Here is a 70,254-nt window from a genome sequence, read left to right on the forward strand (position 1 = left end):
ATAGCTTTTTCAAATTTTCTTTCATAATTGATAAACTACATGCTACATCAATCTTGATATTGAACTGAACTGAATTAACTTGAGCTTAAGCAAAGTTATGTCCAAAAGATTTCTTTTCAATGTCTTTGTCACAAAAGTTGTACAATGAAAAGATGTCCACTGAGGAGCCAGAATGAAAATTTTTATGACGTCTTTTTTTGACGTCTTCTGAATGTCCAATATAGACGTTCGTTGGATCTCTGTACAAGGTTTAAAAAAAAAAGAGCCATGGATCCATCCATAGACAGTAAAACACATGTTCACACCTTTAGACAACTTAGCATCTGTAATTCACACATCTTTGGATTGTGACAGAAACCAGATCTGAAGGAAAGACTTTCTGGATCAGTTGGGACTCGAACCACAGGAAACTTCTTGTTGTGAGGAGACAGTGTTTTCCCACTGAGACACTTGTTCTGCCCTTAGACACGTTCATAAAATTCACATACTTGTAGAATAATTACTTAAAAATTATACTATATATATTTAAACTATATATATTTCAGACTTTTTTCATGTTTGTATATAAAATAAAATAAAAAACATTTACAGGTACAAAACTCTGTTTGGATAGATGCTCAAATGTACAACATACACTGTAAAATCCTCAGTGAACACTGATCTGTGTTTATATGAGTCCAATCTACACAATGTTAAAAGAAACACTGAAACAATGTTTAAGTTTATGAGATAATTAACTGATCAAATAACTGATGATTCAGCATTTGATAAAATCAACTGCAAGTAAAAGACGCTGAACCTCTCAAAATCTGGTTAAACTCCACAAACAGCATTACCAGCTTCACTTATTAGTAACCAGACTGACTTTATTACTGTCACACGTATACAGAAATTATTGAGAATTAACAGATATATTTGTTGGTGTTTGTTTCATTTGAAGTCACCATCGTGGTGGAGAGTGTTTGCTTTAGTTGGGATCTTGGTCCTTGTACTTCATCTGTTAACTTTTCATTGGCTGCTGTAGCTGTGGGACACATTTGTCACAATGTGTTGTGACAATACACATTTGTTTTGGCGAAGAAAGTCCAGATAAAGCCAAATCAACTTCTTGTTGATAACAAAATCATCACAGAGCCAAAATCTACTTTTCGTTTTTTACATTTCTGTTTATATTTGGCATTTACGTCCACCAACCTTGTGAAACTGCATTATTGCACCAATAGAATTAAATTATCACTTATCCTGAAGCTATAAAAAGCATGTGCACAAGATATTTGAGCGGGAGTAATCATGTTGTCACACACAGACATCAAGATTTTGCATGTGATTCACAACAATGGTGACAATCAAAACAAGGATGAGTTTTTTAGTTTTGATTGTCACCATTATTGTGAATCATATCCAAAATAATGATGTCTATGTGTGTGACTTCATGATACACTCAATCAAATCTTGTGCATGCTTTTTACCCACCTTCAGATCAGTTTAATTAAAAACATACCATTAGATGCTCATTTTACCATTTTTCTATAACAAGGAGTTATAGGCTTTTTTTCCCCCCACAACAAATGTGTTTTACAAACACAGTTATAACAGCCAAATAAAAGCTAACAGAAGAAGAATGAGGACCAAGATCCCAACTAGCAACACTCTCCACCTTGATGGTGACTTAAAATGAAACAAACATCAACATCTAAACTTCTGTTAATTCTCAATAATAACTTCTGTAGATGTGTGACAGAAATAAAGTCAGTCTGGTTAGTAATAAGTAAAGCTGGTAATGCTGTTTGTTTAATCATCCTCTGCTTGATTTTAGCAAATGTTCAATCATCTATTATTTGATCACTTAAAGGGATAGTTCACCCAAAAATGAAAATTCTATCATCATTTACTCACCCTCAAGTTGTTCAAAATCTGTATAATTTTCTTGTTCTGTTGAACACCAAGGAAGATATTTTGAAGAAAGTTTGTTACCAGGCCACTTTGGGGCACCATTGACTTCCATAGTAGGAAAAAAAACTATGGTACCCCAAAACTGTTCAGTTTAACACATTCTTCAAAATATCTTCTTTTGTGTTCAGCAGAACAAAGAAAATTATACAGATTTTGAACAACTTGAGGGTGAGTAAATTATAGAATTTTCATTTTTGGGTAAACTATCCCTTTAATTATCTCATTAACTGCTTCAAAAACATTGTTTCAGTGTTTCTTTTAACATTGTTTGGATAGATGCTGAAATGTACAACATTCACAGTAAAATCCTCAGTGAACACTGATCTGTGTTTATATCTACACAGAGTTTTGTTCCTGTAAATGTTTTTAATTTTATTTTATTTTACATATAAACATGAAAAATAGTATGATATATGTATGTTTGTATGTATGTCTGTGCCTAAGGGCAGCACAAGCAGCTCAGTGGAAAACACTGTCTCCTCACAACAAGAAGGTTCCTCTATCGAATCCCAGCTGAGCTAGAAAGTCTTTGTTCAGATCTGGTTTCTCTCGAATTTATATTTTCAAATCCGTTAAAGGATTATTAGGCTGCATAAATTAGTTCAGCCGGAACCGGGAACACTTCCTATAACACCAGATGTACTCGTTACATCAGAAGAAGAATGGCATCTACGCTAATATTAGTCTCTCTGTTTATCCCGAGGCTTATCGTAGTCAGCCGGATCTGGGCTGTATCCAGGTGAGATCGAGGACCTGCACGTTGACACGACCACAACGCAGCCCTGAAGTATCAGCAGAGATCGAGTCGACTAGATCATCCATTGTGAAGGCCTCATCGACACGACAGCCAGTAGCACAGTTCCTCAACAACCGTCCATACCAGCGTGATGAATATGATCCTCAACTGGATGGAACTGAAATAAATACTTTGAATGTTGCGATCCTATCCGACTTATGATAGCAACCCGAGTCGTAACAAAGGACTGTTCGCCAGAGGAGAACTGGCCCCCCGACTCAGCCTGGTTTCTCCTAAGGTTTTTTTTCTCCATTTTAACACCTGGTGTCACCTGTTGGAGTTTGGGTTCCTTGCCGCTGTCGCCTTTGGCTTGCTTAGTTGGGGACACTTGACATTTGATATTCAACAGTGCTTTGATCTGCCTGCTTTGACACCATTCTTTAAGAGCTGCTGTATAGCCAAAATTATATACCAGTTATCAATGTAAAGCTGCTTTGACACAATCTGCATTGTAAAAAGGGATATATAAATAAAGGTGACTTGACTTGATAATCCAAAGATGTGTGAATTACAGATGCCAAGTTGTCTAAAGGTGTGAACATGTGTTTTACTGTCTATGCTCATTTTTTAACCTTGTACAGAGTTTCAGCGAACGTCTATATTGGACGTTCAGAAGACGTCATAAAAACTTTTATTCTGGCTCCTCAGTGGACATCTTTTCAATGTACGACTTTTGTGAAGAGACGTCTTCTGGACATAACTTTGCTTAGTGGGAATTATGAAAAGATTGTATTGGTAGCACTAATAACATAACCAATTACATATTTTGTGTACAGTATACAAGCGCACCGCCATCTTTATAAAATTGTCTTTGAAATTACATTTTGCGGTAGCTCTGTACATTTCAGTGGCATCGCTGTCAAAGAATATTTACTTTACAAGAATATTTAATATAACGAGCGAGCGAAGCGCTGAAAAGGGGCGGAGCTACATATTATTAAAAAATAAGATCGTTTTTTATTCCACATGTACTTTGTAGACGGTCCCTATCTGGCCTAAGCGCTAGCGCATCACTGCTAGAGATAAAATATGTTGCTACACATTAAAGAGGATTAAAACTCATAAACTGCGATGTGTGCTTAGTTCTATGTTATAATACCTTTCAAATAAGGCACTTTTTTTACATTTATAATTATTCACAAAGAATCTATTGAAAATTTTCGTGACCGAATATCTATCGAATATCTAACATCCAACGTCAAACCAACTTTATATCGGTCAAAAGAAGAGACAGCGGGGGGGCTTTACAGAAGTTTCTGTCGGGCAGCCGTCCGACAGCTGTGAACCTGCTCGAGTCAGCAGAGCCAAAGGCCGAGCCAGGCCCGGAGACATCCGAAGACGCGGTGGAAGATGCGGCGGAAGACACTGTGGCGCCCGCGCCGTCAACATCAGCGCCGTCACAGAACGACAAACTGATGGAAGAACAGCAGCCAGCCAGAAGTGAGCCCAATATCGTTTTGCAGCAGGAGCCTCTAGACCCAGAAAGGGTATTAACAAGCTACCCATCTGATCCTGCAAAGTGGGACCAAATTGACGACAGGATGCGTGAGTACTTTGCACTAAACCATCCCTGTCAAAATATTGGAGATTTCTCTGCATCACAGAGGAAATATGGAGACATTAACCGAAGCTTAACCAAGGAACATTTCTTTAGAAAAAAGCTAAATGGAGAAACCCTGTCAAGAGAATGGTTAACGTTAGTGTACTCACCGTCTACTGGCACTGTATTCTGTTACTGCTGCAAGTTGTTCAGTATAAGAGACAATCAATTTGTCACTGGATTTAATGACTGGAAAAACTGTGCTAATCGCTTGCATGAACATGAGAGCCTTTCCAGTCCAATGCACTCTGAAGGTTCTTTTATCCATTGTTTTATAGAAGGTGCTTCCATGCTCTTCCAGTTCATAGCAATGGCTCTTCTGGCATGTAACAATCCAAAGTCCAATAGTCTAGTGTGTTTCTTTGTTTGTGAGAAACCTGTAGGATATATTCCCAGTACACAAAGTTTGGCACAATGTGGTATTTTAAGATTAAACCGTTCTGACAAACAGTTTATGACATCCTTCCAGAACTTCTGTATATCAGAACATTCCCATAGACAGTGAATTAGAGTTCCTTTATAATTTTGGCATTTTGTACATATATCAGGAATATTGCTAGACATATGATTGAGTTTTTCAGGTGTTATATAAACCCTTGTCAACCATTTATACTGTAATAATTTAAGCCGTATGTTTATGATTTGTTTTTGCGCCTTTAAACATGCTTCAGTCCATTCAAATTCCTCTATTTCTTCTTGAATGTCTTTCCTCCATGCGTTTAATTTGTCTACAGCAGACTCTTTAGAGTTAGACATTATTAAATTATAATATTTTGACAATTGGCCCTTTTCACCTCTTTTTTCAATTATTTCCTCAATTAATGACAGTTTGGGAATGTACATAATATCTGTAGACCTGGAAGACATAAAACTTTTAAGCTGTGAATATTAAAAAAAAAAATGTTTTGAGGGAATCTGGTGTTTATCACACAATTCTTGAAATGTAAGAAGTATTCCATCCATATACAAGTCTTTAATAGTCTGAATACCTTTAGTTTTCCATAGTTTAAATCCTCCATCCTTATATTTATTATTATTTATTGTTAGACAGTTTCTAAATGGTCTTGATGAATGTGAAGGGGTCATGTTTGCCTTCTTGTTCTTAATTACAACATTTATAAATGTTGTAAGCTATTGCATTTTGCAGAAAATCTTAATTAAATGTGTTGATTAAATGATAATATAGATAAACTTATTTGCTCTGTTTACATAGTTTACTGACACCTATTGGTTATTTACTGGTACTACTGCCTTAACAACGACACTCCCAATGGATGAGGATAATTTAATAGCATTTAATAGAGCCGTGTAATGACGTATAAATAATGAATATCAAAAAATAGTCTGATAGACTGTTTAATATACAACACAACCAATTTGTAACCAAAGACTAGGCTATGTAAAATGTGAATTAACTTTTATTAGTAACTTTGGTAAGTTTTAAGATTTCAACACGAACATATCTCTGATTAATACTCGAATGTGAAAATGTATTGTTTCTGATATAAGCTATTAAGCTTATTCAAGTTAACTAAGTTATTTGGCGTCGAAACGAACTTTCACTTTCACTTTACTTCGGTAAAGTTGGTTTTATATTCGCACATTCGGACATCCGTGTTCAGTAGCCTTGTTAATCACACTACATTGGACATTCACAAGTAAATATGCCATTAAAACAATACTTGGCTTTTTTGATCGACTGTGAAAAATGTTGTAAGTTGACAATCGTTGGTTGTCAATATCATGTCGCTGCTTGAAATTCGCAAACATTAATTATTGCACATTTATTGGAAAGTCTGAATTTATCAGAAGTCCGAATGTGCGAATATTAAACCAAGTTTTCACTTTTAGGTGTGACGCCGACACGACAACAACTTCAACTTCAACAACCTTCATTTTTCGGAGAAGGAGAAAGGAGATAATGAAGGTCTTTATTTGGATGTTCTTTGTGTTTGGTAAGATATTTATTTGTTACATTCTCTTCCAGTGCCGGCCCTAGCGTCTTTGGCGCCCTAGGCAAGATTTTTTTTTTGGCGCCCCCTCATATTGCAATTTATCCAAAGGGGCGAATCTAGAAAATTATTTATAGGGTGGCATGAGGTCTATGAGGGGTGGCAACACCAAAACAAGCGCTCATGCATAGTTTTTGGAGATTTATAGCCTTACATACACAATTGTGTTCACAAACATTGCATTACCAGTATCTATATACTGTTTAAAATTAATAAATAACAAAATTTCAATATCCATCATGGCACCAAGTAAATACTATATGAAAAACTTCTAAATGAGTCTGAGCTTGTATCACTAAAGGAGATGAGCAGTTTTATTAATAATACACAGGCTACTTCAATGGTATAAATCACATTTTAGTGCAAGTAAAATAGCAACAAAACCATTTTTGAGTTTCTGTTATTAGCAGAGGTGGGAATGTGTGTGTTCACCCAGAACACACTATCAACCACATACTCTAGCAACACATCAGCAACTGCATAGCAAGAGCCTAGCAACCACCCAGAATCTCCTAGCAACCACCTAGCAACACTTTAGCAATCACCCAGTACATCTATATTCTGGCCTAAATGACCAAAGTTTTTACATTTTTTTAAACAAGACTTGAAGTTGGGTTTATGACAAGCCAACATAAATTTGTCCTTCAAACTTTTCAGTCATATTGTTTTTCTTGATTGCTAATGCACAATTCATGAAACAATTCAACATTTTCTCACAACTAAACACAATATCAAAACTATACACCAACTTGCACAAACCTCAAACATTCTTGTCTGACAAAATCAAACTTTGGCATCAGATGACACACAAAACATAACAAATACACAGACTACTGCACTGCCCAGTGAACACTAGTGAGATCAATTCATATAACACGGTAACAAAAATACCTCTATTTCATTTTACTATTATAAATTGATCTTGCAGTAGATGAAAAGCATGAGAAAAATAAGTATGAACTTGGTATGCACCAAAATACAATATACTGTCAATTGCAGTAAAAGTAAATTCAGCATCCTCTGCACATTTGGCTAAATTTCATTACAGTACAGTACTATAGCAGTGTATTGGTCTTCTGACACAAGACTATATCCCTAGGCAATCATTTCTCAGCGCTGCAAAAAATACAGTATACATATAACAAATGGCTACAAAGAGAGTTGACAATCACAACATTGAGGGTGTACAACGTGACATTTCCCTCATCTAAAGTACTGGTACTGTGTAAGTTTAAAACCCCTGTAAATTATTCTTTCAGCTCTCTCTCAGATTTTGACTGGTGTGTCATCAGTTTTGCTACCTAATGTTGTTAAACGTTTTGAGAAATGTGTCTTTGTTTTGATAACTGAACGAATGGTTTGGGAAACTGGGCCACCCGAAAAGCTAAAATATATAGATTCTTACCTCTGCTATTAGTTTCTGTGATCGGGGTCTCCGTATTGATTTCATGTTATTGGTTCGTCGGATGGCAAAAATACCTTTATCCATGAAGAAAGTGGAGCGGGCGGTCGCTGAATCAGCTCGCAAAAAAATTACGAAAATTAATCTCAGACATATTCGGATGGGACTACATTTCTCACAGGACTTCTGAGTAGCCTATAGCCGGGAAGCAGTAATTTTCCGATTCACGTACAAATATGGAAAAAAATCGTAAGTGAACTTGGCTGCGCTGTGTTTTTGACTCTCAAAGAATCAGTTCATAAGAGTCATTTGTTAATGAAGCACACTGGGCGCGCTGCGTGCAACCATCATGCACAGCCCAGATAGCAAAAATCATCTGGCCCAGACACTTCTTAAGTTCTGGCCCAGATCTGTAAAACGGACTCGGGCCGGTGTCTTTTGGCACAACGGGCCAATACCGGCACGGATCCGTTTTTCCTCATCTGGACCAGCACTGGGCCAGCTCCGGACCAGATGTGGATTCCTTTATGCCGATTTGGGCCAAATGTGGTCCAGCTCTGGTCCAGCTCTGTTCTGGATCTGGTCCAGAACCGTGCCGGATCAGGGCCAGCTCATTTTGTATACAGTACCCCCCCCCCCCCCTCCCCCCTCTAAATAGTATACATATCTAGAATTTCAAGAATCTTCTCATATACACGATTAAGTATTTTATTGTCTGATATTTTTTCTGTTAAGTTTTAACATGAAATACTTAGGCAATACAAAGTTTAAAATACTGATTTAGATTTATAGACAATTAATGTACTGAACACTTTTTACACTAAAATACTACCTTATAATCTATTGTTAGCAACTACTTTACAGTAGACATACATTCAAAATACAATTGGACAGAGTAAATTTGACATAATCAAGGGCTTTATCTTTTAATCCATCTTCTATTTATTTGGCATATTAAAACAAATACACAAAACAGTGGATATTTTTCTTTTGATCATTTTTGCACAAGTACTCAAAGTTTATATAAAACACTTAAGTGTCTCTACTTGCCATTAAAGTGTTAGTTCACCCCAAAATAATACAATGTCATTATTTACTCACCTTCATTTTGTTCTACAACCGTAAGACTTTTCATCTTCGGGACACAAATGAAGATCTTTCTGATGAAATACAAGAGCTTTCTGTTCCTGTTGACAGCTATGCAACTACCACTCTGATGCTTAAAAAGTTCATAAAGAGATTGTAAAACTAATCCATATAAATCGAGCGCTTTAGTCCAAAATTTTCTGAAGAGACACGAGCACTTTATATGATGAATGGATTGAATTTAGGATTTTATTCACATATAAGCATTTATCAACTCACACGTCAGTTGTGGTAAAGGGAAGCTATAAGGTTCATTCTTGTGTTACACAGCACGCTTGAGCATCAGCAAGAGGTTTGTTCATCATATAAAGTGATCGTTTAATCCAAATTCAAGACAATTTGGATTAAACCACTCAATTTATATGGATTAGTTTGGCGATCTCTTTATGAACTTTGTAGTTGAAGTTCATAGAAGTGTAGAAGAGGTAGTTGTGTAGCTGTCAACAGAGAGACAGAAATCTTTCAGATTTCATCTAAAAGATCTTCATTTTAGTTCCAAAGATGAAAAAGTATTACGAGTTTGGAACAAAATTAGATGAGTAATTAATGACAGAATTTTCATTTTTGGTGAAATATCCCTTTAAAGGATTAGTTCACTTTCAATGAAAATTACCCCAAGCTTTACTCACCCTCAAGCCATTCTAGGTATATACGACTTTCTGATGAACACAATCGGAGATATATTAAAGTATTAAGCTTGAGGGTGAGTAAAGCTTGGGGAAATTTTCATTTGAAAGTGAACTAATCATTTAAGTCTCTAGTTACATCATATTCACTAAGCTTAAAGGGATCATTCACCCAAAAATTAAAATTTGCTGTTAATTTACTATCAGTAAAGAAGATTTTTCGCTGAAAATGTGGTCCTTGGTGATTTGTATAATATAAAAGTCAATGGCTACAGTCAGTTTGAAACTCAAAAAAACATACAGACAAAACAAAAAGAATACCTGTGGCTCCGGATGATTCATAAGACCTCAATGTAACGTCAGCATCAGTCACAGGTATTAACTTTGTTTGGCCTGTAATATGTTTTTATGACTCTCAAAGTGACGGTAGCCATTGACTTGCATTATACGAATCACCAAGGACCACACTAAAAATCTTTTGTGCAAACTGAAGAAAAAAATGTCACCTACATCATGGATGGCTTGAGGGTGAGTAAATTAACAGCAAATTTTCATTTTCCGGTGAACTATCCTTTAAAACATTGATACATGAACAGTTAAACAATCTCACGACTTTTCTTAATGTATATTTAAAGAAGAAAAAAATAGAAGAAATGGGGGAAAAAAAGCATACAAAAAATAATTTCATATAATGAACCATAAACATATCAAGAACCAATCAGGACAGGTCAGAAAACCATGGTATTACAAACCACTTCATATGGGCCATTTAATTCCCATGAGGCATCTGCAGAAAAAAAAAGAAGAAAGCTGTTAGATATTCATGTAATTGTCCCAGTAAATCAAGAATCTGACAGTTGTGAGGCTCGTCTATATGAGCCTCTACTATTGCTGTATGTAGTCAATTCTGACTCCACAACTGGTGGAGATGTAAGCCTCATTCAGACTGTCAGTCCAAATCCGATTTTTGCGCAAATCCGATTGGAATGTGATCATAAAGTGTGAACCACAAAACAAATTACATGAAATTACATGTGATTTTTACTAATCTGCTTTGAGCTACATTCATATGTGGTTTGAAATCATATTCAAATGTAATTTCTGGAAATCAGTTTCAGTTTGACCAATCTGATCAGATTTTGCATGGTTTATGTCACTTTCTCATGCCATGATCAGATTACAATTGGATACACCAATAATTGTATTTAGACTGACAGTGTGAACATAGCCTTTGACACATCAGACAGGCTGTGTACTTTGTCTTTCAATTTCCCCTTCTCAAGCTATGTTAAAGCACTCCAAAGCAATCTAGTGCTATTAGTCTGATCACTCTGCTTTGGCTGAAATTTTGTTAACACTTATTTACGTCACACAAATGAACACCAACTTTAAACAACTGCTGCAAATTAAAGGATTAGTCCACTTTCAAATAAAATTTTCCTGATAATTTACTCACCCCCATGTCATCCAAGATGTTCATGTCTTTCTTTCTTCAGTCGAAAAGGTTTTTGAGGAAATCATTCCAGGATTTTTCTCCTTATAGTGGACTTCAATGGCCTCCAAACGGTTGAAGGTCAAAATTACAGTTTCAGTGCAGCTTCAAAGAGCTTTAAACGATACCAGACGAGGAATAAGGGTCTTATCTAGCGAAACAATCGGTCATTTTCGAAAAAAAATTAAAAAATACAACTGTATATGCTTTATAAACACAAATGATCATCTTGTACGTGCTTCCGCTTTCCTTATTCTTTAAAAAGCTTACGCTGTATGTCCTACACCTTCCCTATTCTACTTATGGAACGAACGCAGCGCCAATTTTGTTTTATTCTGTAAGTTGAATAGGGAAGGCATAGGATAAGATACAGTTTGTCTAGAACCACTGAAGTCCACTATAAGGAGAATAATCCTGGAATGTTTTCATCAAAAACCTTAATTTCTTTTCGACTGAAGAAAGAAAGACATGAACATCTTGGATGACATGGGGGTGAGTAAATTATCAGGAAAATTTGATTTTAAAGTGAACTAATCCTTTAAAATTACCAGAATAAAAAAATTCACTCATGTATGTATCATTTGTGATAAAAGTCTGTTCTCCTATACATTTTCACTGTTGTATCCAAGTAAAGAATCTGTAAATTTCTCCTTATGCTTTTCTCATGTACAATTTGAACTAAATATGAAGTGTCTTCAAAATATTAATATAATGCTTTTCGTATAATGTTTTCTAAAAAAATAAGACAAGCCCAGTCCACAGAAAATAATCTCTAAATGTAGAGGTAATACTGTTCATTATTATATAAATAAATGTGCTGCAACCGGGCTTGGCATACACTAACATGTGACAATACAAACTCAACTGCCCCTTTTTTCTTTATGAAGTCAGCTACTATTGCTTATTTTAATGGTATGGTGATGAAACACAACCCGCCACTATGCTGGTTCTATCTGAAATTTACCTCAGTTAAGGCCTCTTTGGCTTTGGCACATTCCTTCTGGCCACCGCCACAGTCAAAGGCAAGAATCTGCTGCACTGGTAGAGGACTGGTTATTCCTTACAGCTCCTGTTGAGAAAAAAAATATATATGTGCAGTAAACATCTCCAACCTCCAGACTAATAAGCTCCTGAATCTTGATTGAAATCTCATCTGTAATGTAGATCAGTTAAAGGATAAACAGGTATATAAAGAATTTAAATAATTTAGCAGAATCATTTAATATGCTGATTTGGTGCTCATGCAAAATTTCTAATTATTATCAATGTTGAAAATGGTTGTGCTGCTTAACATTTTTGTGGAAATGGTGATACTTTTTTCAGAATTCTTTGATGATTAGAAAATGTTAATTTATTTGCATTTATTGAATTAAGTTTATTACAAAATGTACTAAATAGAATTTTTTTTTTTGTTATAAATGTCGACATTTAGGGTTGACTGTCACTTTTGATCGATTTAAAGTATCCTTGATGAAGTATTAATTTCTCTTTTTTAATCTTACCACAAATGTTTGAATATATATGTTTGATATAATTGTTTCCACAAAAATATAAAGCAACACAACTGTTTTGAATACTGATAATAATCATAAATGTTTCTTGAGCATCAAATCAGCATATTAGACTGATTTCTGAAGGATCATGTGACACTGAAGACTGGAATAATGATGCTGAAAATTCAGCTTTGATCACAGGAATAAATTATAATTTTACTATAGAATGCAGGTTAATAATATTTCACAATATTACTGTTTTTACTGTATGTTTGATTAAATAAATGCAGCCTTGGTGAGGAGAAGAGACTATATCATTAGTTAGCATTAGTTGACATGAACTAAGAATGAACCACTTCTACATCATTTATTATAATAAATGATGTATTTTATAATTATAATCATTGTTAATGTTAATTTCAACATTTACAAATACATTAAATTCTAATGTTGTATTTGTTAACATTAGTTAATGCACTGTGAAGTAACATGAACAATGGAAAACTGTATTTTATTAGCTAAAGTTAACAAAGATTAACAAATAACTATGTAATGTTAATGGTCAGTTCATGTTATAAACTAAGAAATGAACCCTTGTTGTAAAGTACGGGTCTGCGGTAGGCCTTAGCTAGCTTAAGTTAACACTAGCTTATCACTAGCATTACCACGCAGTTAAAACTTTAACAGTGAAAATTAAAGCAGTTAAAATTCGTCAGTTATATAATTATAATCCTCTGGATCGTCTGCGTGTTAGCGTGCCCTCTGCTAACATAAGACATAACTAACATTACGATTCAATACCGATCTAATAAGCAATAAAAACTCCAAACCTTAAGTTTAAACTTTAAGCCAACGAGTACACAATATAATTAATAAGAAATTAATTCATTAATAGAACAGTTTGACTTACTTTGGTGATGTTTTTGAAGTAGGATACCGACCGAGCACCGTCTGTGGCTGCCTCCTCTTCTAAACTGCAGAAAAAAATTCGCGCGCTCGTTTCCGCGGATACGGGCCGAATCTGCGTTGCGACTGTTGTTCCCGCCCACGGAAACCGGGACCGGGCTGGATCCGTTTTAGAGCAGTGAAACGGAGGTGACTGTAACGCGGATTTGCCGGTTTGAAAACGGATCCGGCACGGAATCACCTGCTGTCTGGGAGTTTATTGAAAGACGCGCTTTCTTGCCATTACTTTGCGTTACGCAATTTAGTCATTTTTTAGTCATCATATTGAAGTGCCGCTCCTGAAAAGCAGTACTTGAAACACTGCTTATTTTATACTGTGATAATTTTGGGGTGGCAAAGCTTTTTCTTAGGGCAGATGCCACCCCGGTAGAACCCCCCCTGTCCACGCATCCGGCCTCTTTGGCGCCCCCTAGCGAGATTGCGCCCTTAGCATTTGCCTATACTGCCTATATAACGGACCGGCTCTGTTCTCTTCCATAACAAATGGCGCTGTGACGCATTTTACACTCGAAAGAAATTCACTATTTCAAGCTATTGCAGTTAATAATACAGGTAGAGTCGGATTTACGCTACTCTACAACACGTAAATCCACTTCACTAGCTAAATATTCAATGTACAGAACTATCGCAAAATGGAAGTTTAAAGTCAATATTATGAAGATGGCGGCGCGCTTGTTTCACTGGCGCATAAGGTCATAGACATCATATAGGTAGACGCCCTAATGGCCGCTGGGCGCTGAGATTTGCGGCCGCCATCTTAGACCGGTGTAGCAGCCGATAGGCCTTTTTCACAAGAATCGGAAATCACGTGACGCAGGGTAAAGTTAGTTCCGCTATGCATCTACGGCTATTAGATTGATATGCTCTTTTCTCAAATATCGCTTCTTACCTTTTCTGTTTTGTCTGTTTTCCAAGTCGCTTTTGTATAATCTACAAAGAAATGATTTTCTACTGGTTTGTAGCTTGTACGGCCGCTAAGACCGTTGCTCGAATTTACCGGCAGGTGGATTTATTACGAGCTGTCATACAGTAAAGGCTACGCAGCTCATTCAGCAATTTCCCCGATCGTATTACGTACGACGAACATTATTTATATAATTTATTCATAAAAAAAAAGTCCCAATATATACTTTAATGGGGAATATAAAATCGAGATACATAATGTCGTGAGTTTAATATGTTTTAAAAATATAGCATGTAATCTCATATGGCATCACATCCCACATTCAAGCATATGTTATAACTAATCCTGATCGATTAAAATGATTAAACTAAGACATAATTAATTTCCAACATCACACTGTACAACTATCAGTCTTTGCATTAATGTTGCAACAGCACAATAATACTGCGCATAATACACACTTTAAGATGATGACGACAGGAAAATTAGTGAGAGACTTAAGTGTTTATATCATAGACTGTAAGGTTTATATCCAGAAATATCAGGGTGCGAGCGGTCCTGTTTCATGAATCAGAGGATCAGGCTTGCATGATAAGGGAGCTTCCAGCTGATCATTTCCCCAGCACGTCGCTATTTATACACCCTAAATAGCACTGAATATTACACATAGACTACTATTTAGGATGGATAGTATGCACTTTGAGACGCAGGCACTGTCTTTACAGCACATGGAGCACGATATGCACAGCCGCGCCAAACAGGCACGAAGAATATAACCAGTTTAACCGCCATCACTTCGAATTATTTATTAAATTTAGCTCTTAATGAGAGCTCTGTAGTCTCACCAATAATTCACCAAGAACGTTCAAACATTTCCATGACATTTAATTCGTAAAACGACTTTGATTCCCGAGCTGGTTCTGATCGAGGCTATCTATCACTGTAACCGGAAAAACTTTTACACTGCGTGGATCGTTCCGGAAGCCAGAAACCCGGAAGTGTGAAATTGGCCTATTCTGTTCCCTTTGGAACGTGTGTTCCCCCTGCTGACAGCGCATGCGTCATGAAACACCGCTGGATGAACGGAAAGCGAAGAAGGACAAAAATATTGGCGCTACATTTAAATGTCTTGCACTGTAGCATAATAAAATAATTTTCAGTCCAGTTTTATTTCTGTGAATTGAATTAATCTTGAACTTGTTCATAGTTTATGTATTATGCATGAATTTAGTTTATTATGCCTGAATTTATTCAGTTGAATTGTGCCTGCTACACAAATTAGCTTATGTCCATGCTGATGTCCAAACTTGATGCCTAATATTACTGCCTTCGGACCTCGAAGTGTTTTCCACATAACTTACTATTCAGATCAGAAAGAAGTTCGAAAGCACTTGTTAGAATGCGCTCAATGCACGAAACTTACTTTTAGCGTTAGGTAACGTTACCAACACAATCCAATCTGAATTTAATACATAGCCTACATTGTTCGACCGGACATAATAACTGTTATTTGTGTTTGTGCACGTGATATCAGGAAGCAATGTGTACACATGACGGCAAAGCGCAAATCGAGTTACCCCTCCCACTTCTGCTAGTAGCTATTACTGAGATATCTTATTTTACTAAAACTATCTGTTTCTGCTTCTTTATCATATTTATAGTGTGTGATTTATAAATTACCATATATCCTACATCACATATTTTGATTTTGGACGTCTGGTCACTTTATATCAAATATCAGAATATTGTAAGCCTACTATGAATATTAAAATACACTGAACAATGTGTCCTGTATCATAGCTACATGAATGACCATTGCAGCAAAAAAAACCCGCGTCAAAATCAGTTAGGTATTCAGTGAGATATGATTAATTAAATGCGCTGACATCTCATTGCACCTGGCAAACAAGTTACACTGAGTGGAGCTGGCGACCGGTCCAAGATGGCGGCTCCACGGCTCATCCGTGCCAATAGGCAGTAGCGTTCGATAGGGCGTCTACCTATATGATGTCTATGCATAAGGTCTATAGGCCTACTGTAGGCTACACAAAATATGTAATTGCTTATGTTATTAGTGCTACCAATAGCCTACTATCTTTTCATAATTTTAAAAATAATTCTCACTAAGCAAAAGTTATGTCCAAAAGACGTCTTTTTACAAAAGTCGTTCATTGAAAAGATGTCCGCTGAGGAGACAGTTTTTATGACGTCTTCTGAATGTCCAATGTAGACGTTCATTTAACCTCTGTATAAGGTTAAAAAACAGCCACGGATCCATCCATAGACAGTAAAACACATGTTCACACCTTTAGACAACTTAGCATCTGTAATTCACACATCTTTGGATTGTGAGAGAAACCAGATCTGAACAAAGACGTTCTGGCTCCGCTGAGACTCGAACCAGAAACCAGAAACCTTCTTGTTGTGAGGAGACAAATTTTCTTTGTTCTGTTGAACACAAAGGAAGATATTTTGAAGAAAGTTTGTAGTGCCCCAAAGTGCAAAGTTTGTGGTGCCCCAAAGCGGCCTGGCTACAAACTTTCTTCAAAATATCTTTGTTTGTGTTCAACAGAACAAAGAAATGTATACACATTTTTAACAACTTTAAGGTGAGTAAATGATGATAGAATTTTAATTTTTGGGTGAACTATCCCTTTAAGTGATCAAATAAGAGATGATTGAACATTTTCTAAAATTAAGCAGAGGATTAAACAAACAACATTATAGCTTCACTTATTACTAACCAGACTGACTTTATTTCTGTCAAACATCTACAGCAGTTCTTATTGAGAAATAACAGGTTTAGATGTTGATGTTTGTTTCATTTGAAGTCACCATTGTGGTGGAGAGTGTTTGCCTTAGTTGGGCTCTTGGTCCTCGTACTTTGTGTGTTAGCTTTTCTTTGGCTGTTATCAGGGGTGGACTGGGACAAAAATTCAGCCCTGGCACTGTAGCCACACCAGCCCACATTACCACACCCACGGACACGTGCATTTCCAGGTGAAAAATGTACACTTCCATATGTACTTAAAGTGCTCCATTTTCACACACTAATTTTTGTACTTTTGTATACTAAAAATTCTTCTTAAGTACTTCTTAAGATAATGTTAAGAACATCTTAGTGTACTCAACTGTGACTTCGGTAAAGTTGGATTTATATTCGCACATTCGGGCATCCGTATTCAATAGCCTTGTTAATCACACTACATTGGACATTCAGTGGACATTCACAAGTAAATATGCCATTAAATCAATACTTGCCTATTTTGATCGACTGTGAAAAATGTTGTAAGTTGACAATCGTTGGTTGTCAATATCATGTCGCTGCTTAAAATTCGCAAACATTAATTTATTGCACATTTATTGGAAAGTCTGAATTTAAGTCTGAATGTGCGAATATAAAACCAACATTACAGAAGTTCAACTGTGCTATTTTGAGACATTTAGTCACCACTTGTAGTACACTTGAACCCATAACACTACAAATATAGAAATAGTATGTTAAAAGCACATTTAGTTCTAATTCATGGTGTCTCAAAATAGCACAGTTGAATATATTCTTAAGATTATCTTAAGTAGGCCTACTAAAGAATAATTTTATTAAATACTATGGAAGTACAAAATTAAGAACAATCTATTAAGTACAAAATTAGTGCGTGAGAATAGAGCACTTTAAGTAGGCTACGTTATGGAAGTGTAGGCTGCTACTTTTCACCTGGGTTGCTATACGTTTTTAACATGTTTTTGACTATATTGCAACTTTGCAAGTAGCGTACAGCAGTCTGTTTACCCTAAATCCCACCTTATCTACTGATATTTCAGTCATGTAATTTAGTAACTAGCTAACACTTGTAACCAATTATCACGAAGCAATGACATTTTAAATATACACGGGTTGTATGCTACGCTTACAAAAACAAAACAAAACAAAAAAAAAAACACTGGAGCAAAGTAGCATGATTTGAATTGCATGAAAATGACTTTAAGCTAGCTGTATTTTTCTTCCTTACCTCTGTCCTCCACTGCAGCAGCCGAATTTAAACCCTTTGAAAAGAGTTCAGTTAATTTTAGGCAGTTGACAGCATCGGACTTAAAAGACTTTCTTTGCTTTCTCTAACCTTTTCTCCACCGCATTTCCTTTTTTTTCTAACTTTTACTGACAATTTGCTCGTGTTGCGCTCTCTGTTTGACTTGAGTTTGATTGACAGACTATCTAACCAATCATAACACCGTATCCACATTTATGTCTGACAAAGCAGTTAGATTAATGTCGTGGATTTGAATTTTAAAAATGGTGTGTAGTGTCACGGGCTGCTTCAACTGAGGCACTACAGCAATCTGTCAAGACACATTAAAGAGCCACAAAACGGTATTTGTTTAAATTTCTCGTCTATCGACGCATTGTCACTGTTCTCTTTGCTCCAATGTATTTTTCACTCTGACAGCATGATGTGTGGTGTGAGAGCGCCACAGTAACTAAAGGGGGCGGGGCGGTCAGCCCATTTTGGGACCGGGCCTGCCGTTGCCAACTGGGCTGGCCATTTCTTAACATTTATTATTCTTAACATTATTATAAACATAGTGAAATCATGCTAGCAATAAAAACCCGTCCAATGCACTTTCGGCCTGTAAAAACTATTTATTTACATATATAATAAAACTGACCAGCCCACATTGAAAAATATGGTCCAGCCCCTCTGGTATTTGCCAGAATTGCCCGATGGCCAATCCGCCCAAGGCTGTTATAACTGTGTTTGTAAAACATGTTAGCTGTGGTAAAAAAAAAGCTAAGATGAAACAGGATCAGGTGTGATCTATGCGTTCTGTGATTGACGCCTCATAGGAGGGCCATATTAACATTCAAGCACAAGAAAGGACAACATTTCAGAAAATTTACTTTCCTTTGCGTTATTTCTCATTTACTTCAAATTTCATTAGGCCTACTAAAATATTTTTATACCTATAATATAAATATTTTATTTACCATACTAAATGTAAACAGCTGTAACGATGTAGCGGTTCGTACAGTTATTAATCAATTTATGGATGAAATATGAATATAATAATTCATAAGGTTTTATGAATAAATTATGATTCATATATCGACCCAACGGGGAATTAAACATATATTGTGAATCAATTACAACGAATTATAATCAATTACATATATGATTAGTTCTGGTTTAATAATTATTTAGAGAAACTGTTTGTTTGTCCAGCAAACTAAGTCCCTCACAGAATATTATAAACGGAGTTATTCTCTGGCCAAGAGAATATTCCTATTATAGCATCAAAGCATAAAACGATCGAAACGTTAAAGTGACTTGGTCTTCAGTTGAAAGAACAAACAGAACAATCGAGCATGAATTAAGTGTTTAATATATGCAAACTACAAATACAGAGGTTATACGTCTAAATATATATACAAGAATATACACACCTATGTACAAGAGTGGAAGTAGAGAAGGAAAGAGAGAAGGCAGGTAGCAAACTCACAACCAGTCCTAAGCCAGCACGGAAATCAGTTTCATCATCTAAGATTGAGAAACGTCAGTATACTTGCATTGGTTGCGTGTGTCGAATTTCAGGTTAGCGCTGGTGCAGTTCGTTGGCTTCCTCCGCGGAAGGTTTGAATTGAGGAGTTGAGAGTGAGTTTCGCTGGAAGATGGCGGTCCCAAAGCTGAGCGCGATGGCAGCGCGTGGTCACCGGAGATGTCCGGGAAAGAAGTGCACGAGGTGCTCGTGAGACAATCGGGAGAGAACACACAAGAAATTGTGCGTCTTTGCTTTTATGACAGATAAGCCGACACACCTCCTTGAGGTGGGGTAGCCAATAACATGGGTGCAAAGTTGGCGGGAAAGCTTTCCCTTTGTTTGGCCTCACGACTTAATCTGCATGATTTATGACTATCAGATCAGATTTCGAAATGGAGTGCGTTCTTCACAGTATCATTTAACACATAGAAAAATGCATTTGTCAGCTGTGTGACATATCTCAGTGAATAGCTCGTGTCCGGAGCTTTACGGAGAGATCAAACTCGGTACATCAGAAATGCCTATAAAAGAAGTTATGGTTTACAGACAGAATTCTATCATTAAAATGCACACTAGCACAAATACACTCATTTAAACACTAGGAAACATGCATACGCTTCAAAATACAGGATGGGTATATGTTGGCATAATTGTATCTTACATATACAGTCAAAAATGTATGTTTGTGTGTTTCTGTATGCGTCTGTGTGTGTGTTTTGTGTGTGTGCCTGTGTGTGTGTGTGGGTGTTGGAATGTGGATCTGGTCAGTCTCTGGGGGGGGTGTTCCTTTTGAAGTCACCAAAGTGAGGAAGTTGCAGTTTTCTGTTTACCCTCACAGGTCCACAAACCTGCCAAAAGTCACAGTCGTCCGGAGCCGAGTTAGTGATTAACAAACAAAGTTCATCAGGTTAAAAGCGTTCTGAAAACTCCAAAGTTTATTGACTCTGAACGGATCCATCCAGACGTTACACAGCAGTGTCTCTCTCATTGTTACAGATTGTAATATATAATACTATTACTAATATAATACTACTAATATACTAATATAATATTATTAATTGCAATAGTCTGGTGCAACTTCTCACATCCAACAAAGTGCATGGAATAAAAAAGTTAGTAATTTAGGAACAAAACCAGCAACACTTGTGGCGTAGAGGTGTCAGAAATAAACAAAAAAACTGGAGCTATATCCTATCAACTTTATTTTGCCAAAAAAAATATCTCTCATTGTTACATACATTATTAGTTTTTAACATTTGGTGAAGTATTTTCCCTTACTTTGTTAGCTTAAATAACATTAAAATCTTGCAGTAGTGTTTCAGTTAGTAACATAGTTATTAATGCACACAAATAATGCGCAGCTCTTAGAGTTTGAACTTGTTGGACTCAAATATAAAGAAATGCAGTCAGTGTTTATGTCAAGCAGTTCAGTAAAGTTGGCAATATATTCACAGATTCGAGCTTCCCGGATTAATAACTCGTGAGCTAAACGTTGTTAAAACACAAATGCAGCTACTTCCAATCATAGTAACCTACAACAACCCAATTTTCCTCAAATATGCTTTATAGTAAATTGGGGCCGTATTCACAAAACATTTTATCTTACCACTAAGAGTTCTCCTAAATAGCAGTAAAAGTTCTTAGCTAAGAGTTTTCTCTTAAAACCTATTCACAAAGCTGCTGAGACTAACTTTTACTAAGGAATAGACTGAAGTCTTAAGCTAAGAGTGAGGGTGGGGTTGACCTCGTTGCTATGGAGTATACACACAGTGATTGGCTGATGGGGAGGAGTCAGAGATTTAATCATAGAAATATTGTAGAATGAGGTGTCATGTTTCCATATTAAAATAAAGGTTTTAAAATACAAATGTTGCCCTATTCAAATAAATATTTTTTAATACAAATGTTGCCATATTCAAATAAAGGTTTTAAAATGTAGGCTAAGTGTCACTAATTAAACTAGTATATACAGTTAATTGTTCACCTCTTGGATGTCTGCATCTCAAGAGTTTGCAGAATTCAAGCGACAAATTATGATTTATAAACAAAGTTTGGGAGAAACACATTCAAACGGTCTTTCTAATCAGTTCGAAAAGAGGAATATATACACAGACTCGACTCGATTCGCCTATAGATACTTTGACAGTTTTCTGCATCCCTCCACCACCCTGCTCCTCACTCGGCTGGGGATACGGGGTTCCAAGCTAAATTCCAAGCTTGGAGCCCTCGATCCCCTTGGACAGCACACCAAATATGCTTATTAATTTTTTTTTTTTTTTTTGCTTTATTCCAGGAGTGTCCAAACTCGGTCCTGGAGGGCCACTTTCCTGCAGAGTTTAGCTCCAACTTGCCTCAACACACCTGCCTGGAAGTTTCTAGTATGCCTAGTAAGACCTTGATTAGCTGGTTCAGGTGTGTTTAATTGGGGTTGGAGCTAAACTCTGCAGGACAGTGGCCCTCCAGAAGCAGGAATGGACACGTCTGCTCTATTCAATCATTTGTAAATGTGAACTCATGAAAACCATTGCCACATGTAATCGGACAATATTTATTTATTTGTTAAAGATTTATTTTTGGTGTCTCATTGTAGATTCAAATCTATAAATTAAAATGTTTTGCATTTATGAAGAAAAGGTTCAGCACCTAAGGCTCTATCACTATTGCCTCAATGGTGTTCAGTGTCTTTGGGTGGATTAGGATTGTTTGTGATTTGGTCTTAGTGACTTAGGAGTCCTCTTGACTACTCCTAACGTTTCACAGATTTATGAGCTAGTTTTAGCGCTAAAATGCTTTGTGAAATACTCTTAGAGCAAAAATTTTAGGAGTCCTAAAATTAGGACTGACACGCCCATTATTTTTAAGAGTTTCTCCTAAATTGGCAAGTTAGGAGCTACTTTTAGCCTTAAGATGTTTTGTGAATACGGCCCTTGGTCTCTATGAGCAGGCGGCGGAGATACATGTCTGAAGGGACCGTCTGAAAAGTGCAAAACCCTTTTGCTCATTTTATATTATGAAATTTACTCAATAACTTCACTGTAACTGTACTGTCACCAAATTCAGTTCATACATCACTGCTCTCCTGCTGGTTAGGTACAACAACACTTAGTTTGGCAAGTAGCACATAAACTTTAGCACCTTCTTTACACAAATGATGCTGGTACACAGCTTACATACTTTACATACAGCTTTTGCATGATAATTGCTTACTGGATTTGATGGCATTACACTTCAATATTTTTACTAACAACAGTGAAGTTATTGATTTTATTTAATAATTAATAATCATAATGTAAACAGTGATGTATGAACTAAATTTGGTGACAGTACAGTGTGTTACAGTGAAGTTATTGAGTATTTTTCATAATATAAAATGATCAAAAGGGTTTTGGGTTTTGTACTTTTTCATACGGTCCCTTCAGACGTGTATCTCCGCTGCCTGCTCATAGAGACCAATTTATTATAAATCATATTTGAGGAAAATTGGGTTGTTGTAGCTTGTTGTCTAGGTTACTATGATTGGAAGTAGCTACATTTGTGTTTTAACAGTGTTTAGCTCAAGAGTTATTAATCCGGCAAGCTCGAATCAGTGAATATATTGCCAACTTTACTGAACTGCTTGACATAAGCACTGACTGCATTTCTTTATATTTGAGTCCAACAAGGTCAAACTCTAAGAGCTGCGCATTATTTGTGTGCATTATTAATGTATGTTACTAACTGAAACACTACTGCCAGCCAGCAGGACATTAAAGAGGAAGTGTTTGTCCGAGCTCACAGCAAGGGAATGATTATAACTTTGCGAGGGAACGCAAATATCTTTGCGTGGGAACGCAAAGTTTCTCGAAGGAACGCAAAAAATTTGAAAAAAAAAAAAATAATTCCTCCCATCCCAATTTTTTTTTCCACCAGCACATAAAATTTCCTCCCTTCCCAATATTTTTTTTTTTTACCACCATGTCCCTTTAGGGGCTCCGTACGTAATATATATATAATATAGTATTTTTTTTTTTTTTTTTTTTTAAATAATCATTCTACAAGTATGTGTATTTTATGTATGTGTCTAAGGGCAGCACAAGTGTCTCAGTGGGAAAACACTGTCTCCTCACAACAAGAAGGTTCCTGCGGTTCGAGTCTCAGCTTAGCCAGAAAGTCTTTGTTCAGATCTGGTTTCTGTCACAATCCAAAGATGTGTGAATTACAGATGCTAAGTTGTCTAAAGGTGTGAACATGTGTTTTACTGTCTATGGATGGATCCGTGGCTGTTTTTTTATTTCTTGTACAGAGTTTCAACGAACGTCTATGTAGGATTGGAAATTGGACTTTGAGCTCTATCTCTTAAGGACTGTTTGATAGGAAACACTCGCCCTGGTGGGCCGGTCAGAACCCAGGAACTCAGTCAACCACAGTTCTTTCTTTGAGGTCTTTTTTACTGAAGCATTAGGTGTGTGGTCTGTACAAAGATAAATAATTACAATAAGTAAATAATACAGATCCAATTATTTAACAATCCTATATATTAAACAATAATTCACACAGTGTGGAATATTACGTGCAATGAATGAAATACTATAATTAGACATATTAGCATCTGAATAACCATTTAACTATAATCTTCAACTCACATTTATATTTGCAATTTCCTACAAACATCTAAAATGTGAATAACAATTTCTCTCAACAGAAGATATAACATCAGTATAATTAAAGTGATCATATAATCTGAGGACAGATGTAAATATGCACGTGCATGTACCAATCGCTAGATAAACATGCTTAATCACTCGAATTTAGTTACATTAACTTCAACACTTAATTATATGCAAGATTACAAGCTAAACTTTATCCTAAGTGTATATTAACAGTGAATCACTCACTTTATAAGATGCACGCACACATATAACACTCCAACTTGGATCGGCTTGCATTTCCTCCACACAACTTTGCTGCGTCACTTCTTAAAGGGGCAACAAGTCTTAAAGGGGCCACACACGTAAGCCGTTTATACAGTCTATATTGGATGTTCAGAAGACGTCAAAAAAAGATGTCATAACTTTCATTCTGGCTCCTCAGTGGACATATTTTCAATGTCTGACTTTTGTGACAAAGACATTGAAAAGAAATTTTCTGGACATATCTTTTGCTTAAGCTCAAGTTAATTCAGTTCAGTTCAATATCAGGATTGATGTAGCATGTAGTTTATCAATCATGAAAGAAAATTTGAAAAAGCTATTATGCAACTTTACTGATATCAGTAAGCTAAATATAAGAATTCAGCTCCAGCCAAGCAAGCCCAATGTCACAGTGGCACTGAAAAAATATGTTTTTATGTTGGTTTTAACTGTCAAAAGTGATGCTGGAGACATGTTATTGAAATGCAACAACTGCAAAAAATCTTGCAAAGCCTCCTAAAGACTTAGCGGTATTACTGCCCCCTAGAGGAACACAATGCAGTTGTCTTGACTGAAATTTGACATTATAAATTTAAATTAATTAATTTAAATTCATAGTGTTTTTTGTCAACTTCACAGGTTGTGTCATGTTACTTGGACCTAAAAGAACATTTCCATGCAAGTTTTTCTCTCATTTGTAAATCAGGGTAAATGCTATTGAATTAAATTCAAATCTGATAATAAATTCATTTAAAATACATAGTTTTTCATCTCAACTTCAAAGGCTGTGTGTTGTTGCTGGCTCCTTGAAGAACATTTTAAGATTTATTTTAATCACAGAATTGTAACATAAGGCAAGCTATTGATATTCAAAGAAAGAAATAAGCTCAACTCAACTTCTGTTGACTCACCTTTAAATGCTGTGTGTCGTTACTGGTTCCTAGAAGAACATTTTAAGGTTGGTTTCATCCATGAAACAATAGCATAACACATGTTTATTGAAAGCAACAATTGAGAAAAATATCACAAAGCTTTCTAAAGACTGAGCGTTATTACTGCCCCCTAGAGGAACATGATGCAGTTGTTCTGACTGAGTTTGATATTCAAACAATTAATACATTTATTTTAAAATCATACAATGTTCAATCTCAACTTCACAGGGTGTGTCTTGTTACTTGGACCTAAAAGAACATTTCCATTCATATATTTATGTCATTGTAATTCATGTTAAATGATATTGAATTAAATTCAAGCCTGTTAATACTAGGTGTAGACTGGGGCACTCAAGACTTACCCATGGGTTTTTATTAATAGGTGAAGTCCCTCCTTTATGTCTTTCATATAAAGTTCTTTTGACTATTAAGCATATTCTGTTGAATTATGCTGCTAGAAAATGCTTTTATTCAGAAACATGCTTGCATGGAATATTTGAAAATGTACCACCTGAATGTATTTTAGATTTTCTATCTTATGTTAAGTTGAAATGTTTTATATAATGTAAATTTTATGGATGATACTGAACTTTTTTGCCATGTAAATAGCCATGATGCTAACATGGCGTTAAAAACTTAATAAACAAACAAACAAGCCTGTTAATTAATTTTGACTTATTAACAAAGCTTATTAGTGATTTAAAACACATTATAATCCAACAAAGGCAAATATGCTTTACAAATAAATTAAATCAATATTTACATGGTATAAAAGTATTAAAAATATGTCTTTTACATGTGTCCCGCAAACTCGCATCTTTGCCCTGTGACAGAGCAATAACCAGGTGGTCAAACATACTGCAATTTGTAAAAGAGCTGTTTACCTCATCCCAAGTTTAATTTTGTTGGTGTAACTTAATGCTTTTTAAATGTTAAATAACATTTTTTATTTCAGTACAATCAATTAATTTTAGATGTAACCACATAAGATGTAAACACATTATTTAGTTTACCATTTTTTGCTGTGTGCCAATCAGCATTATATGTGTTTGTGAAAATATATTATACATTGAAAAAAATGTGTGGGAAACCATACCATATGCGATAATTTAATTGGATAATAACATTGTTTAAAAAACAAAACAAAAACAAACATGTTTTCTGCTATAATTCTGTGAATAAAACCTTTTTTTTTTGAGCCAGCAACATGCACCCTTTGGAATTTAGATGGAAAACTGTATTTTAAATTAATTTATTAACAGGCTTGAATTTGATTCAATATCATTTAACATGAATTACAAATGAAATAAATATATGAATGGAAATGTTCTTTTAGGTCCAAGTTACAAGACACAACCTGTGAAGTTGATATTGAACACTGTATGATTTTAAAATAAATGTATTAAACGTTTGAATATCAAACTCAGTCAGAACAACTGCATTATGTCCCTCTAGGGCAGGGGTAGGCAAGTTCGGTCCTAGAGAGCTGCTGTCCTGCAGAGTTTATCTCCAACCTTAATCAAACACACCTGAACAAGCTAATCAAGCTCTTCAGGATTACTATGGCTATAGGAAGGTAAGGTTTTTTTTTTTTTTTTTTTTTTTTTAGGGTTGGAGCTAAACTCTACAGGACAGTTTGTCTGGCTATCACCAGACCAAGCTCAGTTTAAAATTGAACATTGGTCTGGGGAGTTTGCTGTGTATTTTCTACTGCACAAGAGGTGTGATCAACGAGCATTATTCACGCAATTGGATAGTCCTTCAACCAATCAGATCAACGATCCGGGTGACGTAGGCTACTTTGCAGAGCGACGCAAAAACTCCAGACAGGTTTAGTTTGCATTGGTTTGTAGCATTGATCAGCGGTTTGCAGAAGCAGCAATGTCATCGAGCGATTTTTGCAGGTTGTGCAAAAAAAAAAAAAAAACATGAAAGTGAGTGGTATTTACACCCACTCGAGCGATTTGTTTGCTAAACTAAAGAAGTCATTCAGCATCGTTGAGAGGTTAAAAGCTGCTTGCCGTCGCTTCTCTATCGTCATCGTGTTATACCCGCCAATAGCGAGCAAGGTGGATAAGCCAGTCTGTGATTGGTTCCCACAAAAGTGTAACAGAAGCAGTAGAAATGAATGTACGGGTTTCCAGACTGAGTTGCCAGGTGAAATCAAACTGCTGACAGATCAGGCTGGGTTTACCCAGTCTACAGGACAGTGGCTCTCTAGGACCGAACTTGCCTACCCCTGCTCTAGGGGGCAGTAATACCGCTCAGTCTTTAGAAAGCTTTGTGAGATTTTTCTCAATTGTTGCTTTCAATAACATGCGTTATGCTATTGTTTCATGGATGAAACCAACCTTAAAATGTTCTTCTAGGAACCAGTAACGACACACAGCATTTGAAGTTGAGTTAGAACAGAAGTTGAGTTGAGCTTATGTCTTTCTTTGAATATCAATAGCTTGCCTTATGTTACAATTCTGTGATTAAAATCAATCTTAAAATGTTCTTCTAGGAGCCAGCAACAACACACAGCCTCTATATTAGAACAATTTGTGTATTTTATAAAAAAATTATCACATCTGAATCTCAATAACATTGTTTTTGCATCACTTACGATAGTAAAACCAACTGAAAAGCAGTTTTAGGACACAGTAATAGATCACACTATTTGAATTTGGAAATTAAAGGTGCTCTAAGCGATGTCATCCTTTTTTAGGCCAAAACATTTTTGTCACATACAGCAAACATCTCCTCACTATCCACTAGCTGCCTGTCCCCTGAACACACTGTAAGAAAACGCGCTCTCTGTAGTCGCCACAAGCTACAAAAACAAACTGGTGCAGTCTGGACCACTAAACAATAAACAGTGCCTCAGCCAATAACCGACAAGCAGCATCAATAAGCAAGCTACTTACATTTTAAATGCGCGTCATGTTTTCACTCGCGGAGATCTTACCTTGACGAACTCAAACACAAGAAATGAGTCAAAGACGCATCCCACGTGAGTGAAGGCGGAGCCTCAGCGCACACCTCCTATTACGTTATCACTGACCAATGGTAGTACGAAGGTGTTTTGCTGCTGGAGCGAACTTTTCACATCAGTTCATTCTTTGATTTCGTTTGAAGTATACAAGGGCCTTTACAGTGTTTTTACCAGGTGAGACTGTGTGTGTGTGTGTATGTTTCAAGTTTTGTGTGCACAGTTTGATCACCTTTTTTAAAGAGTAAAGCATATGGATGAAAAAATTTAGCGTATTTCCTCTTCGTTTTGTACTTTGTAGACGGTCCCTATCTGCTATTTTACATTACAAAATGAATAGGTGTCTAATAGGGGTGAAACGGTTCTCGGTAAAAAAAAAATCGAACCGTACCATTCTGCACACTTGGTTCGGCACGCACTTGCACCACGGTTCATCTCATATCTGACGACGCATACGCATCTATAATATAGTTTGTAGAAAATAAATAAAACAGACAGACAGAGTTGGGCTAATGTATGTTTCTGTCAATGGATACACATTTTGGCTTCCCCTAAACTTTGTTCAATGCGAATGCCGCATGCTCTATATGACAAGTCATTTACGCCATCATTACTCGAGTGTTGATAGCGCACGAGCTGAGGCCTGAACAGCACACGTTGCTATCTGCGTTTAAACTAAACTCCTTTAAGCCTTGCCAATTTAAACATTTGAGTGCAAGGTGCAAAAGATAACTTGCGCGTGCGCTGTGAGAAGATTTGTGCACTCATCCGAAGCGCGCATGCGGAAGCCCGTGTACAGCGTGCAAATATTGTTTAGAATATCCCGACTAAAGTTGGGGTGCTTCACATACTTAACTCTTCCTTTTTATAAATGTTTTCAAAATCTCTGTCTGAATGAAAGCTACAATATAATTTTGAGTCTCTAAAATGGGCCATACTGAATATCTCATTCAAAAGACATTGATAACTTCAACAACTTCAACTTGCAACAACCACCTGTAATTTGAAAATAAAAGCACTAAATCAAACTAAAACATGAATTGGCCTTATTTGAGTCCATATAAAATGGAAAATACCATTAGGTTATTTGCCAGATCCTTAAAGTGGTGAGTCTTTTTAAGCATTTCACAACCAGGTATGATTGCCAACTAGGGTTGGGTATCGTTTGAATTTGAACGATTCCGATTCCGATTTCGATTCCTTGTTTCGATTCCGGTTCCCAACGATTCTCGATTCCGATTCTTTTAAGAGGCAGGGTCAAAAAAAGTTTAGGATGTTTTAAATGAGCTAGCTAACCAACGGTCTTTCTGAAGGAAATAGTCTGACCTTCTCCATCAATTAATTCTATGAACTTTTTACTTTTTATGAACTTTACTATGAATTTCTCACAGGGCTGTTTTCAACTACAATATAAATATCAAATCTATGAACTTGAATATAAATATTATAAATTATGAATATATTGAAAACACATTTACACATGAGTGTATGGCTGCATTTACACTGCAAGTCTTAATGCACAAATCCGATCTTTTGACCATATCCGATTTTTTGGCCAGTGTGTTTACACTCACTTTAGACGCGACTGGTATCGATATCTGTGTTTACATTAGGCTACTTCCTGCCCCAAAATGATCGTCACTGTATTGCAGCGCGAATTCTGACTGAACGGATATAGACCGGAAAATAAAGGTAATTTGTGTTTTTTGATATTTTATCTACATTTATTAGTTTTAGAATTCCGTTTTTTGAATGAATTCGAGCGAGCAAGGGAGAAAGCGCGCGCGTGCGAAGCTGCTGAATATGTGTGTGCGCAATTTCTTTCATGTTAGACAAAGTTCCCACATTAATATTGAGCTGCGAATTTTTAGTGCGAGTGCATACATGCACGTCTGCTTCATAATACAACATTGAAGCTATATTTTAGTGAGCAAACGTGCCGCCCTCGCCGTTTGATGGCTTGGAATTACAATAGGAATCGGATATGCGTGTTTAGACGTAGGTCGCATGTTCAGAGATCGGATATGTATCGGATTTAAAACCACATTTGGAAGTGGCTCAGATCGGATACGAAAAAATCGGATCTCGTGTGGATTGCCAGGCTGGGGGTCGGAGCCAGAGGAAGAGGCAGCGGAGGACGGTCGGCGCAGCGCATCAAAGAGATTTATTTATTTCTACTCCATGAACTTGGAGGTGCTTTATCATGTTCGACGTGCACCCTCCTATGCACGAAACAATCTTGCCGCAAATGTTGCATTTTGCCGATATTTCGTTCTATTTAGAAAATTTAAGCCACACTTTGGACCGCCGACGCGCGCTATCCATGTTCTACTCGCTCGGTTATGCCAACACTTTCGGTGGACGCTTCTTCGTTGATGTTAAGCGGTTTCTTCTTCCAGTCGGCGGACTGGGAATCGAAATTTAAACTTTTGAACGATTCCGGGAAAATCGCAAAGCTAGTCCCGGTTCCAATCGATACTCGATACCCAAGCCTATTGCCAACGTACTTCAGGATGTGGGTTTAGGGTGTTCTAGAAGATGTTCAAGATCTTCTGTGAGACACATGTATGTTTAATGAGTGAATATGTAAATCAGTGATGCTCTGCTGTTTGTTTGCATGTGTTATATAGCTACATTATGAATCCAGACATATTTTTGTGTTTACAATCTTGATGTTTTGTAGAAAAAAATCACAGCACTTTCCTGTTGTTTTTAGTTTTCTGCCAGTCTTCCAGATTTGTGTTATAATTAACTTTTCTTTTTTTCTCCAGGTGTGTTTGGGGTTGATACATTTAAAGTGTCCGTTATGGAGGGAGATTCAGTCACTCTACAGACTGATGTTAAAGTAACCCAAAAACACAGAATAAAATGGTATTTTAATGACACTCGCATCGCTGAAATCATTGGAGGCCAGAGTAAAATCTATACAGATGTTCAGTTTACTGAGAGATTCAGAGACAGACTGAAGCTGGATCACCAGACTGGATCTCTGACCATCATGAACACCAGAAAAGCAGACGCTGGACTCTATAACCTACAGATCATCTTTAACAGCAGCAGCATTGTTAAAAGCTTCAGTGTGGATGTCACTGGTGAGTGTACATGGTAGTCTTTGAAAAATTGAGATTTGACTATTTTAAAATATAACTGGCTAAATGTATGCAAAACTCAAGGTATTGGAAAATAGCAATAAATTAATTTTCAGCACTTCAGTGTAGTGTTGCCACGATACTGGACTTTCCAACTTCGATGCCATTTTCAATACTATGGGGAAAACTGCCATATTACTGCCATATAGATATTTTTATTATCTCGTAATTTTTGATAATTTGGGTCATTTTGTTGTAATAGCTTACACAGCACATGGATGGAGGCTTTATTTAAATCTTTGAACTAAATTTACAAAAAAAGAGAAGTAAACAGTCAGTAATAAAATATGAACAAATAAACAAATTGCAATTAGAATAAAGAGACAAATTAAATAAGCACGGCTTTAAGTTTTTCAGGTGGGTCTAACAGTAGTATTTTGTCACGGAATCACAAAGTCCAGAAAGCAAGATCCATGTGCAGCAATTTATTGGGGAAATCCAGAAACGTAATCCACAGACAGGCAAGGGTCAAAATCCATAAAGACAGTCCATACAAAAACAAGAAACATGAAAACCAAAACAGAGAACAGAAAAACCATACATGAAAACACCATAACAAGAGCAGAGACAAACCAGGTATAAATAGACAGACACTAATGAACAAACACAAAACAGCTGGTTGCAATGACAAGGTGTAATGAGTCTGGGAAGTGAGTATGGGTAATGTAGTCCAATGGGTGAAAACAAGAGTCCGGGATGGAGTGCCCTCTAGTGGCTGATTAGGGCACTCTCACTAGTGATCATGACATATTTAGGTAAGAAATAGGCCTACTACAGAAATTAGTCAAATGTAAAATAACACTGGATGGTCTTCATTGAAAAAATTAAATACAACTCAGTGTTTACAATTGAAGCTACAAAAGTCTTTTGTTCTTTGATCAACATGACAGAAAGAAGCAGGTTTATTTGGCTCGCCAAGATGTGCATTTTGACATAATTGTGTATTTATTACTGTTTAAAAGCAATAAGCCATGAGAAAGGAGTCAATATGGTACTCGCAAGCTGTATGAAAGGCGGCTTTATGAAAGTGCCAATTAACATAGATCAGTGGTGTATGCTTTTGGCGTGAGTGCAAAACCTGCGGGAATGACTACAATTATGCATAATACAAACACTATTTAAGGCCGCTGTCTGTAACTTTTTTGGTTACAAATTATCCAAAATTTTTGCAAGTACATAACCAGCCAGTGTTCAAAACTATCTTCTTACCTTAGCGTGATTCACAACAGTAAGTTTGTTATAATGAATAATAAAATTGGTACTGGTAGATTTCTAAAATGGTAAATTCAAGCAGTTTGTCTTTGCATCATGTCGTCACATCTGTTAACATAAAAAACGAGTCCCAGCTAGTAGGCTGTGCATATAGGATGCTGCTGGTAGTGGATCATTTATAGCCTTTTCTCACAGCAGCTGCAATAATTAAACTAATCATTTTGATGGTGGAATTCTGTCATTAATTACTCGCCCTCATGTTGTTCCAAACCTGTAAAACCTTTGTTCATCTTCAGAACAAAAATTAAGATATTTTTGATTAAAATCTGATGGCTCAGTGAGGCCTTCATTGACAGCAAGTTAATTTGCACTTTTAATTGCCCAGAAAGCTACTAAAGATACATTTAAAACAGGTCATGTGACTACAGTTGTTCAACCATAATGTTATGAAGTGACAAGAATACATTTTGTGCGCCAAAATAACAACTTTATGTAAAAATATCTAGTGATGGGTAATTTCAAAACACTGCTTCCTGAAGCTTTGAAGCTTTACGAATCTTTTGTTTCAAATCAGTGGTTCGGAGCGTATATCAAACTGCCAAAGTCACGTGATTTCAGTAAATGAGGCTTTATTAGGTCATAAGTGTTTCAGACTTTCCAAAATTTCAAACGTTACTTTGGCAGTTTGATACACGCTCAACAAAAGATTCATAAAGCTTCAAAGCTTCATTGAAGGGATAGTTCACCCAAAAAGGAAAATTTGATATTTGATGTAATATAAGTCTAAGGTGTCCCCTGAATGTGTCTGTGAAGTTTCAGCTCAAAATACCCCATAGATTTTTTTTAATAAATTTTTTTAACTGCCTATTTTAGGGCATCATTATAAACGCGCCGATTTTATGCTGCGGCCCCTTTAAATCCCGTGCTCTCCGCCCACAGAGCTCGCGCTTGCCTTAAACAGTGCCTTAACAAAGTTCACACAGCTAATGTAACCCTCAAAATGGATCTTTACAAAGTGTTCGTCATGCATACTGCATGCATGCGTTGGATTATGTGAGTATTGTATACTGTTATATTGTTTACTTCTGATTTTGAATGAGTTTGATGGTGCTCCGTGGCTAACGGCTAATGCTACACTGTTGGAGAGATTTATAAAGAATGAAGTTGTTTATGAATTATACAGACTGCAAGTGTTTAAAAAATGAAAATAGCGACCGCTCTCTTGTCTCCGTGAATACAGTAATAACCGATGGTAACTTTAACTAAATTTAACAGTACATTAGCAACATGCTAACGAAACATTTAGAAAGACAGTTTACAAATATCACTAAAAATATCATGTTATCATGGATCATGTCAGTTATTATTGCTCCATCTGCCATTTTTCGCTATTGTTCTTGCTTGCTTACCTAGTCTGATGATTTGGTTGTGCACATCCAGACGTTAATACTGGCTGCCCTCGTGTAATGCCTTTTATAATGTTGGGAACATGGGCCGGCATATGCAAATGCGTACACCCCGACTGTTACGTAACAGTGCCTCATTTATAAATCAACATTGAAATGAGCACTGATCCCAGCACAGAAATTGTCTTATGACAGGGTTCATGTGTGATTTATCAAACATTCATATGCTGGCAATATTATCGTATGAATGTAGATAAATGTGGTGGCTGAAAGCAATCTCCACCCCCCCCCCCCCACATGACATGGAGAAACATAACCCGGCCAAGAAGAGGAAGTAATCACGAAAGAGAAACACCAGTTAACCTCGTAATTGCAAACCATTACATTCATTTATATATATATATTTAATGTATATTTAATACCGGTAAAAAAAAATGAAACGGATCCTTTAAGTGTAACGCTATACACAAGAATAAAAAATTATATATTAAACTATAATATTAAACATAAATTAGATCGTCATAGTGACATTCATTATAAACAAAAGTCAAGCCAAAATGATTTTTTTTAGGCTAAAGTGAAACTGATTGGCTCACCTCTCTCAGTTGGCAAGAATCCAAATATGTTTCTATATATTACATGTAATATTTTGGCTGCTAAATTATTATTAAGTTGGCTTGAAAAAGCCAACTTACTGATCTACTACTTAAGCTTATTAAGTTGGCTTGAAAAAGCCAACTTACTGATCTACTACTTAAGCTTATTAAGTTGGCTTGAAAAAGCCAACTTACTGATCTACGTCTTAAGCTTATTATTATTCTTCTTAGACTAAATTTCTAAATGCATCTCCTCCTAGACTGTTCAAGCTACAACCACCAAACTCGGACTAGACCTTCAGACTGTTCTGACTTAGTGTGCTATATCTTTTCAGACTGATCCGACTTACGGTTTTCCTAAAAATGCTGATTAAACCTGGAAAAAACTCCCATTGACTTTCATTGAACTGCCTTGGCTGATCTGAACATTCCGTCCAACTGTCAAAATTCAAATTCAAACACACAGACTCAATTAAACTGCCATTCCTATTTCCAAGCCATTTAAACTCATTCAAACTCATTCAAACTCATTCTATCTATCTATCTATCTATCTATCTATCTATCTATCTATCTATCTAAATCTAACTCTATCAAACTAAATCTATCTATCTATCTATCTATCTATCTATCTAAATCTAACTCTATCAAACTAAATCTATCTATGTAAATCTAACTCTATCAAACTAAATCTATCTATCTATCTAAATCTAAATCTATCAAACTAAATCTATCTATCTATCTATCTATATATCTATCTATCTATCTATTTCTCTTTCTAATCTATCTATCTATCTATCTATCTATCTATCTATCTATCTATCTATCTATCTAATCTATCTATCTAATCTATCTATCTATCTATCTATCTATCTATCTATCATCTATCTATTTCTCTTTCTAATCTATCTATCTATCTATCTATCTATCAAACTAAATCTATCTATCTATCTATCTATCTATTTCTCTTTTTAATCTATCTATCTCTATCTATCTATCAAACTAAATCTATCTATCTATCTATCTATCTATCTATCTATCCCTTCTCATCTATCTATCAATCTATCTTTCTTCTCATCTATCACTCATCTATCAATCTATCTATCTATCTATCTTCTCATCTATCACTTCTCATCTATCTCTCTTCTCATCTATCACTTCTCATCTATCTCTCTATCTATCTCTCTATCTATCTATCTATCTATCTATGATCAACTCTCATAGCAACCACCCAAACCAACCTAGCAACCACCCAGAACACCATGGCAACTGCATAGCAACCACACAAATCACCCTGGCATCATCCTAGCAACCAGCCTGGATACAATAGCAACCACATAGCAACACCATGGCAACCACCCCGAGTACCCTAGCAACCGCATAGCAACACCCTAGCAACCGCCCCGAGTACCCTAGCAACCGCATAGCAACACCCTAGCAACCACCCCGAGTACCCTAGCAACAGCATAGCAACACCTTAGCAACCACCCCGAGTACCCTAGCAACACCTTAGCAACCACCCCGAGTACCCTAGCAACACCCTAACAACCACCCCAAGTACCCTAGCAACCGCATAGCAACACCCTAGCAACCACCCCGAGTACCCTAGCAACCGCATAGCAACACCCTAGCAACCACCCCGAGTACCCTAGCAACACCTTAGCAACCACCCCGAGTACCCTAGCAACACCCTAACAACCACCCCAAGTACCCTAGCAACCGCATAGCAACACCCTAGCAACCACCCGAGTACCCTAGCAACCGCATAGCAACACCTTAGCAACCACCCCGAGTACTATAGCAACCGCATAGCAACACCCTAGCAACCACCCCGAGTACCCTAGCAACCGCATAGCAACACCTTAGCAACCACCCCGAGTACCCTAGCAACACCTTAGCAACCACCCCGAGTACCCTAGCAACCGCATAGCAACACCCTAGCAACCACCCGAGTACCATAGCAACCGCATAGCAACACCTTAGCAACCACCCCGAGTACCATAGCAACCGCATAGCAACACCTTAGCAACCACCCCGAGTACCCTAGCAACTGCATAGCAACACCCTAGCAACCGCATAGCAACACCTTAGCAACCACCCCGAGTACCCTAGCAACTGCATAGCAACACCTTAGCAACCACCCCGAGTACCCTAGCAACTGCATAGCAACACCATAGCAACCAAACAGAGTGCCCTAGCAACCAATTTGCAAAATCTATATCTCTGCATCAGAACATCTTCCAGACATGGGGGTTGGTTTATATTGTCAAGCAGCCTTTGGAGTATCATCACTGGTAGCTGCCAAGCCACTCCCTAGCAACCAAACAGAGTACCCTAGCAACCGTTTTGCAAAATCTATATCTCTGCATCTGTACATCGTAGAGACATGGCGGTTGGCTCTTTTGACTCATGCTAGCAATCTGGACTTCAACATGCTAGCAGTGAATAGCTACATGCTAATAGTGATTAGCTAAGTGCTAAAGTGGGCTAAGAACATGCTAATAACTCTATAAAAACTCCATAGTATCCATCTGTGACAATTACCAATCTATCTATCTATCTAATAAAACTTAAACTTTCAAACTTCAAACTTTTAAAACTTCTTCAAACTTTCTGGCTATGCTTTTTCAAGCCAACTTAAAGTTTGTCCTCAAACTTTTTTATCTAGTTATTATTATTCTTCTTAGACTAAATTTCTAAATGCATCTCCTCCTAGACTGTTCAAGCTACAACCACCAAACTCGGACCAGACCTTCAGACTATTCTGACTTAGTGTGCTATATCTTTTCAGACTGATCAGACTTACGGTTTTCCTAAAAAAGCTGATCAAAACTTGGAAAAATCCCATTGACTTTCATTGACGGAATGTTCAAATGAGCCAAGACTATTCAAACTCCAACTGTCAAAATTCAAATTTTGACAGTTGGAGAGGCTTATCAGACTCCATTAGCTGCCATTCTATGTACTATTTCTAATCCATTGAGACTCATTCAAACTTCCATTCTATCTAATATGTCTTATCTATCTATCTATCTATCTATCTATCTATCTATCTATCTATCTATCTATCAAACTAAATCTATCTATATATCAAACTAAATCTATCTATCTATCTATCTATCAAACTAAATCTATCTATCTATCTATCTATCTATCTATCTATCTATCTATCAAACTAAATCTATCTATCTATTTCTCTTTCTAATCTATCTATCTATCTATCAAACTAAATCTAGCTATTTCTCTATCTATCTATCACTTCTCATCTATCAATCTATCTATCTTCTCATCTATCACTTCTCATCTATCTCTCTTCTCATCTATCTCTCTATCTATCATCTATCTATCAACTCATTCAAATTCATAAACTCTATCTATCTATCTATGATCAACTCTCATAGCAACCACCCAAAACAACCTAGCAACCACCCAAAACAACCTAGCAACCACCCAGAACACCATGGCAACTGCATAGCAACCACACAAATCACCCTGGCATCATCCTAGCAACCAGCCTGGATACAATAGCAACCGCATAGCAACACCATGGCAACCACCCCGAGTACCCTAGCAACCGCATAGCAACACCCTAGCAACCACCCCGAGTACCCTAGCAACCGCATAGCAACACCATAGCAACCACCCCGAGTACCCTAGCAACCGCATAGCAACACCATAGCAACCACCCCGAGTACCCTAGCAACCGCATAGCAACACCTTAGCATCCACCCCGAGTACCATAGCAACCGCATAGCAACACCCTAGCAACCAACCCGAGTACCCTAGAAACCGCATAGCAACACCTTAACAACCACCCGAGTACCCTAGCAACCGCATAGCAACACCCTAGCAACCACCCCGAGTACCCTATCAACCGCATGACAACAACTTAGCAACCACCCCAAGTACCATAGCAACCGCATAGCAACACCTTAGCAACCACCCCGAGTACCCTAGCAACCGCATAGCAACACCGTAGCAACCAAACAGAGTACCCTAGCAACCATTTTGCAAAATCTATATCTCTGCATCAGAACATCGTACACACATGGGGGTTGGTTTATATTGTCAAGCAGCCTTTGGAGTATCATCATTGGTAGCTGGAAAGTCACTCCCTAGCAACCAAACAATACCCTAGTAACCGTTTTGCAAAATCTGTATCTCTGCATCAGAACATCGTCCAGACATGGGGGTTGGTTTATATTGTCAAGCAGCCTTTGGAGTATCATCATTGGTAGCTGGCTAGCCACTCCCTAGCAACCAAACAGAGTACCCTAGCAACCGTTTTGCAAAATCTATATATCTGCATCAGAACATCGTACAGACATGGGGGTTGGTTTATATTGTCAAGCAGCCTTTGGAGTATCATCACTGGTAGCTGCCAAGCCACTCCCTAGCAACCAAACAGAGTACCCTAGCAACCGTTTTGCAAAATCTATATCTCTGCATCAGTACATCGTAGAGACATGGGGGTTGGCTTTTTGACTCATGCTAGCAATCTGGACTTCCAACATGCTAGCAGTGAATAGCTACATGCTAATAGTGATTAGCTAAGTGCTAAAGTGGGCTAAGAACATGCTAATAACTCTATAAAAACTCCATAGTATCCATCTGTGACTATCTATCTATCTAATAAAACTTAAACTTTCAAACTTCAAACTTTTAAAACTTCTCAAACTTTCTGGCTATGCTTTTTCAAGCCAACTTAAAGTTTGTCCTCAAACTTTTTTATCTAGTTAAGTTGGCTTGAAAAAGCCAACTTACTGATCTACTACTTAAGCTTATTATTATTATTATTCTTCTTAGACTAAATTTCTAAATGCATCTCCTCCTAGACTGTTCAAGCTACAACCACCAAACTCGGACTAGACCTTCAGACTATTCTGACTTAGTGTGCTATATCTTTTCAGACTGATCAGACTTACGGTTTTCCTAAAAAAGCTGACTAAAACTTGGAAAAATCCCATTGACTTTCATTGACGGAATGTTCAAATGAGCCAAGACTATTCAAACTCCAACTGTCAAAATTCAAATTTTGACAGTTGGAGAGGCCCATCAGACTCTATTAGGTGCCATTCTATGTACTATTTCTAATCCATTGAGACTCATTCAAATTTCCATTCTATCTAATATGTCTTTATCTATCTATCTATCTATCTATCTATCTATCTATCTATCTATCTATCTATCTATCTATTTCTCTTTCTAATCTATCTATCTATCTATCTATCTATCTATCTATCTATCTATCTATTTCTCTTTCTAATCTATCTATCTATCTATCTATCTATCTATCTATCTATCTATCTATCTATTTCTCTTTCTAATCTATCTATCTATCTATCTATCTATCTATCTATCTATCTATTTCTCTTTCTAATCTGTCTATCTATCTATCTATTTCTCTTTCTAATCTATCCATCTATCTATCTATCTATCTATCTATCTATCTATCTATCTATCTATCTATCAAACCTATCTATCTATCTATTTCTCTTTTTAATCTATCTATCTCTATCTATCTATCAAACTAAATCTATCTATCTATCTATCTATCTATCTATCTATCTATCTATCTATCCCTTCTCATCTATCTATCAATCTATCTTTCTTCTCATCTATCACTTTTCATCTATCTATCTATCACTTCTCATCTATCTCTCTTCTCATCTATCTCTTCTCATCTATCACTTCTCATCTATCTCTCTTCTCATCTATCACTTCTCATCTATCTATCTATCTATCTCTCTATCTCTCTATCTATCTATCTATCTATCTATCTATCTATCTATCTATCTATTTCTCTTTCTAATCTATCTATCTATCTATCTATCTATCTATCTATCTATCAAACTAAATCTATCTATCTATCTATCTATCTATCTATTTCTCTTTCTAATCTATCTATCTATCTATCTATCTATCTATCCCTTCTCATCTATCTTTCTTCTCATCTATCACTTCTCATCTATCTCTCTTCTCATCTATCACTTCTCATCTATCTCTCTTCTCATCTATCACTTCTCATCTATCTCTCTATCTATCTATCTATCTACTATCAACTCTCATAGCAACCACCCAAACCAACCTAGCAACCACCCAGAACACCATGGCAACTGCATAGCAACCACACAAATCACCCTGGCATCATCCTAGCAACCAGCCTGGATACAATAGCAACCACATAGCAACACCATGGCAACCACCCCGAGTACCCTAGCAACCGCATAGCAACACCCTAGCAACCACCCCGAGTACCCTAGCAACCGCATGACAACACACTAGCAACCACCCCGAGTACCCTAGCAACAGCATAGCAACACCTTAACAACCACCCCGAGTACCCTAGCAACACCTTAGCAACCACCCCGAGTACCCTAGCAACACCCTAACAACCACCCCGAGTACCCTAACAACCGCATAGCAACACCTTAGCAACCACCCCGAGTACCCTAGCAACTGCATAGCAACACCATAGCAACCAAACAGAGTGCCCTAGCAACCAATTTGCAAAATCTATATCTCTGCATCAGAACATCGTACAGACATGGGGATTGGTTTATATTGTCAAGCAGCCTTTGGAGTATCATCACTGGTAGCTGCCAAGTCACTCCCTAGCAACCAAACAGTACCCTAGTAACCATTTTGCAAAATCTGTATCTCTGCATCAGAACATCTTCCAGACATGGGGGTTGGTTTATATTGTCAAGCAGCCTTTGGAGTATCATCACTGGTAGCTGCCAAGCCACTCCCTAGCAACCAAACAGAGTACCCTAGCAACCGTTTTGCAAAATCTATATCTCTGCATCAGTACATCGTAGAGACATGGCGGTTGGCTCTTTTGACTCATGCTAGCAATCTGGACTTCAAAATGCTAGCAGTGAATAGCTACATGCTAATAGTGATTAGCTAAGTGCTAGAGTGGGCTAAGAACATGCTAATAACTCTATAAAAACTCCATAGTATCCATCTGTGACAATTACCAATCTATCTATCTATCTATCTAATAAAACTTAAACTTTCAAACTTCAAACTTTTAAAACTTCTTCAAACTTTCTGGCTATGCTTTTTCAAGCCAACTTAAAGTTTGTCCTCAAACTTTTTTATCTAGTTATTATTATTCTTCTTAGACTAAATTTCTAAATGCATCTCCTCCTAGACTGTTCAAGCTACAACCACCAAACTCGGACTAGACCTTCAGACTATTCTGACTTAGTGTGCTATATCTTTTCAGACTGATCAGACTTACGGTTTTCCTAAAAAAGCTGACTAAAACTTGGAAAAATCCCATTGACTTTCATTGACGGAATGTTCAAATGAGCCAAGACTATTCAAACTCCAACTGTCAAAATTCAAATTTTGACAGTTTGAGATACCCTTAATACTCTATTAGATGCCATTCTATGTACTATTTCTAATCCATTGAGACTCATTCAAATTTCCATTCTATCTAATATGTCTTTATCTATCTATCTATCTATCTATCTATCTATCTATCTATCTATCTATCTATTTCTCTTTCTAATCTATCTATCTATCTATCTATCTATTTCTCTTTCTAATTTATCTATCTATCTATCTATCTATCTATTTCTCTTTCTAATCTGTCTATCTATCTATCTATTTCTCTTTCTAATCTATCCATCTATCTATCCATCTATCTATCTATCTATCTATCTATCTATCTATCTATCTATCTATCTATCAAACTAAATCTATCTATCTATCTATTTCTCTTTTTAATCTATCTATCTCTATCTATCTATCAAACTAAATCTATCTATCTATCTATCTATCTATCTATCCCTTCTCATCTATCTATCAATCTATCTTTCTTCTCATCTATCACTTCTCATCTATCTCTCTTCTCATCTATCACTTCTCATCTATCTCTCTTCTCATCTATCACTTCTCATCTATCTCTCTATCTATCTATCTATCTATATATCTATCTATTTCTCTTTCTAATCTATCTATCTATCTATCTATCTATCAAACTAAATCTATCTATCTATTTCTCTTTCTAATCTATCTATCTATCTATCTATCTATCTATCTATCTTTCTTCTCATCTATCACTTCTCATCTATCTCTCTATCTATCTCTCTATCTATCTATCTCTCTATCTATCTATCTATCTATCTATGATCAACTCTCATAGCAACCACCCAAACCAACCTAGCAACCACCCAGAACACCATGGCAACTGCATAGCAACCACACAAATCACCCTGGCATCATCCTAGCAACCAGCCTGGATACAATAGCAACCACATAGCAACACCATGGCAACCACCCCGAGTACCCTAGCAACCGCATAGCAACACCCTAGCAACCACCCCGAGTACCCTAGCAACAGCATAGCAACACCTTAGCAACCACCCCGAGTACCCTAGCAACACCTTAGCAACCACCCCGAGTACCCTAGCAACACCCTAACAACCACCCCGAGTACCCTAACAACCGCATAGCAACACCCTAGCAACCACCAGAGTACCCTAGCAACCACCCCGAGTACCCTAGCAACCGCATAGCAACACCTTAGCAACCACCCCGAGTACCCTAGCAACGCCTTAGCAACCACCACGAGTCCCCAAGCAAACGCAAGGAAACTCCCTTGGAACCACCCGAGTACCATAGCAACCGCATAGCAACACCTTAGCAACCACCCCGAGTACCATAGCAACCGCATAGCAACACCCTAGCAACCACCCCGAGTACCCTAGCAACCGCATAGCAACACCTTAGCAACCACCCCGAGTACCCTAGCAACTGCATAGCAACACCATAGCAACCAAACAGAGTGCCCTAGCAACCAATTTGCAAAATCTATATCTCTGCATCAGAACATCGTACAGACATGGGGATTGGTTTATATTGTCAAGCAGCCTTTGGAGTATCATCACTGGTAGCTGCCAAGTCACTCCCTAGCAACCAAACAGTACCCTAGTAACCATTTTGCAAAATCTGTATCTCTGCATCAGAACATCTTCCAGACATGGGGGTTGGTTTATATTGTCAAGCAGCCTTTGGAGTATCATCACTGGTAGCTGCCAAGCCACTCCCTAGCAACCAAACAGAGTACCCTAGCAACCGTTTTGCAAAATCTATATCTCTGCATCAGTACATCGTAGAGACATGGCGGTTGGCTCTTTTGACTCATGCTAGCAATCTGGACTTCAACATGCTAGCAGTGAATAGCTACATGCTAATAGTGATTAGCTAAGTGCTAGAGTGGGCTAAGAACATGCTAATAACTCTATAAAAACTCCATAGTATCCATCTGTGACAATTACCAATCTATCTATCTATCTAATAAAACTTAAACTTTCAAACTTCAAACTTTTAAAACTTCTTCAAACTTTCTGGCTATGCTTTTTCAAGCCAACTTAAAGTTTGTCTCAACGAACTTTTTAATCTAGTTCATTATGTAATCAATTAAGGCTTTGTACTTCACTCATGTTCCAATATCCACGTAAAACAGCATCCTTCAAAAATCCACAAAAATGTGTTTGGTCGGGCCCTGGGCACACTGATTTACAGCGGACCATTTCATTTGAACAGTGTAACATTTATGTTTGGTTGACTGCATTTAAATTTGATGATAAATAGCTGAAATATCAAGTTATAAATGCTAGAACTGATGTTGTGTGTGCATGTCTGAGGCAACTGAGCGATCACTTGGATTTTTGCAAAATTTAGAGATAAATGCGTCACAAAAACGAGCATCACAGTTTTTTTTTTTTTCTTTTGTTAGTCTGTTATTTAAATGAAACGTATGTTGTGTAGTCCTATTTATTTTTATTCCTCACACTTAATTTTATTCTATATTTCTCTTTTCACAGAAGCACTGCACGTGTGTGATGTGACGATGTGTGAATCCTCATCTTCTGTTGTTTATGCTGCTAGTTGTACATGCAAAGCCAAACCCCTGAATTTTTTTTTTTTTAAGGGTCACAAACATGCATCTATTCTAATTTTATTTAATTTTAATTTGACATTCTTAACTTATGGGATTGACTAATGAGCTTCGGTTGTTTGTCAGGAAAATAATCTAATTATAGAAAATGCTCTCATTACAATTCTCCAGCAGATTTACTGCATCCAAGCTCAAGCTAACTCAGAAACTTGCGTACACAAGCTGAGACCTGACGTGACCCTAACCCCACAGCTTATGTCCATATTGATAAATGCCAAGTTTTGCATGGAAACGGCCTTACTCACCATTTTCTGTCATACGTTTGTTTCATAAATAAGGCCCAGTGTGTGTAACCAACCACCCTATAATTGTAAAAATCCACCCCCTCCTTTTTTTCTTTTTGTTTTTTTTATAATCTCCATAAATCAGAAGCAGTGTGTAAAAATGCACTGTTCCATTGTAGGGAAAAGCCCCACCCACTGAACTCGATTAAGCACTCAAAGGTGAACTTACAACAGAATTTAGCTTCAGTGTGTACGTGGCCATTAGCAAAAAACAAAACAAAAAAACAAACAAACTATTATTCAAATTGTGAATGGGTCATTTTATAGAAATTGAGTGGCATTATAGTCAGTGAAACTATCTACTCTGTATAATGAAGCCCTGATTTACTTTGTGTCTCGACATTGTTGGATATATTGAGAAGCTATAATTGTAATCATATGTTTCAGGTGTTCCTGCTGCTCAACGAGATGAACTGAAGACCATGTCAGTGAAGGAGGGAGAACCTGTTACTTTAGATCCTGGTACAACGAAAAACCTAAATGATGTGATGACATGGTATTTTAATAACATTAGCATCGCTGAAATCACTGGAGATCAGAGTAAGATCTGTACAGATGTTCAGTGTGAAGAGAAATTCAGAGACAGACTGAAGCTGGATCATCAGACTGGATCTCTGACCATCATGGACACTAAAACCACAGACTCTGGAGAATATAAGCTAGAGATCAGCAGCAGCATCAGCATCCAGCATCGTCGTCGCCGCAGCGTCAGCATCACCAGTGTAAAGAGCTTCAGGGTTTCTGTAATTGGTGAGTATAATCACACTTTCCCTTTAGGAATTTTAAAATGCAGTTCAGTGTTCCTAAATCCAGTGATAATGTCTTTCTGTCTGTCTTCAGCTGTTTCAGGTTCAGGTGCTGTAGCAGGAATAAGTGTTGCTGTTGTTGTTTTGCTGGTGTTTGCAGTTGTAACTGCTGGTGTGATTTACCGTCGCCACAGGATCCATATAGCAGTACCACAGAATGTAAGTATTATATGCAGCTGATTGTGCAAAGTAAATATTTAAAAGAACTACACTACACTGTAAAAAAGTCAAACTTGTAAATAAAACAACAAAAGATTATTATATATTTTACATGGAAAAAACTGTTTCAGTCTTTGTACTTCAAAATTTAAAATTTAATTTCACATTGTTTCTTAGTGATTATTTGTGAAATTTGCTATAAATTTCCAAATTCTTTTCAGAGTATGAATACATTTATATATTATTTTAATGTAATTATATAATTAATAATATAAATCTATTTTTGTATGTAACATGGTGTTATAGCATGTAAATGTACACTGTAAAACATTTTTATTATTATTGTTTTTGTGTTTTTTTATCGTACAAACAAATTCACAGATGAGGCAGTGCCAAAAACAGTAAACAGGGTTCATATGGTCATGAAAAACCTGGAAAAACCTGCAAAAGTTTTGGAAAAATAAACCAGAAAGTACTGAAAAAGTCATGGAAATTTATGTAATAGGATATATGTTTGTGATTAATATTGGTTAAACAAACTTTGAAACTTTGGTTTGAACATACTTTGTTTATTCGATCCACCTGCCTGCGGCATATAACCAATCACAGGCGTTTCTGTCGAGCGTGATGGCCAATCAGAAGCGTTCAGATTAGATATCACTGAACAGAAGAGTTTGGTTCAGTGCGCACGCTCTGTCTGAATTCTGACTGAAACTCGTGAATTTTCCCATAATAATCAACAAAGTGCAGATCGAATGTAAGAGATTCATGTCGCAGTGTCATCAGCTTCAGTGATTTTAGGAGTGTTTGTGAGAGTGCTTAAACTCACGCTACACTCAATTTATGGACAGCTTCACAATCTGTCTTGTCTCTGCTCCCTCTGTAAAAGTTTATTCCAGTTAATATAATTTATTCATCATGCTGGTAAAATCAAATGAAGTCTTCATTTTCAGATGCATAAAAAGCATTAAAATAATTCATAAATGGTTCTAAGATTTTTTATCTTTATAGCCAGAATATGACGTTCAGTTTCCTGAAACACAAAGACACTTTATGGATCTATTATTCGACATTAATCATTTTTATAATATAAAGAGCATTAATTGACAAAAATTACTCTGTGAAGAGTTCCTGTTAATTTGCTAATTTGAATAACATTAAAGAATATTTATGCTATTTCAGGTGCAGCTTCTGTTCCACATTTGCAGTGTAAAGCTTTTGTTAATGCTAAAATTGTATTTGTAACAGTCTATATAGTGTTCTGATTGACTTAAGTAAATAGTTAAAGTTAAATATTTGACAAACGACAACACAGATTTAATTTTAAAAAAAAAATTGCACTTATAAATAAATAAAATGCCTGTGGAAATCAATTGCAAGGGGCCCATATTAGGTACGTTTATGTCTGACCCTGGCATGGGGTAATGTCTGGCAGTTGCAGTTTTTATAGGTGTAAATTGCAGAAAGGAATAAATAAACTCAACTGTTTTGGGGGAATTTATTTAAATAGGGATGTTATCTTGTTGATGATTGATGGTTTTACAATGAGATTAATGGTAAATAGGCCTAGGAGGCAAAGCTGTTTTTAAATCTTCTTAGTTACCAAATTTTATATTCCAAAAGTTTGTCTCTATCCCCGCAACCTTGTAAAGTTACGGTTAGTGTTACTGCACACTTTAAGATCATTGCCTCCCATTGATGTCTGTTAATCTGTTGCTAGGATCAGACACAGTATTTTATCTAACAGTCTTACTGGTGTGTCAGCGTTTATTTTGTATTAATCTACATAGCTTGTCATTAATTAGTTAAGATATGCTGTGATTCGACATTTGAACATGGATTTTTATTCTTATTTTACATGCATACACGGATGTTTCATGGAATGTTAGGTCATGAATATTTGCCTAAAAGTCATGGAAATGTATTAATGTGTATGAACCCTGAATAAAACACAGTTTATAACCTGAATAAACTAAATTACCAATAATTTGAAAACAAAAAGTGCAATAGCTAGTAAGGACATCAGTAACCAATAGTCTTAATAATACTTATTTTATCAATACAATATTTCAAGCATTGTAGGTGTGCAGATTGTAATTATATAGTGTGTGATATATTTAAGGAAGAATCGCTGTCTGACCATCTGAGTTTTTGATATGACGATAAGGGTTTGGATCATGATTTTTGTTTTTTAAAGCAGATTTTTTTTTAAAGCGCTTTTGGGGAGTGTTTGAAAATGATGATGCGTGACGTCTAGTATTTTGTGTATTCATGAAACATCAATCCTCTTAATTTCTTTGACCTTCTGTGAATCTGTTTTCTTACAGGAGGATGAAGGTTTGTAGAAGACTCGTCTCCTAAGCAAACTGACACTGTGGATGGACACTGCTAATGGGACATCTCCTAAACGAACTGGCATTAAAACTGCCAACAACAGACGACAAGTGACTTAATTATATTCGGATTCAAATTTATGAAGAGCCTGGTGACACAAGTAATGGTGACATTGAGCAACAAGATGTAAGCATGTCCAGCGACTCACAGAGTTGAGAACTTTTTTCAAGTGAGCCGTGAGTTTTGAGAGCTAATGCCAATATGAGTGAAGATGATGAAGCAGACACAATCATCTCCTGTCAGATACGTAATTAGTGCCTTAGTACTTGTTGTGCAAATCCAGCCTAATGTACCACTGGAAATTGACCTCATTGAACCACAGCTCCTGCACCAGGCAGTGGTCTTCATACGGGATGAGTCTGAATGGATACGTGGAGCCTGATAGCCAGAGACTTGCTTATTATAGAGAGCCTAAATGCCAAAGATGGCCTTTATATTATTCATTTCATGCACTGATTCCATTTGAATATGATCTTTCCCTCCAGAATGTTTTAGTGGAACGAAAACTTTAATGTGAACAAAATGAAATGACATCTGGAAATGTTACTAGGCAACAAGTAATGGAAACACCTACTTGTAACACTATATAGGAAACAAGGGAAGAGCATCAGCTGAAACTCTTATTGCTCTTATTACACAGAAATAGTCTAATTCCAGTAGTTGCTACCAATAAGTGAATGTTTGGGCACGATCAGTTGTGAGTATCAAATTACATTCATAATCGGTCTTACAATTGTTAAGTGTGTCCTTGGCTTTAGTTGGCGATTTGTTTATTTTGTGCTCTATTTCTTTGTTAGTTTAGTACTTTAAATGGTGTAAGTTATCATATGTTTTGTTAATTTCTTTGATTTAGTGCCACTCTTTTTCCTCACTCCTGTGTTCCGTGTTTATTATTTGTACATAATTCTGTAAATATTTATTTCTGGATTCACTGTCTTGTATTTTTGTATTTTTATAATTGTATTTTTTCCTCCATGAGATACTAAAAAAAATCTTTAATTCTAATCTGTCTCTGCCTGATTCATCTCATCACAAGATATCAGTAACTGAACCTGTTTATTTATAGGCTATATTTAATATTTATTTTTATTTAACACTAATATGTTACATACTCTTTTACATACTTTAAACAAAATTTATAGAGGGTCGTAACAACCTGTTACATAAATATGACATCTAAAACTAATTTGCTATAATTCATTTTCTAATGATTTTACAAGAATGTATTAAAACATGTAAATATTTTTAATTTGCACAAAAAAAATGACAGATATATTTCAAGTAATTAAAAGAATTGTTCACCCAATGATGAGAATTTTTCTTACGGTTAGGCTCATGTAGTTTGTTTCTTCGTGTTTCTTCACTGAAGGAAGCAATACTATGGATTATAGACTCGTGTTTAAGCCAAAAGCAATAGTTTGACCTTAAAAATATCTTGATGGATTTTTTTTTTCTTACAAACACGCAGCTTTTCACTTCAGAAGACATTGATTGAGACTGGAGCCGTATTGTGGACTATTGTGATGTTTTTATGAGCTGTTGGACTCATTCTGACGGCACAGAGGATACACTGCTGAGCCAGTGATGTGATGCTCAATTTCTCCAAATCTGTTTCCGTGATGAAACAAACTCATTGTGTGTGAGAGTAAAATGTCAGCTGTATCCCTGCAGTTGAAGAAAGAGTGCTTGATGTTTTCAGCATAGAGAAGGTTTATTACAGCTGCTAAAGTGGACCAGACAGGTACAATATCTGTCTTTAATCATTATCGGCAGCGTTTACACAGCAAGAACTCATAACACACAGATTTTAACCAGGCTTCCCTTGGGTCAACCAGCATGAACATTTGTGTATTTTCAGCAGGAGTGTTTCTTTTAAGGTTTATGAAACTTCCCTGTCCACACAGATACTTTGTGTTTTTGTTTGAACCTGTAACAACTCCACTGAAACACCCAGTGGATAGAAGCAGCAACAAACTGCTGAATTAGCATTCTTGTAATGTTTTCTATACAGACAGGTACCAAATTATAGGAGAAACTACCATAAAGTGAATAAATATTTTTTTTTGTTATGGTTTCATAATACAAACATTAACTGTAGTAACTATTTTGAAAGACTTGTAAGGAACCCTGCATCGGCCCAAAAACGGACTCCGACGCCCCCGGGCGAAGGTTAACGCGTGTATGCCTTTTCAGCGCCTCTGAATGTTCACTTAATTTCACTCGCTTAATCTGACTCCAATTTCAAATGATTCTTACACTTAGGTTTTGTTTCCAATTAGAAATGTATCATTAGTTATGCATTAATTTAGATATTTGATGATTTTGGATATTCCATATTTCAATTGTTCAGTCATTAGGGACCCGATGCCGCACAGAGATACTCGCCCCGGGATTTCGCGGTAAACTCACGGACATAAACTCGCCAGTCTGATCTTCGTCAGAGGGTGTAATAAGTTGGCTAATACCTTTAGTCAGTTGCCTACTGCTCACTCAAACAAAAGTGTATTTTAATTTAGCCACTTCCATACAACTTGCTAAATCAGCGGTAAACAGAAATCAAAAGGTCTTCAGATGAAGTGCCTACTGCTCTTTCATTCATGCACCTTCAGTACCCTGGACACAGATTTACAGTAGCATTAGCCTCCCATAATTTACTGGTAATAATGATATCAGGAGAATCCAGAGCAAATCAAATATAACATTTTATTTGTCAGGTAACAGTGTATCGTGTCAATTACACACATAACTAATTAAAGCCAATTCAGAAATGATAAATGCATAACATTGATTACTCAAAGAAATGCATATATACACAGTGATGGGTGAATGTCCCTCTGTGGGGGCCTCTCCTACAGATGATCCCCCATGACTGCTTTGCTCTTTACCTTTTATACCAGGACCAGAACAAAAGGATCATAAATGTTTATTACACCAACACCTGTTTTGGGGGAGAGGAGAAGAGACACCACCCAAAAAGAGGACAGAATTTTCCTTAATTTTCCATCTTCTTCATAATTCTAGTAACTGCTGTGAAATTGAGACCAGTTTACCAATCGCACTGAGACAAATTAAATGATACCAAACATGAAAAGCGAAAAACAATAGATACACAAGTTACATTATCTGTTTTGAATAACTTTCAGTGACTTGAGCCAGAGGAAGGGGAGGTGTGTGTGTGTGTGTGTGTGTGTGTGTGTGTGTGTGGTGGGGAGGCGTTGTCCATTGCTACTTCTTTGAGATCTTCTTTCCAGATTAAAGTTTTATTACTTTATTGCAGGATGCTTTATCTCAGTTTTTGTTTAGCAGGAAAATCAAGCCTTACAGACTTTTTTGGCAAACTATGGTTATCACATTAACCCTCGGTTTCACAGACAATGCCTCCCAAATTAAATGTGTGTTTGAGCTGTTTTAACTGAATGTAACTTGCACTGATAAATCTTAAAATATATCAGTGCCATTGTTTTGTCTTAAGATGGCACATTTACAAAATACTAAAATGCCCTAATTAAACTAAGGCCTAAACCTGCATGGCTTAATCTAAACCCTGTATGTGAAACAAGGAATTTCTTAATGGTGTATTAGTGCATCATTTTTTGAGTTTATTGCCACTTCAGACACTATTATTTATTGTTTTATCTGCAACACTTTACACACACTTTTTATTGCCACTTTGGACACTGAGTGAACATGACTCAGGAATCACTTTAGGTAACTCTTTATTTTAGTGTCCTTGTTACAGGTTACATGTAGTTACTGTAAATCAGTGTTTCTCAACTCCAGTCCTCGGGACCCACTGCTCTGCACATTTTGTATGTATCCCTTATTTAACACACCTGATTTAGATCATCAGCTCATTAGGAGAGTCTGCATGAACTGAATTGAGTGTGTCAGATAAGAGAGACATACAAAATGTGCAGAGCAGTGGGTCCCGAGGACTGGAGTTGAGAAACACTGACTTAAATGATGCATTATTACACAACTAACCCCAAATCAATCCCCAATCCTAACTCTAACCCAGTAACAAACACTTGTAGTTAATTATTATTACACAGTTCTTAAATGCATAATTACATTGTAACAAGGACACCATAAAATAAAGTAAACTCACTTTACAATAAAGTCCCATTAGTTATAACTGTTAATCAGTTTAACCCATTAGTTAAGCAGTAACTAACAATGAGCAATAGGCTACAATTGTTACAGTATTTATTAATTTCTGTAAAACTGTTTGCTGTTATCATGTTGGCTCAGGTCCATTCAATTTAAGTTTAACAACTTTTGTTTTTTCTTTTTTTAGGTATTGGTAATTGTTAAAATTAATGTTAAAATTAATAAATAAAAAGTAGTTAGTTTAAGTTAACTAATGTTGTTAACTGATGTTAATAAATGGATTGTTATTATGACCATTTTCACACTGAATCTGAGCATAGTTCAGTCATACTCGTCTGTCACAGAACAGATCACAGTCTCAACTAAATTTGACTAAATGTGAATCTTCTGTGTTTTAACATTGGAAGGCAACTGTATATTCTTCTGAAAAATATATTTGGTAATGGTCATTAAATCCCTCAAACCGATGAAAACTTTTATTATTTACTTATTATTAACAGCCATCAAACACTCCCATGATACCATAAATATTACAACCATAAATGAAACATTTGCATTTATTCTTAAAATGACCTCCAGTCACTGACAGACAACAAGAGGACATCTTTATAAAGAAAATGTCTGACGTCAAGAATAATTCTTCTTAGAAATAACTCTTACTATGGAAATAACTTCTGAAACTAGCAGAGCTCATCAGCATGATCACAGTGTATAAGGTCATGGATATATATATGTATTGAAATGCAGAATATCAACCTTAATATTTCACATATTTCCTCTCTTACATCCACACAGTAAGATCTCACAGTATCAATGTTTGATTTGTGAGAATCTTTTATCTGCCAGATTCAGCATTAAAGCTGTGTTGTTTAGAGCAGAAGTCAGACTGTGAGGTTCATGTGAGCAGAAAAGCACTCCAGTAACTGAAACATGCTCATTTAGAAGCTGTTTGTCACTAAACCGATCAAGACACAGTCGTTTGGGGCAGTTGTGGCCTAATGGATAGAGAGTCGGACTTGTAACCCAAAGGTCATGGGTTCGAGTCTCAGGTCTGGCAGGGATTGTTGGTGAGGGGAGTGAACTCCCCACCCTCAATACCACGACTGAGGTGAGACCCTTGAGCAAGGCACCGTACCCCCAACTGCTCGCCGGGCACCGCAGCAATGGCTGCCCACTGCTCTGGGTGTGTGTTCACGGTGTGTGTGCACTTGGATGGGTTAAATGCAGAGCACAAATTCCGAGTATGGGTCACCATACTTGGCCACATGTCACTTCACTTCACTTCACACATTTCTGTACATATAAATACATAAAATAGGACATGGCCAAAAATATACTAAATTTGATGCTAAGTATACTACAAATACATTATATATTTATGTACTTAATATAAATATTCTGCAATTGTAAATATTGTACTTTTGGTATAAAGTTTGCTAAATTGGAACAATTAATTTTGTACTTAATGTACATTAGTTATCCAGATGTAGTGCTGAGGTCCAACTAAACATACCCTAGTGAAAAAAAAGTATACTTTATTGTATTTTAAATATATTCCCTTTTTCTATAGTACACTGCAAATATACTAACAAAAAATGTACTATCATTAAATATATAAAAAGTATATTAGTATCATATTTTCACAATGCAACTTTTAACACACTTTAAAATAATTGTACTTTAGTATATTTTCTAAAAAATATATTTTAGAAAAATATACTTTAAGTGTAAGTTAAGTTTATTTTTTAAAAGTGTATTTATTTGCACTTTATAAAAATATATTTGAGGTATATTTTAACAGTGTGCTGAAAATGATCATTGTAACATTGCACTGAAAGTATATTTAAAAAATACATTATTTAATATCCTGAAGTTGTAGTGTATCTAATGTTAAATTTGAGTATATTTTTTAAGTTTACTTATTCATCCTTGGAATTCATTATATTACTTGTGCTTATTTATTTCAGTATGAATGCATTACAAGCCCATTTAGTATATGCAGTGTAGCCTATACAATTTCCAAATATGTGTAAATGTTTATTAAGTTTACACTGGCAGAATCATTTTACAATCGTACACACAAATCTATATTAAACAACACACCAGCAGCACAAGTAACGTTACATGCGAAAAAATATGTTGAGTGATTAAACTTATAGGAATTCAAAAGTCTCTTCAACTTGGTCTGTGACCAATCAGATTTTGTTGCTCACTGCCTTCAGCCAATCAGAGCTGCTGACGTCACGGTCGTCGTCTGAATCCCCTCGCTCAGTCACTCAGGTGAAGTATAATGTCGCAATGTTTAATTTATTTAATAAAACACTGAAAGCGCAATACATCGCTCAATCTTGGGGATTCTGACCAGTTAAATCAAGTGACATCGCAGCCTGACCGTGATGGCGACGATAACCGGCTAATCTAATGGCCTACGCGATCCTGAAAGAACCGGAGAAAAGTGCTGCTATTGGGAGGTGAGTTATAGTCTACCAGTTAACAAACTTTATTTTGTTTTCTTTAACAAACGGAGAGCGATATTTCGGCTTGATATCTCCTTTTTGAGTTTTTGTGTGGTGGTTTATGGCACATGTTTGTATGCAGCACCAAAACATTCATATGATTGGTCAAATCGGCCCGTATTCTGTACGATATTAATTCATAAAGTGTTTTATGCTTGACTATGTACCGAAAACAATATCGACATGCCATTCTGATACAGTTCCTGCTGCTAATCCTCATTTACTGTTCAAAAATAGTATTGGTTCAATGTAGGATTTAGACAGACTATTGTAAACGCGAATAAAGGGTGTAATTTTTAGTATTTGGTATAAGCCAAAGGTGAAGACACTCATAATTATTTTGTAATGTACTTAAATCACAAATAAAGTGTACTTATAACAAAGTGTACTCATAACAGAAATAAAGTATACTTATAACACAAATAAAAGTATACTTATAACAGAAATAAAGTATATTTATAATGCAACTAATATTATAACAAAAAATTATATACTTTTAACACAAATAAAATATACTTATAACACAAATTAAGTACACTTTAATATCACTAATCAAGCATGTAATTAGTCCCTACACAGACATATACTTAAAGTGTACTAAGTATACTTGAAGTTGTTCCAATTTAGCACACATAAGTATACTAAATATACTTAAAGTTGTATTGTAATACTACTTAATTTCAACTTAAATATACTTAGTACAAAATTAGTTGTTTCAAAATAACACACTTTAAATTAACTAATCATTAACACACTTGAAATATACTAATAATTAGTCTTGCTGCAAGTATACTTAGTATACTTTTTTTTCACTAGGGTATACTGAAATATATTTGATTGTGCTGAACTGGCACTATTTTAAGTATACTTTGAGCAATATCTTGCATTTAAACATATGGCTTTATTAAGAAATGTGCAGTGTGCAATAAAGAAGTACTCCAAATAAAGTTTAATTATAATATTTATATCAGTAAGTCCTGAGAGTAAATTTCAGTACATTTGTTAATAGATTTGTAGTATACTTGGTATGAAATTAATGTATTTTAAACACATTTTGGTATAGGGTTTTTTTTTTTAGGGATTTGATGGGCCATTCGATTTATATAACTTGTTAAAAGTCCTTGCATGCAAAGTCTGTTGGAGTTTTTTAGAGAGCATTTCATCAATATAATCTATCTCACTTAATGATCCTGATGCATGTCTACATCTGATCATACTGAGTAAAACTACAGCAAAACTGTAGCTGAAATATTCTGCTGAAAATAAAACATCTTAAGTTTTTATATCATGTTATCTATGTAAAACTAACCAAAACAAGTGCAGGTTGTGATTCTCAACAATCCCTGAAATTAATAGGTTGTTGCAGTAGGTTCCTGTGAAATGATCACACAGCTGATTTGATACTTAGAAAAAGATTGAAGATTGATCATCTTAGTGACAACAGGTGCATACACCATGCAATGTTCCTCTTCAGTTTTCTGTAAAAAACACAACATACAATGTGAATAAGAATGTGGCAAATTCATGAGATTCAATGTTATATATAGATTTTTTCCTAAAAACATTTACATTTACATTTACATTTATTCATTTGGCAGACGCTTTTATCCAAAGCGACTTACAAGTGAGGAATACAACAAGCGAGTCGTCATGACGAGGCAAATAGACAAGAAGTGCTCATAATACAAGTTATAGGCAGTGCTCAGATTATCCTAAGCTACAATAGAGAGGGATTAGAGGAAGTGAAACGATAGGAATAAGAAGGTTTTTTTTTTTTTTTTTTTTTTTTTAAGATATGTATGAAGGTGAATGATGTATGTTAGATTTGCATTATGTGAATAATTTTCGTCTGGATAGTCTTATGATCTATGCCAGGTAGAGATGTTGTGAGTTTGTAGTGTGTGTGTTGTATGTTTGTGTAAAAGATGGGTGGTGTCTATCCTACACAGCAAAAACTGCAGTGTTAAATTAACTCTCCAGGGAGTACATGTGAGACCATACTCAAGAGTGTTAAAGTGTTAAAATAAGAGTGTTAAATGAACACTGAAAAGTGTTAAAGTTAATGAGATAATTAAGTGATTAATTGAGTGATGATAGAGCATTATTGAAGACACCTGATGATAACAAGCAGAATCACCAAAGGAGAAAATCACAATTTTTAAGCCACCATCGTGGAGATGAGGGTTTGTTTTAGTTGGGCTCTTGACCCTTGACTTTTTAAAATAAAATTTTGTTTGGGCTGTTTTAATTGAGTTATAAGTGGAAGACAAACAAGTGGAAAAAATGGTCAGGTGATGTTGGTTATGTATTTACATAATCATTATTTGGTCTGAATATCTGAACTCATTTAGAGTCCAATCTCTGAGTTAGATTTACATTATTGATTACAGCAGCACTGTGATTCTACAGCACAAGATCAGCTTTATCAATATAATCTGAAGGATTTCACAAACACTTGTTCTGAGCACAAAAAAAAGTCTTTCTCTTAGGCACACACAGACATCAAGAATCAGCCTGTGAATCTCAACGACGGTGACAAGCAACATATTCTGATCAACAGATCAACTCTGAATATTAGAAAACAAGCTACTAAAAAGTCACATAAACGGAACAAAATATAATACGAGAATAAAGAAAATTACTAAGACAATTCAGCTCATAATTTATTCATGCAGCAATGCATGATGGGAGCCGTGGATGAATTTTGATTGGTGGCACCCAGAATGCACTGCAACATGGTTTATTATTCTCACCACTGTTGAGATTCACAGGCTGATTCTTGATGTCTGTGTGTGCCTAAAAGAAAGACTTTTTTTTTCTTTTTTTCTCAGAACAACAGTTTGTGAAATCCTTCAGATTATATTGATAAAGCTGATCTTGTGCTGTAGAATCACAGTGCTGCTGTAATCAATAATGTAAATCTAACTCAGAGATTGGGCTCTAAATGAGTTCAGTGATTCAGATCAAATAATGATTATGTGAAAACATAACCAACACCACCTGATCATTTTTTCCATTTGTTTGTCTGGATGTTATAACTCAGTTAAAACAACCCAAACAAAATTTTATTTTAAAAAGTCAAGGGTCAAGAGCTCAACTAAAACAAACACCGATCTCCACAATGGTGGCTTAAAAATTGTGATTTTCTCCTTTGGTGATTCTGCTTGTTATCATCAGGTGTCTTCAATAATGGTCAATCATCACTCAATTAATCACTTTAACACTTTTCAGTGTTCATTTAACACTCTTATTTTAACACTTTAACACTCTTGAGTATGGTCTCACATGTACTCCCTGGAGAGTTAATTTAACACTGCAGTTTTTGCTGTGTACCATAATTTGTGTTGCATAATTTAGTTCCAGTTTTACACTGGGAGGCCATGTATCTATTAGTGTCATGAGATCCCTTGCGAAAAAGAAGTTTATTCAAGTGTGCAATTAGTATACTTCTTTTAAACTAAAAATAAGAAAGTATACTTTGAGTCTACTCTTTATATACTTCTCAGAAATATACTTTATGTACTTCTGAGATATATACTCAAAATATAAGTGTGATGTCATGTTCACTTAAAGAAAACTTAAAAGTATACTTGCACTAAACTAGCAGTTTACTGAGAGTATATTTCAAAGTGTACTTTCGTATACTAAAAATGTAGCTACTACTAGTATTAAAATAGTAAACTACTAGTATACTAGTATAAGTTCACTTTTAGTACAGATGCAGTACAAATGAGAAACGTAGCTGTGAACTAGTTAAAGTTTACTACTGTTACACTTATAGTACACTTAAACGTATACTTCAATTGGGCCAATTTAGTCCCAAGCGGTATTAAAATAGTACACTTACAAGTTTACTACTAGTACATTGATATTATACTTACTACATAAAGTATACTTAAAAAATATACTTGAACATTACTTTAGTATACTTGATCAAATGAACTTGAAGTATACTAGTTTTTCGTAAGGGATGGCCTCTTGAAGTTTCTACACCCCCATCTCCTGCGTGTGAAGTTGTGTATCATGGCCCTTAAAATGGCAGCTGTCAATCCTGAAAAGGAAACAGACACACAGGAAAAACAGTTTATCTTGAACCTTCAAACAAATTATGTTAAGATAGATGGTGCTATCTTAATTTTTCTTGAATGGTTTTATCCAGGCAGTTGTTGCAAATGGCTTTAATCTGTTAAGATTGTATGCCATTAGAATAAAATTTGTTTTAGTTAACAGAGACATAGATCATTATTATGATTATGTTTCTGCAAAGAAAAGGCCAGATAAAACTGAATGTTAGTGGTCAGATCTGACTGCTGGTGCATGGTCAGAGAATCTTGCACCTTGAGCTGCTATCGCAGCTGTGCTTACACAGTCTGTTTTGTTGTGAGCATTATCACACCCAGGTCTCATGGGGGAATCTCAGATCTGTGATTAGGACACACTGTTAAAAATAAATGTAAATTTACAGGTAATGGTCTGTATTTTTTTTTTTTACAGATTTTTCATGTTTTGTCATTATACACTGAAATGCCTGTTGTTTTACTGATATTTGCTGTAATTTATTTTACACTATAAAATTTACAGGGAATTGCATGTATTTTAGTATTACATTAAATTTCTGTTTTTTAAAAGAAATGTTCTGTATTTTTACAGAATAATGTGTAATTTTACATAAAATGTTGATTAATATTTTACAGATTTTTTTCTGTATTTTGAATATTCTGTAAAATCACAGAAATATAATGTAAATTTACATATCCGCTGTAAAATAATGTGGAAAAACATGTAAATGTGAAAAAACATAACATTTCCGTTTTTTTATTGGACTTAATCACTACTCTGACTGTTCCGCTTGTCAAAGTAGTTCTGCTGCGTTCAATGTTTCGTTTCGTAACAAATTTCTTTTCATAATATCATCTCGTAATATAATATAATCATACATTCTTTGTTGAAACACACAGACATTTCAACAATCATAACCAACACCATCTGATCATCTTTTCTTTTTGCTTGACTAGCTGTTACAACAGCCCAAACAAAATCTAACGTTAAATAGTCAAGGGTCAAGAGCCCGACTAAAGCAAACCCTCATCTCCACGATGGTGGCTTAAAAATAGTGATTTTCTTCTTTGGTGATTCTGCTTGTTATCATCAGGTGTCTTCAATTATGGTCAATCGTCACTCAGTTAATCACTTAATTATCTCATTAACTCTGACACTGCTTCAATATTTTGACTCAGTAGTGCGCAAACACATGAACACTAAGCAGTGTTATATAACCTGGGCAGTTTTCCGCATACTATTAGATAAATCTTACCTATTTCATTTGCATATGACTTACAAATATGAGTCACATTAAGTTTATTAGTTTGTGTAAAAACTATGTAATCCAAATGGGTGGAAAATTTGAATGTAATTCAATTACATAAAACTTTAGACTGAAATATAGGCCAAGGAGCAACGCTGGAGCTCTTGCAGAGGTATGAAACCAGCAGTTAATTTCATACATCAAAACAGTTATGAAACTCTCTCTCTCTACATTTTCTATCCACTCTCTCTATCTACATTAATCCGGACACATTTGAAAACTTTGTTTTAATTTTGAGATGTTCTTAGACCACATTATTGTTCCAGCATTTTCCAAAAGTTTCTCTTTCACACTGAGATGTCGGAAGACTCTTAAATCATCTTCCTGCGCGTGCTGTTAAACGTAAGAAATGATCATGTTTTCTCAGCACTCAGTGTGAAAGGAAGGCCAAAACATAAAGAGAAATATGCAAAAGTATCTGGGTTAATGTAGACATAGATCCTCTGGCATTCATACAGTCTCTCTTGCAAATTCCCTCCACAAACACGCTTTGTGTCCTTTTCCACTATTCTGATATTTTTACTGTTAATTTATTAAAAGAGTTCTATAGTAGAGTGTGTTTCATTACTCATGTTGTTTGATTGACAGATGCCTTTTCAAGATAAACCGCAAGGGATCAAAAGCTGAGAAGAAACTTCAAGAAAGCAGATGACGCTCAGTCCACAGCATGTGTCAAACTCCGCTCCTGGGGGACCACTGTCCTGCAAAGTGCTCCAATCCGCTCCAGAACACCTGCCTTGGAAGTTTTTAGCAATCCTAAAGACATTGTTTAGCTGGTTCAGGTGTGTTTAATTAGTTTCTGTAGGGCCACTGTCCTGCAGAGTTTAGCTCCATCCCTGAGTTTGACACCCTTATTCAAAAGCTTCTTACACTCTGAACTGAAACTGCAGACTATGACTAGAAGACAAACATGGAGAACATTCTTCAATCGCCCTCCATTCATTTGCACAGAAATCTTCATCAGTGTCACACGGACTTTAAGAACACTCACTATTTCCTGCTTTGTTTAATTGTTTGTTTTTTTATGACTCCTTGTAATTCATCTGTTGACCAGTGGTCAGGTTTTGAAGGCAGACTGTTTAATTATTATTCCACTGTAACTTTTTTTCTTTGTTGTATCTGTATATTTAGTATAACATTAGTATTTTAGCATTACTAGTTTTAGCATAAGTATTTAGCATTACTAGTTTTAAAACTTTTTATAAAATAAACTAATAACAAACAATATTTTGCAGTTAAGACTGGTTATTTGTATATAGCAGCATTTAACCTTATTTATAGGGAATTTTATTGTTTTTATTGTGTTAAGTAAATGTCCTTCATTAAACATTAAAAAGCTAAAGAAAATAAAGACGTTTTTATGTAAAATCTTCTGTATTTTCTTTAGCTTTTTAATGTAAAATTATGGTTATAAACTATTTAATTTTTAATAAAATACAGTTTATAACCATAATTTTACATAAAATCTTCTGTATTTGCTTGAACTTTTTAATGTAAAATTATAGTTCTAAACTGTATTTTATTTAAAATTAAGTAAGAAAATCCTGTAAAAAAAACGGTTATTTTCTGGCAGCAGGGGCGCCAGAAAAATACCATAAAATAATGGAAAATAACTGTTATTTTAAGACATTTAATAAGACATTTATTTTCGGTTAATTTAAGGTATTTTTCTGGCGCCCCTGCTGCCAGAAAATAACCGTTTTTTTTAAGGGATTTTGTTTTTTTTTAAGTTTTTAATAAAATACAGTTTATAACCATAATTTTACATAAAATCTTCTGTATTTTCTTTAGCTTTTTAATGTAAAATTATGGTTATAAACTATTTAATTTTTAATAAAATACAGTTTATAACCATAATTTTGCATAAAATCTTCTGTATTTTCTTTAACTTTTTAATGTAAAATTATGGTTATAAACTATTTAATTTTTAATAAAATACAGTTTATAACCATAATTTTACATAAAATCTTCTGTATTTTCTTTAGCTTTTTAATGTAAAAGTATGGTTATAAACGGTATTTTAGTAAAAATTAAATAAAAATAGCCCGTAAAAAAAGGTAATTTCCTGGCAGCAGGGGTAATTTTCTCAACAGAAGATGATTAAACAACTCCACAAACAGCCATAATATAGCCTAGGCGTAATTCGCGGGTGGGACATGTCCCTACTACTTTTTGAAAGGATTGATATTGTCCCGACCACTTTTTGAAACCTCTCGCGGCACGGATATGTAATACAAAAGAAACACCTCTAGTTGATTATCAGTTTGAGTTAATAATAGGCGATCTGGCACTAAAATGTGTTGTTTTTGAAATCATGTTGAGTGCTCGTTGTCGCTGCTATCAGAGGCGCTACAGTGTTCTCTTGGCGCTCGTGCACACTGAGCCGTGTTCACATGGACGAGCGCTTCAATCTATCGCTCTGTTGCAGAGACTCTCTATTTGTTAGGTTGAGATCACAAAACAAAATAGCTACACATAAACGTTTCCCTGCTCTTGATATACAATCACTGATGAACATCTTTGGTTTTAATGAGAAAAAAAAAACATACATGGTTGGGTTAGAACCCAGGGCCCTCATTTATCAATGGTGCGTATGGACAGATTTGTGCGTAGTGAGTGCGTAAGAACAGTTTCACGCAAAGTGTGGGATTCACCAACTTGTACTTGTATGTAGAAATGTGTGTAAATATAAGCACACCTCTGAGCATGCTTACGCAGATAATCTAGTGGTAGAATAGTGACACTACACACAAGAATCATTTAAGAGTGTCACAGTATGCATTAAGCAATCCACATGTCCTGTGTTTCCTTTATTTATAAAACACTCAATTTATCAATTGTCTAGTTTTACACACAATGCGTAATTGGTGTCAAACCCTACACTGTAAAAAAAATATATATATGGTGAAGTAAATGCTACAGAAAAACAAAAACAAATGTAAGTTATTTAGTAGTACTCAATTTAAGCTTGTAGAAATTAAAGTGTAAATATCAACATAAAATTAAGTAAAACTACTCAACTTTTCTGATACTGGTGTTCCCATCATGCACTGGGCCTTGAATAATTAATGAGGTCAATTTTTCGCTGTTTTCCAGCTATTTTTACACTGTTTTATCATTGCTTTTGTGGTTAGGTTTAGTAACTTGCCATTTTTTGACATTTGGAGTTCATTTTCTACTCCAAATGCCACAATCACACTCAAAAATGTTCCATCGAATGTTACCGTCATTGTGTGTTGTGTACCAAGTATTGAGGTCTCTGTGTTCAAGTGTAGCATTACTTCTATTATGTAGATATGGTGTCTACACAATAGCTGTAATATTACTTGCTTTGATGTTTCTAAATAAAGCATACACATTGTTAGCATGGGTTCATTGAGCGTTATTTTGTGTGTGTAAAATGTTTTGCAAAAGAATTTTCAACTAAATAAAAAATTACTTATAATTTTACTTATCTTAGCTAAGTAGAGTAACTTAAATCCATATTTGAAATGTACTTAAATAGTCTATGTGTGCAAAAACTTCCAAAAGAAAAAGTAAACTTTATCTTTATTTTGCTTTGCAAACAATGCGCTCCACAGAGAGCGTGTTTTCCAAGATCACGCTGATCTGCTTGGCAAGAGCTCTCTTTGCCATTATTGCGGTGAGGAAAAAACACAATCACGTGATATTTAAAGGGAAGTGTTGTCACCATATATGGTTCATTGGAGGCGTTTCCGAATGCTAATGACCGTGAACGTGAATGAGCATGGTACTTACGCACATGTGGGATTTATCAACAATGATTGCTTACTCATGTGCGTAAGAACTGCTTGCGCACGTTTGATAAATGCGGATTTTCTTGGCACATTCTAAATTTAATTCGTTGGACAAAATATAGAACCTTTTCTACGCACTGTTGATAAATGAGGGCCCAGAACTTCTTGCATGCTAAACGAAAATACTGCCACGAGGCTATCAGGACAACAAGTTCTCTACAGCGGATCCTCGTATTTATTAACTAAAATACATACTCTCGGTACTAATGGCATATTGTATTTTAGCAGATGTAAGGAAGAAACTATCATATTAATTTACGCCACTGCAAACAGCATCCCCAGCTTCACTTTATTACTAAGCAGATTGACTTTATGTTAGACATCAACAAAGGTTGTTATTGAGAATTAGCAGAGGGTTAACTCTAATGTGTTTCATTTGAAGTCACCATAATGGCGAATAGTTGTTCCATTAGTTGGTCTCAACTCTTATTAAACTATCGCCTTTTCTGGCTGCTGTGATGGTGTGTTTGTAAAACACGTTCGCTGTAGTAAAGAAAGCTAAAACAAAATGACATCAGGTGATGATGGTTATCTGTTGATTGTTTTGTGGGCTTTATGAAATGGACAAACAACTGTGTTGTGCTATTGATAGGCTACATTTACATTATAAATTCTGCGTTACTTCAGCATGAGTTCTTTTAAATAAAAAAAATCCCATAAAAAACTGTCATTTTTGTCAGCAGGCGTGCCCAAAAATACCGTAAAATAACGGAAAATAAATGTATTATTAAATGTCTTAAAATAACGGTTATTTTACATAATTTTTCTGGCGCCCCTGCTGCCAGAAAATTACCGTTTTTTAACGGGATTTTTTTTTTACAGTGCACCAGATCACCTTTCTTGGTGTTGTGCTGTTTGTTTAGCAATTGGTATTTATGGTGTCATTCAAATACTTGACCATTTGGACCTCTGTGGTCTGTAAAAACAGAAGAGTTTCTGCCTGATATTAATATTTCACACAACTTTAATTACATGTCCAGTAAAATAACTTCCCTGATCAGATCCCATATGATCCAGCGCCCTCAGAGAGGAGTTTGCTAACACTTTGTCCACTTTGTTTGTGTTTTTTTTTTTTTTTTTGCAAAGGAAAATCAAAACTTGTACATCCTCTTGTCACTGGGTTCCAGATCAATAGAATCAAATTTTAATTCCTGTTTTGATCTTGAATGGATTTAGCCTATTCAAGATATGACAATCGGGTTAATTATTTAAGTTGTTAAATACTGGCCATTGCAATTTTCCTCATTAAAGATTCTTGCACAGATAGAAGATAAAGAAGTTCTTTCCCATTAATTTTATTTATTCCTTCCATTTTTCTTAACAATTTATTTAATGCAATTGTGCAGCACACTGTAGCCTTATGGCAATTCTATGCTCCTGTGCATGGTTTAACTGCAGCTATATGGAAGATAGCTGAGTGTTCCATTTAGGAGACAAACAAATTTAACACAGATGCATATGTTGTACTATTTCAGTACTAGTTATTCCAACTTACACAAGACACATGGTCTAGAATGCATAACATCTAACCTCAAACCTAAGTGTGTCAACGCATCACTTACAGTAAGGCAGTCATGTGTTTTAAAGAATAAACTCAACTAGTCTAGGTCCACATGTAGCACAAACAACTAGAATGTGTGTTCTGTGAGAACAATGTGTCTAACACACAGAGGTGGATAATCCAGGGGTCAAAGAGTAAAAGTCCTGCCATATTTTTATTCCACCCACTGAAGCATTAATGAGATAAATAAGTGATTAATTGAGTGATGATTGAGCATTATTGAAGACACCTGATGATAACAAGCAGAATCACCAAAGGAGAAAATCACAATTTTTAAGACACCATCATCAAGGTCAGGGTTTGCTTTAGTTGAGCTCTTGACCCTTGACTTTTTAATATTAGATTTTGTTTGGGCAGTTTTAACTGCATTAAAACCAACCAGAAAAGCAAAGTTAAAAAATGATCAGGTGGTGTTGGTTATGTTTTCACATAATCATTATTTGATCTGAATCACTGAACTCATTTAGAGCCCAATCTCTGAGTTAGATTTACATTATTGATTACAGCAGCACTGTGATTCTACAGAACATCAGCTTTTACAAAACAGATTTTTTTTTTAAAGTTGTCCTTATCACAAAAAAAACACACATAAAAACACAAATAAATCTTTAGACCCACATAGACATCAAGTATCAGCCTGTGAATCTCAACAATGGTGATGAGCAACATATCCTGATCAACAGATCAACTCTGAACATTAGAAAACAAGCTACTAAAAAGTCACAGAAAAACAGCAAAATTTTAATAGTGAGAATAAAGAAAATGACTAAGACAATTCAGCTCATAATTTATTCATGCAGCAATGCATGATGGGAGGCATGGATGAATTTTGATTGGTGGCACCCAGAATGCATTGCAACATGCTTTATGATGGCCACCATTGTTGAGATTCACAGGATGATTCTTGATGTCTGTGTGTTTAAATGAGCTCTGTTTTTTTTTTTTTTTTTTAAATAAGAACTCTAAAAAAAAATGTATTGATAAAGCTGATCTTCTGCAGAATCACAGTGCTGTAATCAATAATGTAAATCTAACTCAGAGATTGGGCTCTAAATGAGTTCAGTGATTCAGATCAAATAATGATTACGTAAAAACATAACCAACAACAGCTGATCAACTTTTAACTTTGCTTTTCTGGTTGGTTTTAATGTAGTTAAAACAGCCCAAACAAAATCTAATGTTAAAAGTCAAGGATCAAGAGCTCAACTAAAACAAACCCTGACCTCGATGAGGGTAACTTAAAAATTGTGATTTTCTCCTTTGGTGATTCTGCTTGTTATCATCAGGTGTCTTCAATAATGCTCAATCATCACTCAATTAATCACTTATTTATCTCATTAATGCTTCAGTGGGTGGAATAAAAATATGGCAGGACTTTTACTCTTTGACCCCTGGATTACCCACCTCTGCTAACACAATTACAAATTTGAATCCTTCCATTGATTCCTCATAATTCTCTCAGCACTAATAGTGCTTCCAACTTCTGTCTACATTCTGGTTCCATCTTACTACATTCTAATTCCTTCTGCTCCTCTCCAAAATCCTTTCTTCTTCCAAACCATTGCTTGAATCATCATGAGATTAAAGGCCATCCCTGGCCATCATAATATAATATATCATGATTTGATCATAATATAAATTATATTATATTAAAATAGCATAAATTAAAAATAATTTTATTTGCTGGTATAAAGAGGGTCTTGGCTGAGTAATTTGTCAAGAGTGACTTGTTATCACCTTACTGATCTTTTAGAAGGCATCTGGCCCTGCAGCTACAACTGTGATGGCATTGCTTTGTGTTCACATTGTGTCAACAGGCTAAACTGGAAACAGTTATAGACTTTGATGCTGCGAATATTGGGTCAAATAATTTGCTCAATTTTAAGATTTTTGTGACTACAATATAGAATTGGACACAATTTTCTTATTTTTGGGCTAAGATGTTATCAATTACACTCCTCTGAGAATCTATTTGGATATGAAAAGAAAGGTTGGACAAACATGGGTCTGACTGAGAGGACAAAGATTATTTTTTGGTCGGTTTGTTTTTTCAGTTTCTTTTGAGACACTGAACAACATATAAGAGTGCAGTAATTTTTTAATTCTGAACTAAGACCAAGGTAAAAGATGTTTTATAAGACTGAGCCTTAACCAGTGCTGTTTACACCATTTGTGACATTAGTCGTAAACCTTCTTAGCACCTCTTGTACAATTACAAAGTGATATGATTCATCTAAATTTCTTTTATGAAACAAAGACAAACTGAGCATGTCCTCTGAATGGGTGAAACCCTCAGGCTTGGTTACAAGTCTCTCAGTAATATCATAATTATCATTATACACATCAGTTTTAACATTTAGTGTATTTTCCTAGTTGCAGTCTCTAGGACTTCTGCATGGCAGCAGTTCTCCAGTACTGAGACAGAATTATACCTAAATCGTTTCTTTTGAAAACTTTTTAGTTTTACAACATTGTTTTGTCCAGCTTTACATTCCACACACAAAGGATTCCAGTGAGAGATTTTTCTCCCTTGTTATCTTTTGGCTTATCCAATCACAAGATTTTTTCACAACGTGACCATTTGCTTATTTTCAGTGTTGCAATGTCATTGCAGCAAGGCAAATAAACATGTAGCTGGGCATTCTTTACCTCAAAATTATAGGTTTCAATTTACAGTCCTCTGTTGAATACCAGAAATAAAATTTGGATGATGTTATTCCAATTTAAGGTTAATCTCTTGTTGCGTGGGCAATCAAGGAGATCTTTAAAGTTTAAAGCAAGGGATATCATTTCTCATCTACGCTGTCGCTATCATGTCCCTGATAACATGTGGTTGTCTAATTCTCCAGCCCCACCGAATTTCGGTCTCCGGTCTTAAATCTATGGGTATGCCGACCCATTCTACGAATGTGTAGGATGCAGCTATCTTTCCCTCAACACTTCTAAAAGGCAAATAAGAATGGACTTACCACAGCTGAAGAAAGAGAAGATGATCAAGCCTCTTACTTGTTGCAAATCCCAATTTTCCACTGAAAAGACACTCGCCAACAGTATATGGGAGATCACGGAGGGAATGTCACCACTTTGTAAGGAACCCCCCATCGGCCCAAAAACGGAGTCCGACTGCGTTGGGCGAAGGTTAACACGTGTATGCCTTTTCAGCGTCTCTGTGAAGTTCACTTAATTTCACTCGTTTAATCTGACTCCAATTTCAAATGATTCTTATTCTAAGGGTTGTGTCTCCAATTAGAAATTAATCATTTGTTATATATTAATTTAGATATTTGATTATTCTGGGTATCTCTTATTTTCAATTATTCTTTCATTACAGACCCATTATCGCTTAGAGAATTTTGCATCAGCCGACTGCATTCTCACGGACATAAATTCGCCAGTTTATGATTCTTACCCTTACGAAAAACTAGTATACTTCAAGTTCATTTGATCAAGTATACTAAAGTAATGTTCAAGTATATTTGTAAGTATACTTTATGTAGTAAGTATAATATCAATGTACTAGTAGTAAACTTGTAAGTGTACTATTTTAAATCCTGCTTGGGACTAAACTGGCCCAATTGAAGTATACGTTTAAGTGTACTATAAGTGTAACAGTAGTAAACTTTAACTAGTTCACAGCTACGTTTCTTATTTGTACTGCATCTGTACTAAAAGTGAACTTATACTAGTATACTAGTAGTTTACTATTTTAATACTAGTAGTAGCTACATTTTTAGTATACGAAAGTACACTTTGAAATATACTCTCAATAAACTGCTAGTTTAGTGCAAGTATACTTTTAAGTTTTCTTTAAGTGAACATGACATCACACTTATAGTTTACTTTTTATATATTATTTTTGCACTTTAAGCATACTTCTATGTTCCTATTTAGGTATTATTTTTTATACTTTAAAAAAAAAACCTTGAACTGTACTTTAACTCTTTCTATTTTAAAAACATTTTATTCTAGCTTCATGAATCCTTTTTATCAACACTTAAATATAAGTAAGTTTAATTTTTTTCTATTTATTTTTTTATTTTTTTATTTAAAGTAGATCGAGTCCATAAACAAGTCCACGTATAGGCCAAATATACTTAGACTTTTGTCAAGTATACTTTAGTGCAATTTTGAGTATATATCTCAGAAGTACATAAAGTATATTTCTGAGAAGTATATAAAGA

At 35.7% G+C, this 70,254-nt stretch overlaps 1 protein-coding gene across 1 annotated transcript; it reads left to right on the forward strand.

The window, feature by feature from the left end:
- Positions 1 to 6,213: 6,213 nt before the first annotated feature.
- Positions 6,214 to 49,640, forward strand: LOC137027929 (junctional adhesion molecule-like). The gene is made up of 5 exons (XM_067396554.1): positions 6,214 to 6,304; positions 31,492 to 31,812; positions 45,732 to 46,094; positions 46,185 to 46,309; positions 48,637 to 49,640. The coding sequence occupies exons 1-5, from the start codon at positions 6,271 to 6,273 to the stop codon at positions 48,652 to 48,654; spliced, it is 861 nt and encodes a 286-aa protein (XP_067252655.1). The 5' UTR covers positions 6,214 to 6,270; the 3' UTR covers positions 48,655 to 49,640.
- The last annotated feature ends 20,614 nt before the right edge of the window (positions 49,641 to 70,254 follow it).

The sequence above is a fragment of the Chanodichthys erythropterus genome, chromosome 10 (assembly GCF_024489055.1).
Source record: "Chanodichthys erythropterus isolate Z2021 chromosome 10, ASM2448905v1, whole genome shotgun sequence".
Classification (NCBI taxonomy): Eukaryota; Metazoa; Chordata; class Actinopteri; order Cypriniformes; family Xenocyprididae; genus Chanodichthys; species Chanodichthys erythropterus.

Bases quoted from the DNA above. Each gene is read 5' to 3' on its own strand.
- LOC137027929 (XM_067396554.1), top strand. From the start codon at position 6,271: ATGAAGGTCTTTATTTGGATGTTCTTTGTGTTTG. The intron at 6,305-31,491 runs GTAAGATATTTA...TTTTTTCTCCAG, and splicing joins TTGGATGTTCTTTGTGTTTG to GTGTGTTTGGGGTTGATACA. The intron at 46,095-46,184 runs GTGAGTATAATC...GTCTGTCTTCAG, and splicing joins CTTCAGGGTTTCTGTAATTG to CTGTTTCAGGTTCAGGTGCT.